This window comes from Helianthus annuus, chromosome 11 (genome assembly GCF_002127325.2).
Source record: "Helianthus annuus cultivar XRQ/B chromosome 11, HanXRQr2.0-SUNRISE, whole genome shotgun sequence".
Taxonomy (NCBI): Eukaryota; Viridiplantae; Streptophyta; class Magnoliopsida; order Asterales; family Asteraceae; genus Helianthus; species Helianthus annuus.
In genome coordinates, this window is record NC_035443.2 from 3,965,141 (window position 1) to 4,037,229 (window position 72,089).

Below are 72,089 nucleotides of genomic sequence, written 5' to 3' on the forward strand. Positions count from 1 at the left end.
TTATTTATTTTAGACGAACGGATTCCTACAAATTGTTGTGCACGATCTTCTTAACTCTATCTAGAAAACCGACAGCTTCAGAAGCAAGAGACTCGAAAGTATCAAAACGGGCCGTTTTTTTTAATTATTAACTTTATCGTTACATACTTTTGATAATAATGGAGATGACTTTAAATCTCAAAGCTTGAGAAAAAATACGTGACTTTGACATTGAAGATATCTTGTAATTTGTTCAGCTCCATGTTGATTCTATGTTTTGTATATATAAACCACTGCCAACATTCAACAATAAGATTAGAAGTTACATAAGTTGGCAAGATTTGAATCAAGTGGTGTACGTTCCGCTTGCGGTATGCGCATATAATGTATATATGAGTGGGCGCTGGCGGGGCAAAAGTGAAAGTGCACTAATTTTAACGTTATTTTACTAATTTCGTGGAAATAACGTTAAAAGAGGGGATGGTTAATCATGCATCATGTGGTGGCGTTGATAGCCGAAAGACAAGGGGGTACATGCACTAATCGGCAGTTGTCTCAAGTGCTGAGTGTTACGTGCCTTATGTCCAAGGCTTGATGCAAAACTACTATCGAGCCGGGGGTCTCACTGGAAGCAGCCTCTCTTATCCTATGGGGTAGAGGTAAGGTTGTCTACATCTTACCCTCCTCAGACCCTACCTTAGCTTTGCTATTGATGGGATTTACTGAGTATGATGATGATGATGATGAATCAAGTGGTGCAAAGAGGTGGCTAGATTTGTGTCACTTTGTGATAAATCATCATTTGTTACTCAACAAACACGCAAAAGTGATAAGATTTTGCGTACATTTTTAATTAGCATAAAAATGACTATTATTTGTCAGGTATTTATTATAATTATATATATATATATATATATATTTTTTTTCATAGCATATGTTGTCGTTGCGTGGTCGCTTATTATGGTGTAAAAAGGATGTAAAGGGGACCCGGGGTGGAGGACAATTCCTCCGTGATGGAAATTTTTTACGCGTGGAAGATAACAAAACACCAACGTCACCTCCGTCTATCACGCTCCATTTTTATAACGCGTGGTATTTTTCACACGTGATGGGGTATTGGGTGATGAGGGAAATTGTTGGGTGTGGTGGTGAGTAATGGACATTTCCACTAAAAAGGTTCCGAGTGATGGAATAATGGTTGATGATATGGCGAAACTTGATTGGAAGTTGTGAGTGAGTGATGAGTGACGACCACCTCTACCCCCCTTAGGGTGGTTGTGTGATAGCCACTCGTAATGAGTGATAGCACACCGCTGTGAGTGTGTCATCACGCATGATGGAGGAGCAACTCGTGATACTCATCGCGTAGTGATGGAGGGATGTGCGTGTGTTTGATTTTGGTATTGAGGTGTTAAGTTATGATTTGGTGTGATGAGTGATAACCATTGCAAGTGATGTGATAGAGTATATTGTGATGGAATGTGATGGAGCGAGGTGTTAATTGGTGTTTTGGTGTGGTGTGTGAGTGCGATAGATTGTGATGGGTGATGACCACCCCTTCCACCCAATTTTAAGCAAAATTGGATTTTAATGATCTCAACTTTGACATATTGGTTGGTAACATTCTCAACTAAGTAAATGTTTTGTAACAGACCCAACTTTTTACGTATTTTCCCTTAGTGACCCATACTAGCTAAAAGTTAAAGTAATTAGTTTTTGCTGACATGGACTACTTATGTGACAAAAAAATCGAAGTTTTGCTGATGTGAACTGCTTATGTGGCAAAAAAGTTAAAGTTTTGATGACGTGAACTAAATATATGACAATGTTGTGATGGCATGCATTGATTATGTGGTAGTTCACATTAGCAAAAACTAACTTGATTAACTTTTAGTTAACGTATGATCGCTAAGGGAAAATAAGTCAAAAGTTAGGACTGTCACAAAATATTTCTTTAATTGAAACTATTGCCGGTCAATACGTCAAAGTTGAGATTATTAAAATTCAGTTTTCTGATTTTAAAAATTTTCTCTACCCTTAATTGTCAATCGTATAGCATTTTCCAATTTGTTGGTATGTGTTTATATGTGTGAGAGAATAACTATCTACATGAGGGTATTTGGTCATTTCACTCTCATGTGAGGTCTATTTGGTCAGATTTAACCACAAAAATACCCTTATGTGGGGTCCATTTGGTCAGATTTAACCACAAAAACTAACTGAGTTAGGGCTAAAGGACATAATTTGCAAGGATTTGCAAACATCGAGTACGTTTTCTGTAATTATTGAAAACAAAGGACACAATTTGCAATAAGTGACATACATAAAGAACGATTTTAGTAATTTACTCATGATAGATTGATAGATTCAAACAACAATAAAATAGTTAGTGTAGTTGATATTTGACAATCTTTCCACCTAAAATTTTCCAAATAATTATTATAAAATTCAGGGTAGAGATATGGTAAAAAGTGTCTAAAATGTGAGAAGGGTAAGAAGTGTTTTAAACCATTGGATATTTGATCTAATGGTTGAGATCAATAGGGTATAAAAAATGTAAATTGTGTTTTAATTAGAAGGACCTTATGTAAAATTGAAGGGCAATAGTGACTTTTCCAACGTTTCAAATATGGTAACCGTTTCAAAACCCCCATCAATCTCCTAAAAATCAGCGAATTTATGGTAACCGTTTCAAAACCCCCATCAATCTCCTAAAAATCAGCGAATTTCTCGTACAGAATAAGTTCTTCGATTTCCTTCACAACAACTTTTATAACACTATAAGAACAGTATATTACATGATAAAACACTATAGGAAGATGTAACACTATCTGTTTACTGTAAGACACTATACATAAATAAAACACTGTTGATGGGGATAAAACACTATGAAAAGGATCAGTATATTACATGATAAAACACTATAGGAAGATATAACACTATCTGTTTACTGTAAGACACTATATACAAAATAAAACACTATATATGGGGATAAAACACTATGAAAGGAACAATATATTACATGATAAAACACTATAGAAAGATATAACACTATCTGTTTACTGTAAGACACTATATAGAATAAAACACTATTGATGGGTATAAAACACTATGAAAAGGAGATTAAAGATGGCCTGTACATAATATAACACTATTGATTGGGGAATATAACACTAAAACAAGAACTTACCGTAAACAATTAAATGTATAGAACAATTCGAATTCTCCTGATATATCTCATCGCCAGTTTTTGGCAGTTATCTTTGGAAATCAATTAATTGATAATAATGGAAAATTACTAATACACCCTTTTCAATTAATTAAGATAAAGGACATTTGTCATTCCCAAATTATTTCTTACACTTCTCACAAAAGTCTCACTTTGTACATGATCCTCTACCATAAAATTCACTCCATCTATAAAATAAACATTTTTTTAGTAAAAGCGGCACCACATCTATAAAAAGAAACACACAACTCATCCTCTGGCTAACCACAAAGTGGTCCACATTGCCTTCAATTGGCTTAAAAAGCTTCTTCCTTTGGCAACCTAAAAGTGGTCTAACATGGCTTGTAACTTCAGTTAGTAGAGTTCACTCCATCTACAAAATAAACACGCTTCTCTTTCTTGAATATGGTCCACATGAACCAAACTTTACGATTGGTCAATTCCTGCTTCAATCCGGTTCGAGTAAAATTGGTTGGTCTGTTACATGCCCATTTAGTCATAAAAAATTAACTTGAGACCCAACTGGTATCCGGTTTAACCCGACCTAATACTACTGCTTGTTCGTTTTGAAAACAATGCTATTGTATTGACTAAGGCTGTCCAAACTACTCGACGATCGAGGATCGCTCGACGATCGCTCGAAAAATGCTCGTTCGATTCCCGCTCAGTTTGTAAATGAGCCGCTCGGATCGGTTCGATTCAAATTCAATCCAAGCATGAGCAAAGGTCCACTCGCTCGTCGATCGATCGGTTTCGCTCGAATTATTTTTATTAATAACATATATATATATATATATATATATATATATTATAGATCTTAAAGATTAAAAGCTCAAAAAATATACTAGCCCAAAATATATACTAGCCCAACTTAATAGTTAATATCAAAATCTAACCCTAAATCCCTAATTCCTAAAACAATACTCATAAAAAACGGTTTTGCAAATCCCAATTTGTATTTCGCACTTTATTTTGTGCTTCAGAACATTTCTAGAATCATGATTTTAGTTATGTATTGCTTTTGTTAGTAAAGTGTTGGACATGTTTTAATTAAGTTAGGATTTGTTTTTGTTGAACGCAACCTTATAATTTAATCGAGCGAAAATGATCCGCTCGATTTTAGTTAGGATTTGATAAAAATCGAGCCAAACCGAGCGAAAACGATCTGATCGATTCAAATTCAATCCGAGCACGAGCATCACTTTTATGCTCGGTTTTGCAAATTCGATCCGATCGGATCGGATCGGTTGTAATTCAATCTGAGCATGAGCAGACCCTCGATCAGATCAGATCGGCTCATGAACACCCCTAGTATTGACAACGTTGATCCTATTATTTTTATAAGATTCTAATTAGTACGAGAATGCTACAAGAGAGTTTAGATTGTTTAATTCAGTCTACCTTTTACATAATGGTAAGAATGTTGGTTTGCTTCGTATAAATAAGTTGTATTTAGTCTCATCTTGTAAACCCTATAGATGTTTTTAATAATTGTATAAGTATTGTTCTTTGGAACTTCGGTAAAACCAAAAGAGTGTTTTACATTGGCAATAAAGAATGTTATGTATATTTATTTGTTGAAAGGGGGAGACAACATGTAGCTACCTTAAAATTATAGTGTAGAGAGTATGTGTTCGGTAATAATACATTTTCAATGATCATTCTCTTCATTAGTTTAACTCTCGATAAATATCAACGAAACTTACTCATTCACTCCCATTGTAAGCAATAGACGAACCTTAGTAGGAGAGAAAGCAATCATTGTGTGGCGGCGGTAGCAAAAAGGTATTAAGGTTGTGCGGCTACTAATGGCTTTTGGCAGTGTCCACATGGTTCGAGTTGCAAGTTCTTTTTAAGGCAATCATCGTCCTTATATTTTTATTAAATTAAACATTGTGTTTTTAATAGACTACACATATAGTTTGGTGGTTGAGTTTCAAGTTTCATAATTATGTTTTCAATCATAGTCTTTGTGAGCTTAATAGCCAACAACGATTCAAAAGAGAATTGACAACAATTCTAGACACGATATAGAGAGTCGTGTTTTAAATTTCGCGCTTTGTTTAGAAAGAAAAAAAAAGTCAAATGATTATGCAAGAAGAACATGATATGCACCAAGACATGATGAGAGAGCGCTGATATAGGAAAAGGAAGACCCGTCCACGAGAAAAGGTGGTTTTGTCTAGGGACATGACTAAGGAAAAATGTGACGTGTCATAGGAAAAAAGATGGTTTGTAAGAGGAATAAGCCCATGGAATGAGCTTACAAAGGGGAATGGTGGTCTAAAGGTGCACAAACCGGGTTATGAGCAAAAAACGGTTTGGGTTTTGTCAACATTGTTGTCACACCCCAACCGATGGCGGAAACATCGGAGTGAGACGAAAACGAGATTTGCTGGAGACTTCATAACGACTAATTGTGACAAGTATTTAAAGTAACAATTTTCATTTCATGCTAAAGGGAATACCTTGTTCAAAAAGGGAAATACAACAATTAGAACTTAACAAATTAAACAACAAAACATAAATTTAAACTAAGTGTGTTTTTAGTCCATCCTACTAGATTTCTTTTGATTTGCTTCATCATCAAGCTCTTGCAATATATATTAAAGTAACATGTCAACACAAAACGTATTGGTGAGCGTAAAAGTTTACTGTACTAGCATATAAAAAGAATGTAACAAATCCACATGGCAATAACGTATACTAGGCACAGACATAACATAACTAGCATGCATCACATATTTGTCAACCCAAAGATTCCACTAGTGTAATATTGTCGTCACAACGACAAGACTGTTTATGTGATTGTATTACTTAACATAGACCCATCAACGGGCGGTGTGCTACTCCTATAGCGTTGTACATGTTAAAATAGACTTGTACAAAGTTAATGACAAAGTATAGTGCAAGAATGGCTTCTAGCATGTATGTATTCCTAAAGTATAAATGTATAAAACATGTATAAGGAATCATTCGTTTGAACGATGTATTTACGTATGTGTGCATGAGTGAATTTAATTGTGGATATATATATATATATATATATATATATATATATATATATATATATATATATATATATATATATATATATATATATATATATTGCACCCAAAGTGTGAAAACGAAAAGAGGGTCATGTATACTCACAATTTGCGTAGAGATTCCATGAAAGCGGGTTGGATGAATTCTTGAGTATTGAACGCCAAAGTTACCCTAAAGGGAAGCGGAGGTGTGTGAGTTACAAATTTGATTAACGGATTGGATTCGGATTTTAGGACATATAACATAAATTAATGTAAAGTAAGGAGCCACGAAAGTGGTCGTGCAAGGAGGTAGGATGATGCACACCCATTTAACCTCATTATATGATTCACCAAAGCACAAAAATTATCAGCTTAGTTGATGATTTCGGTTGGACATGAATATGAACTAAAATGCAAGTACAAAACTACTAAATCCTAAAACAACCAAGTGAGCAAGCTAGATGCGTGCATCCCAAACATGGAGAGTGTGTGAGGATGTGATGTAGCCTTGTCCCTTTGTTGAAAATTGTTTTGAGATTTAGTGTATGAATCTAAAATAAAAGTTTAAACAAATGAGGTAATGGAACAAGGTTGGAGAGCCAATGCATCCATGGTTCACACATTCACCAAAACAAAAGTCTTTCAACATTGAAGGTTGAAAGCTTGGATGGTTCCAACATTTTTGAAGTCACTTGGGACTTTTAGGGCAGAATGTTATGGAGGTTTTAAACCTCATTTCTTGTGGAAGTCGACCCAAACACAACCCATAACTATGAGTTTAGTTGGGAACAAGGTGGGTAAGATTCCATCAAGTTTTATGCATTATATACAAGAAACAAGAAAATAAGTTAAAGCAGAATTTTCATGCTACTTTGGACCTCAAATGTGGTGAGGTTTCTCCTTAGTTTGCCATGGCAAACTTGTGGAAACCTTTCTAGAGGTTACCCAAGTAGTTTGAAAGAAGAAAAGTAGAAGAAAGGAGAAGAAAAGTAAGTGAAAACTCACTTAGAATACCTGGAAGTATTCTGCCTTGCTTGAGATCTTTGAGAGAATTGGAGAGCTTAAGAGAAGTTTAAGCATGTGGAAAGTGTTTAGGAGGTGTGGAAGACGCTTATTTATAAGACGGGATTAGAGTTTAGGTATTAATGAAGTTAGGTGGTAGTTGTGGGTTGAGGAAAGGTGAAAAGGAGTGATTTAAAACACTTTTTACTCAAATTTCACGCTGAAATGCTGTCATCAGCGTCATCCGTGAAGGTGTCCACGAAGGTGGCACTTTCGTGCACCTTCGTGTGTTTGAAGGGAGAAAGTGACCACGAAGGTCACTCCTTCATGCACCTTCATGAGTATGAGGGACGAAGGTGGTCACAAAGGTCACCTTCGTGCACCTTCGGTCCAGAGGGTGGACCTTCGGCCCTTGGGTTGGATTTTGGGGTTACGGGCCTTTGTTTTAGTGTATTCCAGGTATTTGAAACGTGTGTAAGCATAGTATGAGTATATTGTATGCATGTATAGTAGTGTTGAGTATTATACGAATTGGTTTCTCACATAAGCATGTAATTGATGATGTATCACGCCTATAAAAGTATATGTATGGTATTCGTATGTATAAGAATGTATTTCCATTATGATCAAGGTCTCGAGATTACAATGATTGAAAATAGAATACGAACACAAACTTTCTAGAAAAAGGAATGTGAACACAACTTGCTAAATATGGAAAGTGCAGAAATGCGAAATGTTACAATTGTTAAAACCGGTTTTTGGCTATACACATTTTTGGGTGGAAAATGCAACCCAATTCACACCGATTCGGATAGGGTTGGGATCAAGTCTTATTAACACTAGTTGTAAGTTAATAAAAACTACTTTTTTTTAATTACAAAAAATATATTCCAATGCCTATTTGTATTTTATTTTCTTATTAATTAACAATTTCACACCGTAGTTTTTCAAAACCTAGAATAATTTTATTTTATACCTTGTTTCCATAATTTAATACAATTGCGTCTAATGGTTATGCGACTTACACATGTATAATGCGGGGCGAAGAGTATCTTGGATGATGAGCTTTGTCAAGCATGGGTTGTTGAAATGGTTGAAAAACAAACTCTCTTAAATCGTGAACTTTGTCATTCTATCTTGAACTATATTTACCTCGAAGTTCCAAATGTTTCCATCATTCAACATTGTTGCTTAACCTCGAGTCGGACCATATTTCACTACCTTACAATACATTTGTATATGGTTTTTCAAAGTTGTGCGTTTGAATCTACTAAAGTTATCCACCATATTTCTCGCGTCGAGCTTTAGACCCCTTAGCATTTCACATGAATAATAATGTTTCCAATCATCTAGTTCCTAGTTGTAGGTACAACCGCATCAATTGTAAGTTAGATGGCCTGCTTTGGAACGAGTTAGAAAAAAAACATGAATATGTGCCTCAACTTTAGTTTCTTTTATAAAATCATCAAACTTGATCGCATCGATGCTCCAGCTTTAGCTTCTTCCACACCTCGTGTTAGAAACTTATTGTTTTTGTGTTGGACCATTAGATAATCATAATCATAATAAAAAGAGGATATATCCACTTTTAATTTTTGATTGGGTAGATATGTAAATAACAAGGCTTATAGGCCGGCTCTACAGGTATAAAAACCTAGGCAACTGCCTAGGGCCTCCAAAATTTGAGGCCCTAAAAAAAATATAAATTAAGTCGGTGAAAAGGTGAAAACGGTTTTGGTGTTGAATAGAAAGATGGGATTTTTAGCTTTGAATCTGCTTTATATACCCTTTGGCGAGCAACACCCATCCTTTGGTTTCCTGTTATGCTGTTTGTAGTGTTTAATTGTGCTAATATATGTATGTATGGGTTAGGTTTATTAGTGGACAACCCTCTTGATTGTGAACACTAGTGAACTAATCCTAGCTCTTGATTAACAATACACAAATATATACACAACTGTAAATCAATTGCCAGGATTTGACGATAAAAATACACTAATGTATTTTATGATTTGATTATGTAAATCAATGGTCAAGATTTGCTCACTCAGTTCATAAATACACTAGTGTTCACTCTAGAACCCCACCATGTATGTATGATCCACAAATACAAAGAGGCAACCATGTTTGATCATGATATATCGTTGAGAAAGAAACTATAGGATGAGATTGAATTATAACAAGCAATTAATTTTTAGGAAATAAACTTGATAAATTAAGTTAACCACCACAGATAGATGATAAGGTCTTATAACAATGACATTTGCAAAAGAGCACCAGTTTTTTACTTCGTCTTGGACCCAAAATGATTGAGCAGGCCCCAAATTAAAGAGATATATACAATTATCTCGTATTTTGAGCCCAATACATGTTAGCCGGTTTGACCCAAAATTAGGCCCATTTGAATTCTATATCCGAGTTGTCACGGCCCACAATTTTGGTGGTCCATTATCAATTACTTTACCTATTGTCTTACGGTATTAAATCCATAAAATTAAATTAAATTAAACTCAATATCAATGAATAAAGACTTCATTTGTGATATACATTTGGTTCCATGCAACACATTTATTATTTAATAAATTACATATATATATATATATACTAGGTTATAATCCCGTGTATTACACGGTTGAATGAATGAATTTTGTATACAAAATAATAAAACAATATATCTTTATAAACCTCATTTATTACACAAGTTGAATAAATGTAATTTTATATATTAAATAATAAAACAATATATCTTTAAAAACATTTGTTATTGTTGTTAGTAAAATCATTGATTTTATATTTGTAATTTTGTTTAGTATTATTTTATTAAAAAGTGCATATTATACATATAATTATATTAGGTGTTAAGTTATTGATGTCATCCAAAATGTTTTTCGATTTCATGTCTAGCATTATATTTACCATGGTAAAATAAAGTTTATTAGAGATAATTACATCATTGTAAAGAATAAGAGTAAATTTGCATATTACAAATAAAAAGTAGGTGTCCGTCAAAATGAAGTAATAATTTGGGTAAAAGGAAACTAAAACATGTAGCTGTTACATAACACGTTAGGTAATATAAACAATGAAGATAATATGATGTAGAAAATCAAATAAATAACATTATAAATGAGAAGTATACATTAAATTTAAACTAAATAAAAATTATCTATAATTAAGTAGAAGAAATTAAGCTATATAATATTTAGTAGGAGAGTTATTATTCCATATATAACTTTGCAAGTTTTTTGTGCATCATAAGTTGTACAATGAGCTTTGGGAGTTTCTCCAAAAAAAACTTGATTTTTTTACTTCTAACCTTAAGATTTTTACCTTTTTCATTTTTAACCCTACATAATTTGTTTTTAACTTTAACCCAAAACTTTTCATTATTTGCAATTTAACTTCGCAACTTTTGTCACCTTATACTTTTCATCTTTCGCAAATTTTCGTTTTACGTATAGTTCTAAATCTTTTCGAGTTAATACGACGCAACGTGCATGTACGGTTCAACGTTTTTACCTCTATTTTCCCATGTTTGATAGGTTCGTCGCAACACGCATACCCTAGGTCGAGTCAGTGTTGGTAGTCGATGACGGTTGTGTGACATGAGTACTATTTGACATCGTTTTACGCCCCGCTACAACGCGGGGTGTGCTTTGGGGTTTTTCAAATAAAAAATAGTTATGCATATGTTTGTCGTAACGTTGGCGTTGGGGATTTCCCAAAAAAAAAAAAATTTTTTTTACTTTTCACCCAAAAGTATTTCATAAATTACATTTAACCCAAAGCTATTTGTTTTATTACTTCTAACCCAAAATTTTTTAACTTTTGCAATCTATTCTCATAACTTTTTTTACTTTCAACTTAGTCCTTTATAGTTTTATTTTTCTGCAAATTTTTCGCTTTATGCTTAGTTCTAAATTTTGTGACTTAACACATCGCAACGTGCGTCTTTGGTTTAACGTTTTTACGTTTCGTTCTAATTTTGCGAGTTAACACGACGCAACGTGCGTGTGTGGGTGAACGTTTTTACATCGTCTTTTTTCTCCGTTTGACAAGTTTAACATAACATGCGGGTCCTAAATCGACTTAGTTATAACTAAAGATTCCCCGCCGCATTGCGGCGGGTCGCAATCCTAGTTTATAATTAATTAGAAAAGATTAAACTGAATAAAAATTATCCATAAGAGATTGGCGGAAATATAAAAGATACATGGCCTAATATGACGATATGCGTCCCAAAAATGGTTTCTTTTATTATATATTATAGATATAGATAGAGGTGTACAAAAAAACCGGTTCTAGAACCGTAACCGGGAAAAAAAACCAAAACCGTGTTTTTTAACCGGTTTTAGAATCGAACCGAACCGGCGGTTTGTGACCGGTTACTATTCTTGATCTGAAAAACCGGTTAATAACCGAAACCGGTTTTAAAAACCCGGATAAAAACTATTTTTTTGGTAAAACCGGTTAAAAAACGATCCCAACCGGTTAATCCAACTAACTTATCAATTCATTCAAACAATCATCATATAGTTAAGAATTATTAAGTGAATATTCAATTTATGATAGTTATTAATTACTTTCTAATGCTTAGTTAACTAATTTTGAGTGAATGTTTGATTTTTTTAAAAAATATTTACCACGTAAATAATATATATAACTTCAATGAATATACAATTTGGTGATTAAAAAATTAAAAAAAAAATCATACGTTAATTGTAAATGTAATTAATTGATGGAAGTGTATGGTTTGATAAAAGATATATTCAAATTTTAAGAAAAGAATTGAATGCATGAAGAATATTAAACACGGATATATTTAAATTTTAACTTTGTATGAATAATATTAAAAACGGATATATTTAAATTTTAACTTTGTATTTAAAATAGTATTTTACTTAAATATAAGAGTAATTATACATGGTCTAATATAATGACAAGTGTCCTCAAAGTGGTTTCTTTTATTATATAGTATAGATATATATATACACACACAAACATATTTTGAATGACAACATTTACTCCTACTCTATTACAACAATAATACTAATTAGTCTCCTTTACTCAGGTTTGAACCTGGGACATAATCCTTACCAAATAGACCTTACGAATAAGTAGTATAGAAAAATGAATTTTGTTAAGTTTTGTTAGTTATAAACAATATAGAGTGCATACATAGAAATAATTATATGATTTACGGTACAAACATCGTTGACATATGACATCAACATATAAAAGATATACAATATAAAACACTACATACAGACATATAATACGATTATCATAATTATTTATTAGAAAATTATGCTCGTAACATATAAGTTAGGGGTGTGCATAATCCTTCGAACACAAACGAAACCACCCAAACCCAAGAAATATAACCAGCTTGAAGTACATACGGTCATGTTCATAGTTCAATTTTTACAAAGATTAAAATCAGAAACTAGCCATATAACATTTATTATCTTTTCTTATTTTTAAAATATAAATATGTACATATACTTTTATTAAAAAGTAAAGATTAAAAATTTTTTTTTCCCTAAATCGTCAAAACTCAAAAGCAAACTGTAAAACTGCGAGTACTAACCAGTTTTCCTGACCCAAACAACTCGACGTGTTTGCTTTGTATTTCTTTTCCCCCAAACCCAATTGTTACGATTCATTCTAAAATTTTCGTCAAACCGATCAATACATATCATTAACAACCATAACATAAACATTAAGAAAAAAAATATTTGATTTAAATATCACCAATTGGCCGATACCACTACTAACTTTCGATTTGTATCACACCACTCCCAACTTTCAACATATTGATCGATAACGCTCCCAAACTAACTAAACCCTAACCCAGATAGTTTTTTTTTTTTTACTGATATGACACTTGTGTGTTGACGTGGGTTTTTTTGATAATGTGACAACTGAGGTGGATGCTGACGTGACATTTGACTTGGCCTTTTTTGCTGACGTGGCGTGGCAACTGATGTGGCACTAGCTTGGTGACGTGACAACTGATGTCAGCAAACTGGGTTAGTGTTGGGTTAATTTTGGAGAGTTATCGACCAATAAGTTAAAAGTTGAGAGTGGTGTGGTACAAATCGAAAGTTGAGAGTGCTATTGGGGTAATTGGTAAAAATTTGGTTATTTAAATTCAATATAAAATTTTTTTTGCAAATGATCTCTAGATCAAGTGGTGGAAGGCTTGCATTTTTCTTAAGAGATGCAGGTTCAACTCCCACTTGGTGTAGAGTGAGTCACTGGTGGGCAATGATAGGAAACCCATGGAAACCTGGGTTGTATCCTTGAGGCAAACATGTTTTACTGCTAATTTCACTGTCGTGCATGCGGACGGGTGGGTTATTGAGTTTCGTTAGAATTGGTGGTGGATTCAGATTACTCTCGGAGTAGTCTATTTGTTCAGTAAATGTCTCGAAAATGATCGGGATTGATTCCGTACTCCGTTAAAAAAAGAGTTATTTTAATAAGATAAGTGAGATGACATGACACCTTGAAGTTTCAACGGTAGTAAACAAAAGAGAAAACCCCCAATTATATATTCCAAATGATTTAACATAACCATCTGTCATACATACATACACATCAACTATACATACATACACACACACAGATTCAAACTCTTCAATCGAACAACAACAACATCATGATGATTTCAGACGCCATTGAAGACGAAGACAAATGGCTAGCTGAAGGAATCGCCGGAATTCAACACAACGCCTTCTACATGCATCGCGCTTTGGTAATTTTCACTTTTTCACTTTCAATTTCTGATTTCAATCATTCGATTTTGAAATTTGTTCATTATTAACTCGAAATCTGTGGTTTCTGTATGATAATTGATGATTTTGTTGCGATTTTTGGTCAGGATTCTGATAATCTCAGAGAAGCCCTAAAATACTCTGCACAGTTGTTGTCTGAGCTTCGGACTTCACGATTATCGCCTCATAAATACTACGAGCTCTGTAATTTTCGATGTTTTTTTCGTTTGCTGAATTTTGTATGATTTTGTTGTTGGATTAGGGTTTGGTTATGGTCATGTGATAAGGATTGGGGATTTAGGTGTTGACTAGTATGAATTGTAGCTGTTTTGGAGAAATGTTTAGTTGTTATACCTAGCTTTGGATTGATAGTGTAAATAGGAATTTGCATGTGTGAATTTTGGAAGGAAACTCACTTTGAATGTAGGTAGTCGAAGGCGCTAGGCGTACTCAAGGTGCAGCGGTTTTTTAAGCATTTTTAAACAATACGCATAACGCATGGTATAAGCATAAGCAGGCCATTTTAGGGGTTTTAGACTGGTTTAGGGCTAGTTTAGGCTGGTTCCAGGCTGTTTTTGGATGTTATAGACCTGTTAAGACTGGCTTTTTGTTGCAGAATTTGTCCGGAATCGGCATCTGTGTGCCTTGATGGACGTGAGGTGGTATGGTTGCACCTGGGCGCCTAGGCTAGTGTTTTGTGCGCCTTTGAGTTACTGAGTAATAATCATTAAATATGGAAGAAACAAGTTTAGCCTTAATGTAAATGAACTACTGCAAACCAGAAGCTACTTAATTGCCGTAGTTTTACCTCAGCTGCAAGAACTGTTTTTGCTCTATGTTGGCGACAATGAAAAGGTTAACTAGGAAAGTGATTGAAATTTTGTGTAGTTGCTAGTTTCGTCAGATATTAAACATTTTACGGGTTAAAAACGGAAAATGAACGATAAGGATGTCAGAGTGACTACTAATTTGGTAACAAAGTTCGTTGCCGTTTTGAATTTAATAAGTATAGATGTACTGATGTCAAAATTATGTCTCCCTCTTTCTCCTCTTGAAAGGATATGTATCAGATTTGTGTTTAAAGACTATTATAATATATGATGGTTTAAAGAATTTCAGCTTCTTGTTTGGCTTGTCATATTCAGATATGAGAGCATTCGATGAGTTGAGAAAGTTGGAAATGTTTTTTAAGGAAGAAGAAAGACATGGTTGTTCAGTGATGGACTTGTATGAACTTGTCCAGCATGCTGGAAATGTTTTACCAAGATTGTAAGTGATGAGCATTGAGCTATTAAGTTCTCTCTGACCTAATTTAAATCCACATATTTTTGTTGGTTGCACTTGCACTCATATAGTCATATCATGCATATATTATTCGCAATTTCATCAAAACCAAAACATAAATATAAATAACAGCGGATTTTTATGATTTATTTACAATTAATTACCCAAAAAATGAGAATTATGACATTAGTTAGCTAAAAAAACTTTGTGTTGGAGCTTCATCACACATGTACCATAGCGTCTTTACGGTTACTATTTACAAAACTAACAGGTCACGTTTCATCACACATGTACCATAGCATCTTTTGCATGATCCAGTTTTACTAAGAGAACATTTTCTGTCACAGTTTGCAGCAATGTATGTTTATCGAGGAAATAAAATGATACTTGTCTGCTCTATTTATAGGTATCTCCTATGTACAGTAGGGTCTGTTTACATAAAGTCGAAGGAGGCTCCTGCTAAGGATGTACTGAAAGACCTTGTTGAAATGTGTCGTGCGGTCCAGCATCCCATACGTGGGCTATTTCTTAGGAGTTATCTTGCACAAATTAGTAGAGATAAGCTTCCAGATATTGGTTCTGAATATGAAGGGTACGAAAAATTGTCTTCTGCAATTGATTTTGTGCGTATTTTTGTTTGTAGTATGTGGAAATATGGTCAGTTGGGGGCCGACTTTTTGTACAATTTGTTCGGTGGATGTTCACATTGTTTCATTAGCCATTGGTGTGTCAAATATTAGTATATAATAGATATGTTATTTCGATAATAATCTAACTTTTGGATAAATGATCTAGGACGTTTTATACTTTTATGTAGTAAAAACTTAAAATACACTTTGGTGGGGTGAATGTCAACCCATTTGACCATTCTATTTCAAAGCTAGTTTTATTGTTTTTACCAGTGACCCGGTCATAAGTACATGGGTCAAAATTTGATTCATTTGTAAGCTATTTTTATTTATTTTACACGCTCTGAATACAACAGGCAATGAAGTTATCTCTGTTGCAGTTAATTTTTGCTACATTCTATGTATATAATACATGTCTAGATTAAAGATTTCCTTGAGGTGGCCCTTCATGTGGGTTGGATTCTTGTAATTTACCGTTAAAATAATCATATATTTCTTCTTCTGCAATTTGAAGGACCACACACACACGCACACACACACACAGCATGTCGATATTTACAATATTTATATCATTTCAATCGTAAAATTTTTATTATGAATTAAATGATATAGAGGATTTATGTAGTAGAATTACACTTTAGGTTACTTACAAGGTTTGACACATCTTATCTGTTAGAGATTAAACCTAACCTGAATCGACCCATTATGAGTAAACTTCTAAATTGCCGCCTGCACTTCTCATTTATGTCATTGGTAATTATTAGGACTTGGATGAAGTATTTTGTCTTATCAACAAAATAATATTGCTTGTTTCATGTAGAGATGGTGATACTGTCATGGACGCTGTAGAGTTTGTGCTGCAAAATTTTTCAGAGATGAATAAACTTTGGGTTCGGATGGAGCTTCAGGTTCGTTAATACATACCTTTAATCTTTGATTTTTCCGTCATGTTGTGACATGCATGCCATAACTTGCATGACACATGTTGTAATGAATCATGAGAGCATGATTTTTTCATAATGCAGGACTGACTAATAAGTGCTTGTTCTACATTCATTTTGGTGGGCCTTCATTTGGGCTTTCTGGTCTGCAGGGACCTGCTAGGGTGCGAGACAAAATGGAAAAGGAGCGGAACGAGCTGCGTGATCTTGTAATATCAGCAACACCATGGAACACGTTATTTTGGTCAAAATGTGAATGTTTTTTTAAAGTTATGTTTTGGAATTTCAGGTTGGTAAAAATCTTCATGTTCTTAGTCAGATAGAGGGTATTGACCTTGATTTGTACAAAGAAACCGTTCTTCCCAGGGTCTTGGAGCAGGTTTGGTTTATTTATTCCATTTTCGGTTTTCTACAAGTATAGCCAGAGGTGGTAGTTTATATCCAATCACTTATAAATGGGTCGATTTGGGTTAGGGTTGCTAAACGGGTCGTGTCCGCGGGTTGGCGGGTCCAACCCGATCCGAACCCAAAAAATCTAGAGGAACCCGAACATGACCCGAACCCGAAAATCGTGTCATACATATCAACCCGAACCAGACCCGAATATTCACAGGTTCCGTTCAACCCAAATTTTTTATTTGGGCAAATTAATATATGAAATTAAAAATTTTACTACAAAAAACACAAATGTATATAATACAATTACATTTTAATTATAAAATATTATGTCAATTTCTCTTTTTAAGTTATAATTTTAGCATAAAATGCCCACCCAAATTAATTTATGACATAAAACATATTGTAAAAAAAATAAAATATAATACAAATGGGTTAAACGGGTCAACCCGCCAACCTGCATGGGTTGACACGAACCCGACCTGTTTAGCTAAACGGGTTCGCGGGTTCAACCTGAAACTGACCCGAACCCGTTTTGACTAAATCCAAACCAACATATTTTGTGTTAGGTTCGTGTCTTGTTTTCGGGTCATGTCAGAAATTCACACCCCTAATTTGGGGTGCGCCTTATCTCAAGCAGGTCAAATAATTAAAATTGGTACATTTCTACCAGAAAATGTCGGAAGTCGGAACCATAACCTAACCTGCCAACCCACTTATATTGCCACCTTTAAGAACATCCTTAAGAGTACACTGTTTAACTTGCTGTCTGATGTTTCTATCTTTGTCTGACAGGTTGTCAACTGTAAGGATGAGCTGGCACAGTATTATCTAATGGACTGCCTGATTCAGGTGTTTCCAGATGAGTATCACTTACAGACTCTTGAAACCCTTTTAGGAGCTTGTCCTCAGCTCCAGGTGTGTAATGTTGGTTATTAATTTTCCTTTTTAACCACCTTTTTTTGTCCTTGGCCTATATCTGTATACTTTAAGTTTTCTTTATTTTTTTGGGTGTAAAATCTGTTGATATTTCAGCCTACTGTTGACATCAAGACAGTATTATCCCAACTTATGGAGAGACTATCGAGTTATGCTGCTTCTAGTCCCGAAGTGAGTTGTTTTCGAGAAGTTTGTTCGTTTATTATGCTTTTGCATTTTGTTGAAGTAATTACTTTTCAGGTCCTACCAGAATTCCTCCAAGTAGAAGCGTTTGCAAAATTAAGCGCTGCTATTGGGAAGGTAATTGTGAATCTTACCACTTATGGATCTATGTAGTTAATATCACCGGTATATCGGTTATTGGTCCACTGGTGAGATAGCGGTGCAAAATATCGGTCAGAATATCGGTACCGATATTATCGGTGATATTGATTGATATATTGCCGATTTTCTTGATATCAGTACATTTCTTCTTAGTTCTACCATTCGTCTTTCTTCTTATTGCTGCTATTAGTGTTTTAAGTCTTAATCAGTTCCTACTTGCTACAATCGTTAGTGTTAATTATTAGTGTTTTAAGTCTTAATCAGTTCCTACTTGCTACAATCGTTAGTGTTAATTATTAGTGTTTTAGGTCTTAATCAGTTCCTACTTGCTACAATCGTTAGTGTTTTGCAAGTTGCAAAAGATTTGTTAATGGTAGGAGGGTATACTGCATTGTTAGTGTTAAATTGCTATATATATATATATATATAGCAATTTAACACTAACAATGCAGTATACCCTCCTACCATTAACAAATCTTTTAGTGTATTTGCGAACTGAGTGAACAAATCCTGGCCATTGATCTACACACGTGTATGGCCAGGATCTCATCATCAAATCGTAAAATACGCTAGTGTATTTTAACATCAAATCCTGGCCATTGATCTACACACATGTATGGCCATGATTAGTTCACTCAGTTCGCAAGCTACACTAGTGTTCACTCTTGAACCTAATCCTATATATATATATATATATATATATATATATATATATATATATATATATATATATATATATATATATATAAATTCTGCACGATATCCCACCGCGATAACCGATATCTCAAATATCGGTCCTTGACCGATATCCGATTTTTTACCGCATATTATAAAAAAATGAGCTCAAACAGAAATGGATCAAGTGAGTTGAAAGTTGTTCTACTCAAATATTTAGATTATCATTGTTACAATATCGTTTTTGTAATCATATTTAACGCACTAGACATTCTAAAAAGAATAAAATTAGACAGAAGAAGAGTTAGCGGGTCAATCGAAACCAGCCCATTTCGACCTATAAGAAAAATGAGCCATAACACAAACCTGTTTTGACCTATTACCAACCCGCCCGTCTTGCCTGGCTATTGTAAAAAAGCATATTTCTTCTCGAGAGTTGTGGAAATTCTTCTAACTGTAATATTTGTTTGCAGGTTATTGAAACTCAGGGTGACATGCCGGTTGTTGGAGCCATCACTTTGTATGTTTCTCTTCTCACATTTACTCTTCGTGTTCATCCTGATCGGCTTGATTATGTGGATCAAGTGCTGGTATGTTGTTTCACATCTGGATTATGATCTGTATTACTTTAATTTTTTTTTACAGAAAGGACATTTTAGTGATTTATAATTTTCTGACATACTTCGGGTTTGAATTGGTATTAATGAAAATTGATACATACTTGGGTGATTTTAGATTTATACAATGATTGGCGATAATCAAAATAGTTGGATACTTGTTGGCCTCCACATACATCATCCAATATAAATAGAGAACGTGTGTGTGTGTGTGTATATATATATATATATTTGTGGCTTTTCTTGTGACAGTCTGTTATTTTGTATAGGGATCATGTGTCAAGATACTTTCTAACAAACCAAAGCTTGAAGATAGTAGAGCTACAAAACAAGTTGTTGCCCTTTTGAGTGCACCGCTGGAGAAATATAGTGATATCGTCACTTCTTTGACATTATCTAATTATCCCCGAGTCATGGATCACCTTGATAGCGGAACTAATAAAATCATGGCTATGGTTATTATCCAAAGTATAATGACAAACCAAGCTTGTGTATCATCTGCTGACAAGGTATTGAACGTTTTTTATTGTCTTACTCATCATTTTGTTGAATCGGGTTGGTTGACTCACTTAACACTTTTCGTGTCTCTTTTTTATATTTTTTTTATAAATAATTATTGGATTAATTATGATAAAAAAACCATTTTGTTTTAAAGTTTCAACCCATTTGACCCTCTCCCCTTTTAGGTATATATATTTATTTGACCCATTTGAACCATTCGAGATAAAACAATAGGTCGGGTAACAGGTAGGTTTGGATCAAACGAGTGGCTGATGTGCAAACACTTTTTTTTTAGATTGTTTACAAATAATTAATGACTTAACTATGGTGACAAATGCAATATTATTGTATAATAATAAATAATAGAGTCCTTAAATAAAAACGATATAGGAGGTTGTATGCATCAAAATAGACTTCGGATGACTTTCAACCTGTTTGAACCATTTGACCATCTCTTATTAGCCAATATTCTTTGTGTTGAACTCACTTAAAACTTTTTGAGATAATACACAAGGTGACAAGGCTTAGGTAACGGGTAGGTTTAGGTCAAAACGGGTTGTTCTACTCACTAACGGTTTATTGTCACTTAAATTGTTTTAAGTTAATAAATGCATTAATTTTAATCACAAAATCAATATTATTACAACACTACTCTACATTTTTGAATAAAACTATTTAGACTTTGAACAACTTTCATCCTCTTCAACCAATTTTGTTTTTCTTTTATAACGGACTTGGTGTATTTGTTTCAGGTTGACGTTCTTTTTGAATTAATTAAAGGGCTTATTAAGGATCTGGAGGGAGATTCAGACGATGAGGTGCATATACAAGTTTCTTCTTTCAAATTGTAGCCTGCAAAGTTACCAATAACATAATGATTGCTTTATTTCTTAAACTTTCTGCATTCCTAATTCAATATTTTTGCAGTTTTTTACTACCTTTTCCTCTTACCTTCTGTTTTTTTTTATTTGTTTGTATTATCTTCAATAAATGCTGTTAGCTTGATGAGGAGGATTTTAATGAAGAACAAAATTCTGTTGCTCGTGTTATACATGTGCTATATAATGATGACCCAGAGGAGATGTTGAAGGTAATCAGTTTCCAGTGGCATTATTTTTAAATAATATTTTTTGGTGGTAATTTTGACCGATTTAATTCTAAAGGGTTACACTATATTGTTGACGGGTCAAATGGGTAAAATCCGAAAGTTAGTTAAAAAGGAAACTGGTCAAATTGGCTGAACGGGCTGAACTCGCTTAAGGTGTATTTTCATGCATACACAATCTACGAAATTGCTAACTAAAACTTTTGGACTACTATCATAATAATATATGTTGCACAAATTTTTTAATCACCTCTATAGTTTTCTTGTACTTGCAGTAGGATGCTTTCTGCTTTTATGTTTTTTACTCTGAATAAATAACTAATTTACTGTTTATTTTCTCTTTATTCTGCTTTAGATTATTTGCACTGTGCGAAAGCATATCATGACTGGAGGCCCAAAACGTCTTCCTTTTACGGTTCCTCCTCTTGTGTTTTCTGCTTTGAAGGTATACTATCCTTTGCAGACTTATTTCATTAAGTATTTGAAAGACAAAGTTCAGACCTCAAGTAAATGTAAAGGATCATATTACTAGACGATAACAATTTTAAACCATTTGCTTGTGAATGAGTCAGTCGGTCAGTCCGGGTTATGTTTTATCTCTAATGGGTCAAAAAGAAACACGTCAAATGGGTTGACTAGGTCAAAAGGTTGAAAGTCACCGAACATGTACTATTAATGCACAAACTTCCTAATTCATTTTATTGAAAATAGAGTATTATCGTAATAAGATAGTTCATGTAATCATCTTTGACTCACTAGTTTATCGAAAAAATGTAACGATCTGAACAAGTAGTGTTTCGGGTCAAAGTAAACCAACCTGACTAGTTTTGACTCGTACAAAAAGTTACCTGTTCTGACTCATTACCCATTCTGCTGACCCGCCCATTTGGCAACCTCTACGTTTTACAACTGTGCTTAGAAAAAGGAAAAAAGAACCATGTGTGCAGTGAGTATGTGTGAGACTAAATAGCGCTGATTGGTTTCATATTAACCATTTTATCATCTGCAGCTTATCCGTCGATTGCAAAATCAAGATGGAGATGTAGCTGGGGAAGAGGATCCAGCAACACCTAAGAAAATTTTCCAGCTCTTAAATCAGGTAATATTCTAAAATAATTTCCAGCTCTTAAATCAGGTAATATTCTAAAATAATTTCCAGCTCTTAAATCAGGTAATATTCTAAAATAATAAAAAACAGTTGCTAAATCAAGTCTTTCGAGTACCATTTCATTTTAATTAGAATGGCATATGCATGTGCTTGTTTCTTAGAACTTCTTTTTAGCTACCGTTACATATGTTGATCCATATTCTAATATTTTACCTTCGGTTGATGACATCTTTTTCGTGTTTCAGACGATTGAGGCACTTTCATATGTTCCATCACCTGAATTGGCATTGAGGTTATACTTACAATGTGCAGAGGTGAAGTCTCCTGCAGTTTCAGTCGATTTACTTCTTAATGGGTTGATTTGGGCTATTGTTATTTTTAACGGGTCAGATGGGTAACATGTATATAACCTCTTAAACCATTTACGCAAAAAAGTTAAAATGTATAAAACCTCTTGAACCATTTACTTATGAACGGGTTGAAGTCGCCCACAGTGTATATTAATGTATAAAACTTCTTAAACCATTTATTCAACAAGTTAAAGATTGTTGCTGAAATATGCATTTTTTATAATCATATTTGGCACGCTTTTTATTTATTACAAAAATCGAACACATTTTTTATAATCATATTTACCTTTATTCTTACCAGGCTGCCAATGACTGTGATCTGGAACCAGTTGCTTATGACTTCTTCACTCAAGCATTTGTTTTATATGAAGAAGAAATAGCAGTAAGTACGAAGCTCGTATTTTTAACCGACAATTACTGTGATGTGATCACATAGTGTGGGACTGTGGGTCAACATATCATATTAATATGGGCTGCGTTGGGTTGACCGATGACATATTTTTGTTCAGAAGTTTTATATTTTTAATAGACAAGTAACGTGTCAGTTGTGCTTACAAAAGCTATACCAATTTTGTAATAATCTGTTCTATTATATATATTTTGAAAAAAAATTCTTTAGGAGGCTTTATGCATTATTTGAGTAAATTTTACTCGTTAAACTCCTTTCTGTTCTAGCTAAATTGATTTAATTTTGCTTGTTTGACCCTGCTAGCAGGCCTGTAAACGAACTGAACGTTCATGAACTGTTCGTGAACTTGTTCGGCGGGAAGTTCGTTTATTTAATAAACGAACAAACATGAACACACGTTTTGATCGTTTATTTATGTTCATGAACCTTTGTTTATGTTCATTCATTTATGTTCGATTATTGACGTTCGTTTAAGTTTTAACTTTTAATAAATACATAAATAGTTTAATTATCTTGATATAAACATAAAAGGGGCATTGTAACTATTTATATAGATATAACTAATTAGCAATTGGACTTTTTAGTAATAAAAAATCGGCTTTCTAATGGAAGTTATCGTGATTGATTACTAATTTATATACAATTAAATAACTACTTACTGTTAGTATGTTCATTTGTGTTCATTTATGGTTTGTTCGGTTATGTTCGCTGACATTTGTGTTCGTTTAAGTTTGTTTATTTATGTTCGTTTAGGTTTTAAGCTTTTAAACGAACGAACACGAACATGCTCATTTTCTTAATGAACGAACTCGAACAAAAAAATCCGTTCGATTATATGTTCGTGTTTGGTTAAAGTTAAATGAACGAACACTAACATGCCCAAATTAACGTATCCATAAGTAAACGGGTCGAAATTGCTACCTATAAATAACACCATTGGTCAAAGTCCACCAGTTGACTACAGTTGAACTAATCAATTGCGTTGTGAGCTGTAACAGGATTCCAAAGCCCAGGTGACTGCAATCCACCTAATAATCGGAACCCTACAGAGAACAAATGTTTTCGGTGTGGAAAACAGGGATACCTTGACACATAAAGCCACAGGGGTAAAAACATAATTTCACCCCTTCAAATTACAGTTATATTTATTCCGTTTTCAGCCAATAACATATATCTCTCGGTATTCAGTATTCAGCTAAGCTTTTGAAAAAGCCCGATCAATGCAGGGCGGTTTATGCGTGTTCGCATTTGTTTTGGGTGGATGATCAAGATGGAATAAAAGATGGAGAAAGGTACACATAATTTGATATGATATCTCAAAAGCAAGCCGATTTTAATATTCTTTGTGACATTTTTTGTAGGTTTAAATTTATAAATTTTAATAATTTTTTTTTGTATATTTTAAGTTTTTAACACTATGTTGATTCCAGGGTTCTCCTTTGCCTTAAACGTGCATTAAGGATTGCAAATGCTGCACAACAAATGGCAAATGTTACTCGCGGTAGTAGTGGGCCCGTTACTCTCTTTGTTGAAATACTTAACAAGTAAGTAAATTAGTTTTTTGAATAGTCTGGTTATAATGTTTGATTTAGGTTAATATGGGCTGTATTTTGTTAGTGATGGATTAAATCTAGGGCTGCAAACGAACCGAACGAACACGAACAAGACCTTGTTCGTGTTCATTTGTTAAGAAAGATATGTGTTCGCGAACCATTCACGAACACTTATCGAACGAGATTTTATGTTCGTGTTCGTTTGTTAAGGAAATGAATTTGTTCGTGTTCGTTTGTGTTTGTTTGGTAATTTTAGGCAACGAACGTTGACAAACACAAATGAGCACAAAATAATGTTCATGAACACAAATGGAAACAAACGAACACAAACAATCGTTCATGAACAGAATATATAATACACCGACACTTATTAGATATTTAATTTTTCGGAATTTTGAAGTATTTAATTAAATATAAAAACTAAAAACATTAATGAAGTATCGAACACAAATGAACACGTTACCGAACGTTCACGAACATAAACGAACGAACACGGCCTCTGTTCATGTTTGTTCATTTACTAAACGAACGAAATTTCTTGTTCGTGTTCGTTTGTTTAGTAAACGAACGAACACAAACGAACTTCCCGCCGAACGGTTCACGAACTGTTCGCCGAACGGTTCACGAACTGTTCGCCGAACGTTTGGTTCGTTTGCAGCCCTAATTAAATTGGTAAAATTCAAGGGAATAGTTAAGTCTCACAAAGGAAAATCCAAGTGTTTACACCTTTAAATCATTTTATTAAGTTAAATCAATAATTTGTTTTACAATAGTTTTGTACTTTAATATTTTAAATATTAGTTGTTTTTCAAATTAAAAAAAAAATTGTTTGGTAGATTACTGGATTAACCTAAACCTCATCTAACGGGTCATACGGGTAAAATTAATCTTTCTTTAGCTAGAATGGAAAAGGGCTGTATCCGAATGAACGTATTATGTACTCGAATGAACAAAACCGCATCATGTAGATGAGACGCTCATCTATGTACAAACAATTAAACTTTATTCACAATCAGAAGCTGCGTCTCCGTAATTATGAATAATATTAAATAACTTGGTGGTTCCTGTAGCGTCCATCACATCACGCTAGAGTAACTTTCTTTTACTTCAGCCCTTTCACTTTCAGTTATAACATTAGACCCCCTTAACTTTCTAAAAACTTTATGAAATGTCATTTTGACCCCCCCTCGAGTTTTAAGTGCTTATTTTTGTATATGTACGTGTTGGTATAAACTCAAGTTGGTTTACGCTTCAACATAATTTCTGTCTCGTCATATATAGTATGTTTTCATGTTTATTTTTATGTGCGTTTTCAGTTTGGTGTACGTTTTGACGTAAATTTTATTCGGAAACAAGTGCGGTCAAATATAATACGTCGTCATTGTTAGACGGTATAAGTATAAATTCGAGTTACTTTACGTTTCGACGCCGCGGCAACGTGTGGAAGAAATTTACTAGTTTGTATTTGTATTAAAAACAAAAATGTGTTTATCAAGTAAACATTTCATAATTTCTTCATCGGTTTGGCTTTTTTTACATATAAACCTCCTAAGAACCTAATTTCTCCTTCAGCATCTTGTGCCTCAGGCACATGTTTTTAAACCAAAACCTTATTCTTTTTCTTATTAGAAAAACAAATTATGTTTTTTATTATAACATATTAACTATATATTAATTATCAAATATTCTCTCTCTCACATCATCGCTATTCCTTTTCCATTGACTTTTTGACTTTTTTACTCTTTAAGTTTCTTTTACTTTTAACCATTTTTACTTTTTATCTTTTACACTTTTAACCCCGATAGTTTTCTTCTTTTACACTTTTAACCCCATAGATTTCATCTTTTACATATATGTCACAAACATTTTCTATTTTTAACCCCAACACTTTTCCACTTTCAACTTTGGTCCTATGTACTTTACATCTTTTACAAATTTTTCGTTTTACGATTCGTTCTATATTTTATTAGTTAACACGTTGCAACGCGAGCAGGCGGTTCAACGTTGTTTCCTCTATTTTTTACGGTTTAATGCCTCCTTAGCCGACTTAGTTATTTTTTTCGATGTTTTACTTTTTCGGTCTCCTTTTTTGCGAGTTAACACGCCGTAGCATGCGTGCGTGATTCATCATTTTTACGTTTACTTTTTGTTCGGCTTAACGGTCCCGCCGCAAAGCGCAGGTCCTAGATACTAGTTATTATAACTTTCTGAGGTAATTACTGTTTTCGTCCTTGTGGTTTGTCAAAAATCACTATTTCAGTCCATTAATTTAAAAATTGCGATTTCAGTCCCTGTGGTTTCACTTTCGTAACCATTTCAGTCCACCTCGTAACCATTTCAGTCCCTGTAGTAACAGAATAAATGGATTGAAATGGTTACGAAAGTGAAACCACAGGGACTGAAATGGTTACGAAAGTGAAACCACAGGGACTAAAATCGCAATTTTTAAACTAATGGACTGAAATAGTGATTTTTGACAAACCACAGGGACGGAAACAGTAATTAACTCTAATTTTCTAATTCCAAAAACTTTCTAAAGCTCACTATGTAACATAATATTCTCCATCCAGGTACCTCTACTACTTTGAAAAGGGAAATCCACAGATCACAAGTGCTGCAATCCAAGGGCTGATAGAGCTCATCAAAACAGAGATGCAGAGTGACACTGCCACACCTGATCAAATCTCGGATGCTTTTTTTGCTTGTACCTTAAGGTACATACAGTTTCAAAAACAGAAAGGTGGAGCAATGGGTGACAAGTTTGATACTATCAAGGTGTGATTTTTTTTTTTCTTTTTTTTAAACTTGATTTTATTTACCTTTTTTTTGTTAATATATAAATATCAGAAAAGCAATTTGGTGTGAATTTTTTGTTGTTTACATTACAGTATTGTATGTTGTTTTTGCTTCACTTGGTTTGTATATTTTTTTAGTATTTCAAGAAAAAGTAATGTGATTTTTATTTTGTATTTTGTATTGTAACTTGTTTTTAAATTTAGTATTTTTATAAATAAATCAAATAAACAAGAATAAAAAACATGCAAATTTTTATCATGAGCCAAATGAAAGTTCTGTTAAATTTGTAAGACCATGGAAACCCGTTTCTCGTGATGGTGGCGGCGACAATGGTGTTGGTGATTGACTGGCTACTTATTTTGATCCGTTCTAGTTTTGATTTTTTTTTAAAAAAAAGTGTTTCGTTTTAGTTCATTGTAAACTTATCAAGCAAACAAAAATAATCCGAATCAACCTACTGGTGAGGCGTTTGCAAATTTAATAATTTCAGATGTTTTAATATGTTAGAAGAGAATACGTCGAACAATTTTTTTTTGAACGGCAAACAACATACTTTTTGTATCCATTAACATCCGCGCTTTGGTGGAAATTCAACATCTCCCTAACTGTGGCTGCCGCAATCGGTGGAACTTTGCACCACCTGCTCACATTTTGCCATATGATTATTGAGATGAAGCAAGAAGTTAATAAGTGGTTTGTATCTTCCTTGACGTCCCCGCATAGCCGACAATTTGTAGACCCCCGATGGATATTCCAGTTCTCCAACCCGCATAATTGTTTCACCCAATAACTGTTGGCATCGGCCCTGTTCTTTGACTTCAGCGCTGCTTTAATGGGTAAATACGTGGATGGGTTTGCTTTGAAATGAATGGATGAGACGACTTCTTTCCATAAGGCCTTCCACTCGGTTTTGAAACGACACCAGCATTTCGTTAGGAGGCTTATGTTCATGTCACGTAGAGCTCCCAAACCGAGCCCCCCTTTGTCGACCGGATAGACGACACGCTCCCAACATACCCAACTCGTTTTAGACTTTTCCTCATCCCCACCCCAATAAAACCTTCTTCTAAGCGCTTCAATATCATCAAGCACCCCTTTTGGAGCCTTGAATATGGAGAAGTGGTATACCGGAAGACTATCAAGTACCGCTTTTAAGAGGATTACCCTACCCCTATAGATAAAGTTTTCGATTCTCATCCAGATCCGGAGCCCAGTCACTACCACAATCCCAAACCGCTTCTTTTATTTCTTGCGAAGTGAAAGGGTTGACCAAATTGTTTTGTGTCCGAATGGGAGAGTTGCTTTAGATTTGGGCAAACAAAATTTGGTCGTCTAGACTGCGACTCCCTAAACCTGAAAGCTAAAAAATTCCTTGCCTCCAATTTAATTTTAGTAGGGTCCGTAATCCACGCACCATTAACCGAAATCCCATTTATTTCTTTTACTCAGGTTATTATGATTGAGGGGGTGTTTGGGGTTGAGTTTTGAAAATAGATTATGTGTTTTGAATAATCATAATCAGATAATTAGATAATTAGCTGTAACAAAACGTGCTGCAGAAAGATAGTGTTTGGATTTGATTATGTTGTTTGATATCACAATAATCAGATAATCAACTATTTGAGTGTTTGGCAAGTATATATATTTCAAAAAAAAAAAAATAAATAAATAAGTGAAAACGTAAAAAATCAGTTTTTGGATTATCACGTTTTCCTGCAGCAAGGGGTGACCTACTTATGGATTATCACGTTTTGAATTCCACAAAACGTAAAAAATCACTTTTTATTAATTTTTTACCAAACACTCAAAATAGATTTTTTGCGATTTTAAAACACAATAATCAAATAATCAGGTTGAAAACGCAATCCCAAACACCCCCTGATTACCCCATGAAAATACGACGTGTTTTTATCACCCTCAATTGCCCATTTCATCCTTGATTTTTGTCTTAAGTCACTTGCCAAAGCCGAATTTAGTTCCTCCAATAGTTTTTTTTATTATCTTTCCAGTTTGCGATTTCCGGTTCCGAGAGGGGCCTTTCTTTCATTAATAAGTCCAAGGAACTTATCCTTGTCATTATCCCTTGCCATGTCGAACAATTTTGTTTTATAAACTTACTAGTATTAAGCCCTTGCGTTGCAGCGGTTGTCGTAAAACTGAGTCAAGTAGTACCAATGCTATACCATTGTCAGTGACCACCAACATCGGAAAAGCTCGTAAAAACAAAATAAAAGAACGGAAAAAAATAACGCCGAGCGAAAAGCAAACGTAAAGTTTTTGAATCATGCACGCTCATTGCAGAGAAATTAAACCGAATGTTAGGGAACATTAAGTATAAGTATTGAAGAAAAAGATGATCTTCCTGATCAACAGATGAAGATACACTCAAGGACTATTACTAAGAAGGTGCCAAAATAATATCGTGACAAGAAGAAAAGAAAGATACATCTTCAACTAAGAATCAGAAGAAGATCTAAAGAATGAAGACAATCAGACAGAACTTTTATGATGAAGTCTGATGATAAATCTGGTATTTATCATTAGAATCTGGTACAGTCTGATCACCAGAAATTCTGGTAGGCCCACTTGTCTTCAAGATAAGGCCCGACACAAACCCAAAAAGGAGCAAGTTGGCCATAACCCATTCAATGAATATGCCAAGAAGGCCCTTTTGTGCAGAGCAAGTGCTGAATAAACAACTGTTTATTTAGACCTGAACTATCTATAAATAGAGATGTCAAACCCCAAAGGTTAAATGAGTTGTGCTTAGCATTCAATACACACACTACAAACTCCATTGCCCTTCACTTAGAATTCTATGAGTATTCGTTTTGTAATATCTAATAACTTTGTGTTTACAAAGTCATTTAATACACTTGAAAAATTCTGTATCTTGTTTCTTGAAATTCTGATTTCTAGTTCCGCACATTATTTTCTCATTTATTGAAACCACTTGCCATATTAAGTTTGGGTATCTCTATCTGGGATCAGCAATTGGTATTAGAGCAGATTGAATAAATTATTTTCAAAAGATCAACCGCTTATTTTTTTGATATCCAACTCTTAAACCAAATATGGCAAACTTTCAAGCGTGGAATAACGCTTTCAACATTGGTTCTATGTCTAAACCTCCAACCTTGGTCAGAGAAGAATACCCACAATTGAAAATTAGGATGGTCAACTTCCTTAATGGACATGACCGAACTCTGTTTCAATCCATTGTAAGGGGTCCATATGTACCAACGACTGAAATACTAGCTATTCCACCAACTGATCAATCACCAGGAGTCCCTGCCTCCTTGGCTCCCAAAAGTGAAAGTCTTTGGAGCCAAGAAGACAAGGACCTGATGGCTACAGATGAAAGGAAAAAATCACTTTTAATAATGGCTCTTCCTAATGACATATTCTCTCAAGTTGATGCATATGCATCAGCTAAAGAGATATGGGATCAGTTGGAGAATCTTTGTGAAGGAGGGGAAATGATGAAAAGGAACAAAAGAACTAACTGTGTTTCCTCCTATGAGATGTTTAAAAGTTTACCAAATGAAAAACTTTATGAAACTTATCATAGATTTGTTAAACTTTTGAATGAGGTAAAGAAATTTGGGAGTACAAAATCAAATGATGAAAGAAACATAAAATCTCTGGATGCTTTGCCTAGAGAATGGAGAAGTCTAACCATGACTTTGTCCTCAACCTTAGAACTAGGCAATATGAGTCTTCATGATTTATATAGCATTCTGGTCCCCAGAGAAGAAGAGATCTTCGAAGAAACAAATCAAAGAGGGGGGTCTTTAGCTTTAATCTCAAACTCACAAAGAACACCCATCAATGATCCACAAACCTCAAACAATCAAAATGTTGAAAATTCTGATACATCGTTAGATTTTTCAGCTTTTGCTGAAGCAATTGCACTGCTCACCAAAACTTTTGAGCAGAGGTTAAAGGGAGGTGGCCAAAGATACCAGAAAAGTGATAAAGGGAGGATGGAAGGTGTTGGGTTCGTAGGCTTTAGGGTAGCCGACCCTAATTAGGGTTAGCCGGCCCTAGTTAGGGTTAGTCGACCCTAGTTATTAGGCCCACTTAGTTAACTTGTTGACCAAGTAAGAAACCCTAATCTTGTTCTATAAATACCTATGATGTAATTGTAGTCTGTGTCATTCTAAAAACAGTTGTGAGCATCTAATAAAGTAAAACCCTAGTTGCAACCCGTGGACGTAGGTCACCTTGACCGAACCACGTAAATTCTCGTGTTCTTTATTTTTTGCTAGTGTGTGTGTGTATTTGTTTGTTCCGCTTCCGCTCGAGCCTACTCTGATCCGATACCCTAATAAGCGGTATCAGAGCCATAGGTTCAGTTAAACACACGGTTCACAAGGTTATTGCAGGAGAGGGAGAGAGCTAGACGAGAGATCTTGATCTGCTGTTGCTGTCGTCACCGCTGACTTGTTTACGGCCCGTACCTATTCTCTGGTTACGGCTCGTAAGGTCTAGGGTTTGCGCCGTAGGGTTTACTGTTGCAGATCTGGTGGTTTTGGGGTGTTTGGCGATTACGGTTTCGGTTCTTAAACCCTGGTTATTCGCTGATTTTACGCTCGGGTTTGCATGAGAAGTCGCTGGTTTGGCAACTTCGGGTTTCTGGTTTATTGAAAGTTGCCCGGGTTTCGGTTGCTTGGTTCCTTGTGGTTTTTTCTGGTTTTCTCGTTTGCTATGGCTGAAGACGGGAAGTTCCAAATCGAGAAGTTCAACGGTACTGATTTTGCATGGTGGAGAATGCAAATAGAGGCGTTGCTTGGTGAATGCGATTTGGATGTGATACTGGAAGAAAAACCTGCTGGAATGGATAAAGCTGCCGAAGCAATTTGGAACTCAAAGGACAAAAAGGCAAGAAGTAAAATTACATTGGCTTTGACGAGGAGCGTTGCATTTAATTTTATGAAAGAAACAACTGCTCTTGGTATTCTAACAACTCTGTCAAATATGTATAAGAAGCCGTCTGCCAGTAATAAGGTGTTCTTGATGAGGGAACTATTTAATATGAGAATGAACGAGGGCAGTTCAGTTGCTGATCACATTAACGAAGTCAATTCAATTTTGTCCAGGTTAGCAACTGTGGGCGTGAAGTTGGATGATGACACTCAGGCTGTGGTTTTGTTATCTTCCTTACCTAATAGTTGGTCAACATTTGTGACAACGGTCACTGAAACTGCTGGAACTGGAAATTTGAAGTTTGATCGGGTCCGGGATAGTGTTTTGGGTGAAGACGTTCGCTGGAGGAACACTAGTGGAGGATCTACTTCTGGTATGATCAATGTTAGCAGGGGAAGAGGTAATAACAGCAGAAGTGGGAGTCGTGGGAAAAGCTTGTCTAAAGCTGGGAAGAATGTGAGGTGCTGGAACTGTGGTGAAAAGGGGCATGTTAAAAACGAGTGTCCTGATCCTAAGAAAGAGGATGGTAACCAGCATGTAAACAGTGTTGTGTCAGATGAATCTGACAGTGACCTACTGGTTTACTGTGAAGAGTCTATAGATTCTTGGGCTATGGATTCTGGTTCTTCGTTTCACGCCATGCACAGCGGGGAGACGATGATGAATCTGAAAAAAGGAGACTTTGGAAAGGTACGATTAGCTAACGGTCATGCTCTTAATGTTACGGGTATGGGAGATGTCAATCTGAAGACTCCATTGGACACTATATGGAACTTAAAGAATGTCAGGGTAATTCCAAGTTTAACGAAGAAACTTATTTCTGTTAGTCAACTGGATAAACAAAGACTAGATGTTAAGTTTGGTGGTGGGAAGTGGAAGGTGATTGATGGAAATCTTGTTGTTGCCTGTGGGAGGAGGCGAGGATCGTTGTATCTAGTTGAGATACCTGTTGAGGGAGTAGCCGTCCCTGTACAACATAAAGTCTGGTTCACAGAATCTAGTAAGCGGAAGAGGGTTCAATTTGCGAACTTGAATCCTGGTGCTTTGGGGACGTCAGTTGAATGTGGTCGGGGGTCTAAGTTTAAGCCAGTCAGGGGATTTGGTGATAGTGGGAGCACAGGTCATGTTCCGGGTACAATCACAAAGAACCGTTGGGTTTTGAAGACGAAGGTTCTGGCTGAAGAAAAAAGCTCTCCTGGAAATAGTTTGCAAAATGTGGAGAGTGGTATTAATTCTCGGTGTATCTCTGGAGCTGGTGGATCGTGCAAGCCAGTTGAGATAGAGAATGGGTCTGATAAGACTGTTGGGTTGGAGCTTATGGGAGCTTCAACTGGTCTCTCAGGTACTTGATGAGAGGTGTGGTTGCAACTAGGTGGCTTGGATGTGACTGAAGTCTTAGCTTGTTCTTGGAACTGGAGGCTAGGAAGACTTGAACGTAAAGATTACTGAAGTTACTGGTGATGGGTTTCTTGGATGCACTTTGTGGACTATGCAAAGCCTCCGAGTGGGAGATTGTTGGGTTCGTAGGCTTTAGGGTAGCCGGCCCTAATTAGGGTTAGCCGACCCTAATTAGGGTTAGCCGGCCCTAATTAGGGTTAGCCGACCCTAGTTATTAGGCCCACTTAGTTAACTTGTTGACCAAGTAGGAAACCCTAATCTTGTTCTATATATACCTATGATGTAATTGTAGTCTATGTCATTCTAAAAACAGTTATGAGCATCTAATAAAGTAAAACCCTAGTTGCAACCCATGGACGTAGGTCACCTTGACCGAACCACGTAAATTCTCGTGTTCTTTATTTTCTGCTAGTGTGTGTGTGTGTGTGTTTGTTCCGCTTCCGCTTGAGCCTACTCTGATCTGATACCCTAACAGAAGGAAGATCAAAGGATAAGGGAAAAGCAGAAGTTGTGTGTTACAAATGTAAACAAAAGGGTCACTATGCATCAGAGTGCAAAACCAAGAAACTGAAGGATGTTGCATACTATGAGAAGAAGCTAGAAGAAGCCAAGAAGCAACAAAAGGTCAGTTTGATAGCTGGGACAGATACATGGCTGTCAGATGACTCTTCTGATGATGAAGAAGAGATGGCAAATTTCTATCTTATGGCACTTTCTGGTGAACAACCTGGAACATCAGAACAAAAGGTAAGTTTAGACAATCTTGACCTTGAACACAAATTAAACAAACTCATGTCAGATTTTCTAAGTCTACAAGATAAACAAAAAATCAGTTAGTAAAAATCTGATGGGTTGCAAAGAACCCTGAATAAAGTTATACTTGAAAACCAGTTATTGATAGAAGAAAACTTAGATCACAGAGCAAAGATTGAATTTTATGAAAAATAAAGGAAAGATCTACACAAGAAAATTCATGATAAAGAAATCAATGTAAAGGGTTTTCAACAAGCAAGGGAATTCATTAACTTTATTGAAACAACACCAAAGAACAGAGGTGAGGGTTTAGGGTATGTAAAAACAACTGAAGTTAAACCCACCACCTTTGTGAAAGCAACACATCAGATTTCTGATAAATTTACATCAGAAACTGATTCAGAATCGTGCAGATCAATAAGTTCTGGAAACTCTTTTGATATCTCAAAACTCAACTTAAAAGCAAAAAGGAATGAATCCAAACAAAAGTTTTCAAAAACCTCAGAAGTGGTTAACTCAAAGTTTCAAAATTATCCAAACATTCCATCACAAGTAGAAAAATCAGAAGTTTCTGATAAAGAAACTTGTATATGTGTTGACATTCTGAAGCTGGTCCAACACCATCTCCAAACAAAAGTTGAAAAATCTGTTCATGGCTCAGCATGTAACAGATTTTCTGATGGAAGTTCATCCAAAGAAGATAATCTGTTTAAAGTTTCATCAGAAAAAGTACCCAAGCAAGTCTAGGTACCAAAAAATCTCTAACCTCATAATTTCAGATCCATCATGTGCAACAGATCTGGAACTGCGACTCTGGAAGCTCCAAGCACATGATTGGGGATAGGAGCTTACTCAGTAATTACCAAGAAAAACTAGGTAAATTTGTTAATTTTGGCAATGGGGTGAAGGGAAGAACAATGGGATATTGCACCATACAATATGGAGCTTTAACCATTGAAAAAGTTGCCTATGTAGAAGGTTTAAAATACAATCTACTAAGCTGTGGTCAATTTTGTGACAAAGGCTTTTAGGTAATTTTTTTACCAGAAAAATGTCTGTTGGTTGGTTTGGATGATAACAAAATATATTTAAGTGGGAAAAGGATTAGAAATTCCATCTACTACTTTGACTTCAGAGAAGAAATTGAGCATCCACAATTACGCTTATTTTCAACTGAAAACAAAGGTAATAGTTGGCTATGGCATAAAAGGCTTGCCCATTTAAATTTTAAAACAATCAACCAGTTGGTAAATAAAAATCTGGTAAAAGGTGTACCATACATATCATCCAAAAAGGATAAGATATGTGAAGTATGTGAGCATGGCAAATCAAAGAGAGGCTCACATAAAACAGTTTCAGAATCTTCAATTTCTGAAAACTTAGAACTTTTGCACATGGACCTGTGTGGACCTGTACAAACTGCCAGCTTTTCTGGTAAGAAATACATATTGGTCATTGTAGATGACTATTCAAGGTACACATGGGTTGAATTTCTAAGAAAGAAAAGTGAAGCCCCTGATTTGATCGTTAATTTCATCAGAAAAACTGAAAATCTGTTGAAATTACCTGTGAGAAGGATCAAATCTGACAATGGAACATAATTTAAAAATGCATAACTTGAGACTTTCCTTGTGAGTAAAGGAATATCTCATGACTTTTCTGCTCCAAGAACTCCTCAACAGAATGGAGTTGTAGAAAGGAGAAGCAGGACTCTGGTAGAAGCAGCTAGAACAATGCTTGCTTATGCTTGATTGCCCATTTACGTTTGGGCTGAAGCAATATCAAATGCATGCTTAACACAAAACAGATCTATCATTAACAAGAGACATCAGAAAACCCCATTTCAAATTATTAACCATAGGGTCCCAAGTGTCAAATTTTTACACACCTTTGGTTGCAATTGCTTTGTCTTTAATGATTTTGATAGTCTGGAAAAAATTAACAGAAAAGAAGAAAAAGGAATATTTTTGGGTTACTCATTGTCCTCAAAAGCTTACAGGATTTTTCTTTTAAACACAAGGATAATAAGAGAGATTTTATATGTGTTTTTTGATGACTCATTAGAAACCAAAATTTCTCATGAAATTATGAAGGATATAAACCTGTCTAAACAATCTGAAAATTCTGAAAATTTTCTTAACAAACTGACTGAAGAACTATTAGAACATGATCATATGATAAACATTTCAAACAAAAATATGTCATGTACTAACCCTGCAGATGATCTGGAACCTCCAACAGAAAATGTGCAAAATGATCAGAATTCTGACATTTCATCAGAAAATGTTATTAAACAACAGAATTCTGATCCTATTGACAGCATAGAGGTCACAGATCAGAGGGAAGCTTTAAATCTATCACCAAGTACAAGTTCTCATAACCACTTGAGATGAATCAGGGGACACTCACTTGCAGACATCATTGGTGACCCTGAAGAAGTGATACGTGGTTGAAAACCGGTGCTTGTAATTGTTTAATTTGATGTTTTTACACAAGTTTTAGTTTCGAATTGCCTACTCTTGATTAGATTTGTGTTTTGGAGGTCTACTGGAGTTTAAGGAGCTTTTCGGGAGCTTTGCGGGTCACCGGAGTGAAAACGGGTCAACCGGGAGCAAGGAGTGCGAAAAACAGAAAGAATGATTCCTGGGCACCGTCGCCGACGCCCATATGGGCCGTCGCCGACGGCTAGTGTAAATGGCCGTAGCCTGATTTTCTCCGTAGACAGCGAATTAGGCCGTCGGCCACTTTCAAACATCCACACACCGTCGCCGACGGACACATCCACCGTCGGCGACGGCTCATCAAAACCTGAAACGCGAACTTTGGGGTTTTGGGGTGTTGGAACGAATCAAAAAGGGTTGTTGACCAACTAATACGGGAGTTACACTTTTGGAGGAGTTTGAATCTTGTTCTTGGAGCTTAATTCACCATCTATCACCTACCCATTCCATCATCATCACTATCATCAATCCGAATCATCCACACTCACCAATCCATACAAACCCTAATCATCACCATCAATCTTTCCATCCCTTATTCTTCACCAAACCCTCAATTCTCCATCATTCCTCCATCCAATCAAGCTTCAAAGATGAATCCTTCCGCGTTCTAAACATCCGGTGATCAAGCTTCTTCAACCATGAGCGGCTAATCATCTCGGTTTCACCCCGGCGTAGGTAGTTGTTAATTCTAGGGTTTCGAATTGTTCTTGTTTTAACTTAGTGACAATTTGTATTTGGTTTTTGAAACTCTTGATAATAGTGTTACATTTGTTGCGAATTCATGAATTGTCGAGCGATGTTAAAAGTTATGACTTCGCGAAATGGTGATATGTAATTGTGCATTATCATTGTTAGGATTTACTTGTGTTGATTACAAAGTGTCTTTTTGTCCGTTCTTCGGGGCGTTGATAGTTAGTAGCACCTAAGTCACGGTACACTAAATCCGTTAATCAAATGCATTTGAGTTGAAACTAAAACGTGTAGAAATCCTAGGTTAGCAATTACCGAAACCGGGTGTGATTCCTTTTTATTATTATTGTTCTCGTATCCAAATTTCTTGCAATTGTTAAGTAGTAGTTGTTAATTAAGTAATTCAATTTCAGTAGTTCAAATTCACATCTTTTCTATTAAACAAAAATACAAAAAAATATCTGGCAAGCTTCATAATTGTGACAATTGTTTATAATTCATTCGAATCCATACACAAACCACATACTCTTCGTGGATCGACCCCTTACTACCACTAACACATTGTTAAGGGTAATTTGGGCTTATAAATATTATCTTTGACCGGAGCGCGACACTCCGATCAAATTTTAGCGCCGTTGCCGGGGAGTGCGTGCGCTTTGTGTTTGGATATTGTTTGAATTTTTGTGATTAACTGTTTAACTTGTTTAGCTTTCTTTTTGTATTGTCTTTTTCCTTGTTATGTGGGGTGTGTTATTTGTGCAGGTTACAGGTAGTGCATGCGTACACGAAATTCCTGGAGGACTTCGCCTTTAGTCTACGAACCGGAAATTGAAAGACTTGCAAGAAGGAACCTAGCAAGCCGGTTAGAAGCAACTCTTGCTTCTAATCAAACCAACCAAACACCACCACTCACACCGACCATTGAAACCGATTCAATGGCAAACCACAACTCCAACCAAGACTTTAACCCCAACCAGAACCTCAACCCAAATCAATTCCAATCCCGAGGAACCTTTTATCCCGCTCAAGAACAACCGGGTGGTAACACCAACGCAAGACCACCTACTCCACCTTTCCGAAACCAAAACACCAACAACACCCAACGAACACCTCAACAACAACCCCTTCACCGACAGGCATCGTTACCTATCAACCTTGATGATCGGAATGTCAACTCCGATCGTAGAGGTAACCGTGATCGCGACAATCCCGCAAATGAAGACCCGTTTTTCAACATCGACGATTTAAGGAATGCAATCCCCGATGATGAACCGTATAGTGTTCCCGGTTATCAATCGCCGGAACACGTAAGCATTCATACGGAAAATTCGGATGATGGGGGGTATTACGATGATCAGGCTAATGATGATGAAGATTGGGGCTACATGAATAGGGGAAACGTCTACAATGCTAGAAGGTATGACGATGAGGAATTTGGTTACCAAAACGCCAATTATGTTGGGGAAGATGAATATGGTTACGGAGGTGGAAGAAATGACGGTTATGGGAACAACCGTCAACCACGAAACAATAACCAACGGAACCGGAATGATGGGTTTTACAACAACAATAACAACAACAACAATGCAAACCCTAACCGGATTCCTCGTTTCGTGGGAGGTGGTAACCCAAGGGATAATCGAAGGGGGGATCAAAGAGATGAAAGACGGGATAATCGAAGACCGGTCGATCAAGAAGTTAATGGTCCACAACGTCGTCAACAACCTCCACGGGGAGTAAATGACCGTTTCCGCCCGATAGTGACTGAGAATAATTCTCCGATAGTATGCGAAAGGAGGATGTTTGATTGTAAGCCACATTACATCAACATACTTCCTCACTTTAATGGGAGATCCAATGATGAGCCGTACACACATTTAACGGAGTTTTCTTCCATTTGTGATACTATCGGGGGGGCATAATTTCGCACTAGAGGAAGTGAAGCTTCAGTTATTTCAATTTTCGTTGAAAGATAAAGCAAAACAATGGTTCCTTACACTTCTGGCCAATAGTATTCGAACTTGGGAACAAATGCAACAAGCATTTTTGGATGAATACTATTCTATGGCAAAGACCGATGATGCTAGGGATGAAATTCGGTCGTTCCGTCAACTTTCGAGTGAGCCCCTACATGAAGCATTTACCCGATTCAAAGAGCTAATGAGGAGATGCCCACATCACCAAATAGAAAAATGGGAGTTGGTGAAATGCTTTGTACGGGGTTTGGATGATGCAACTTGGAATCGTCTCGAGACAACAAGTAATGGTACACTCTTGAGCAATCATGAGGATGATGATTGGGAATTTTTGGAAAGGATGAGCAAACGATCCAAGGAAAAAGAGTCGGCCGATAGAGCAAAAAGACATCCAGTTTCCCGGTCACTTCCCGATCTCGATTCCAAAGACCGGATTTCCACCTTAGAACGGGAAATAGCCCAACTGAAAAAGAAGAAAGAGGTAAATGCGGTTCAGTTTGCGGTTTGTGAAGAATGTGGAGATATTGGGCATGCGACCGAGCAATGCTCAATGGGGTCGAGTGGTTACACCGAAGAAGTTAATCAAGTGTATGGAGATAGAAAACAATATTACATGAACTCCAACACTTACCATCCGGGTTTGAGAAACCACCCCAACTTTCGGTATGGCAATGCTTCAAATCAAATGAACCCGAATTTCCAATCGGGTAATCAAGGAGGAAGTGGGTCATCATACCAAAACCGTCAAGGTGGTAACAAAGGAGGTTACCAACGAAATTACAGCCAAGGGTACCAAGGTGGGTACCAAAAGAATTACCACAACCAAGGCGGTAACGGAAGTGGGTCAAACAACCAAACCGGTGGTGATGACTTGAGTGCCAAGATGGATGCTTTGCTCAACATGCAAAAGGAGACTCACAGTGATGTCAAAGAGATAAAGAAGGCAAACGAGATCCGAGACAAAGCACACGAGGCATTGGCGAAACAAGTGGGTCAACTAGCGGAAGAAGTGGCCCAAATAAAGGGAGGCATGGGGAAGCTTCCAAGCGACACCACCATAAACCCTAAGCATCAAGGGTCGAGCTCGAGGAACACACGTGAGGTACCAATTAATAAAGTTACTTTACGTAGTGGTCGAGTTGTTGATAATGGTGTCAAAACACCACCACCCCAATTTGTTGAAGGGGTGGTGGAAGATGCTAGTGACGAGGAGCTTGAGGACGGTCAAACGGGTCAAAATAAAAATGAATTGAAAAAGAATAATGTTACTCCCGTTGTGACCATCCCCGTCCCCAAGGCTAAGGAAAAGGGTGTGGAGGCTAATACCGCCCCTTATCCCGAAGCATTGAAGGGACCAATGAAGAAAGTTGTAAACAAAAGAGGTCCACAACAAGAAGAGTTGTTGGAAATTTTCAAACAAGTTAAAATTAATTTACCTCTTTTGGATGCAATTAAACAAGTACCGTCGTATGCTAAGTACTTGAAAGATTTGTGTACCCAAAAACGCACTCACAAATTTCCAAAAAAATTAGATTTAACCGAAAACGTGAGTTCGATTCTTTCGGGTGCACTTCCACCTAAGCTTCAAGATCCGGGTGCGCCCATCATTTCAATTCAAGTGGGTGATTTTAAAATCAACCGGGCACTTCTAGATCTTGGTGCTAGTGTAAGCATTCTACCGGGGAGTTTGTATGACCAATACGAGTTTGGTCCACTTCAATCGTCAAACACTACCGTGGTGTTAGCCGATTTGACACCTAAACTACCCCGTGGAATTGTTTCGGATGTGATAGTGAAAATCGAGGATTTTTACTATCCGGTGGATTTTCTTGTACTTGATTATGTGGCCAAGGACCCAACCAAACAACCTACAGTGATTTTGGGTCGACCGTTCTTAGCAACTGCAAATGCTCAAATTGATTGCAGAACGGGAACGGTTGACATGACATTTGGAAACCGGAGGTTGAGGTTGCATGTTTTTTCCGGACTTATGAGCCCTCCAGTTGATAATGAATGCTTTATGGCAGACATTGTTGACACGTGTATACCTCTTTGCGACACAGTCGTTTATGGGGAAAACACAATGGAGGATTGTTATATGTTTGACAGGTCACAGGTGGAGGTGGAACAAAGCATGGACGAGGAAGTGAGGAGTTTGGAGGTGCTTGCGGTTAGAGAAGGAAAACCGACATGGACGCTCCAAGTTGAGAGCTTACCGGAGAGCATTGATACTAAATTGAAGCCGTCCTTAGTGGAGCCTCCGGAAGTGGAGTTGAAAGCATTGCCGAAGCATCTCAAGTATGCTTATGTTGGAGAGGGCAACACTCTCCCGGTTATCATTGCATCAAATTTAACCGGAGAGCAAGAGAAAAAGTTGATGGAAGTGTTGGTCACCAATCGGGCGGCGATTGGATGGACCATTGCGGATTTGAAGGGTATTAGTCCCTCGGTGGTGATGCACAAAATCATCACGGAAGAGAATGTGACTCCCGTTCGAGATGCACAAAGGCGGTTAAATCCGAACATGCGGGAGGTCGTGAAGAAAGAGGTGTTGAAGTGGCTTGATGCGGGTATCATTTACCCGATCTCGGATAGCCAGTGGGTGAGCCCAACACAGACGGTTCCCAAGAAAGCCGGTATACAAGTCGTCAAAAATGACGCAGGTGAAGAGGTAGCTACCCGGCCGGTAACCGGGTGGCGAATTTGTATTGATTATAGGAAGTTGAATACCGCAACTTCCAAGGATCATTTTCCTTTACCTTTTATTGATCAAATAGTTGAGAAGTTATCGGGGCAAAAATTTTATTGCTTCCTAGATGGTTATTCCGGTTATAACCAAATTGCCATCCATCCGGAAGATCAAGCAAAGACTACATTTACATGTCCCTACGGTACCTTCGCATTTAGGCGGATGCCGTTTGGATTATGTAATGCTCCCGCCACCTTCCAAAGGTGCATGATGAGTATCTTTTCCGATATGGTGGGAAAGTCTTTGGAAATCTTCATGGATGATTTCTCAATTTTTGGATCATCGTTTGAGACTTGTTTGGACCAACTAGATAAAGTGTTAAAAAGATGTGTTGAAACTAGTTTGGTCCTTAGTTGGGAAAAGAGCCATTTTATGGTTCAAGAGGGAATTGTGTTGGGGCACGTAGTGTCAAGTCGTGGGATAGAGGTTGATCGTGCTAAGGTACAAGTCATATCTACTTTACCATATCCCACGACTGTTAAGGGTGTTAGGTCGTTTTTAGGTCATGCGGGGTTTTATCGGCGGTTTATTAAGGGTTTTAGTGATATAACGAAGCCTTTATGTAATTTGTTGTTAAAAGACCAACAGTTTGATTTCAATGAAAATTGCCAGAATGCTTTTAACAATTTAAAAGAAAAGTTAGTGGAGGCCCCAATCTTGCAATCACCAAATTGGTCTTTACCTTTTGAGATTATGTGCGATGCAAGTGATTATGCGGTGGGGGCCGTGTTGGGACAACGGGTTGACAAGAAACCCGTTGCCATATACTACGCAAGTAAGACTCTTTCGGATGCACAATTGAACTACACAACCACCGAAAAAGAGCTACTTGCGGTGGTATATGCATTGGATAAATTTCGGTCTTATATATGGGGTAGTAAAGTGATTATTTATTCGGATCACACTGCAGTTAGGTACCTCATGGAGAAGAAAGATGCGAATCCGAGATTGATCCGATGGGTGTTGTTGCTCCAAGAATTTGATTTGGAGATACGGGACAAGAAGGGTATTGAGAATGTGGTAGCGGACCACTTGTCCCGGTTGATGGTAGAAGATGATCCGAAAGCCTTTAAGATCAATGAGTCTTTCCCAGATGAGCATATAATGAAATTAGATAAATTGCCATGGTATGCTAACATTGTCAATTATCTTGTTACAGGTGATATGCCGGCGCATTGGGATAGACGGAAAAGGCAACACTTCATGTCCCAAATCAAGTACTATCGGTTGGAAGAACCGCATTTGTGGAAAGAGTGTGCGGATCAAGTCATAAGGAGATGCATTGATGATGAAGAGATTCCGAGCGTGTTGCAACATCTACACTCGTTTGCATGTGGTGGTCACTTTAGTGGTATCAAAACGGGTCACAAAGTGTTGAATAGTGGGCTTTATTGGCCTACCATTTTCAAAGATGCAAATGAGTTTGCCAGAAATTGCATAGAGTGTCAAAAGTTAGGGGGTATCTCAAAAAGGGATGAGATTCCCATGCAACCAATCCTTGTAGTCGATGTTTTCGATGTATGGGGTATTGATTTCATGGGCCCATTCCCCAATTCCTATGGCAATTTGTACATTTTGGTGGCCGTTGACTATGTGTCAAAATGGGTCGAAGCAATAGCCACCAAGACAAACGACCATTCCGTAGTATGCAACTTTGTCCAAACCAATATTTTCTCAAGGTTTGGGATTCCTCGTGTCATCATAAGTGATGGAGGATCTCACTTTAAAAATTTTCGGTTTGGCAAACTCTTAAAACGGTTTGGTGTTGACCATAGGATTGCTACCCCCTATCACCCGCAAACAAGTGGGCAAGTTGAGGTGTCAAATAGGCAAATCAAACAGATTTTGCAAAAGATCGTGAGGGCGGACCGTAAGGATTGGTCAATTAAATTGAACGATGCTTTATGGGCCTACCGAACGGCACATAAGACACCCATAGGCACTACACCTTACCGGTTGGTCTACGGTAAAAACTGCCATTTACCGGTTGAACTTGTGCACAAATCGTTATGGGCTATTAAAGAGGTTAATGTGCAATATGATGATGCAGGTAAGGAACGGAAGCTCAAGTTGTGTGAATTGGAGGAGCTAAGAGAGACGGCATATGAATACGCATCTCAATACAAGGACGGAATGAAGAGAGCGCATGATGCCAAGTTGAGGAAGAAAGAATTTGAAGTAGGTCAAAAGGTGTGGCTCTACAATTCAAAGCTCAAATTCTTTCCCGGAAAGCTCCGAAGCAAATGGATGGGACCCTATGTTGTTACCCGGGTCGGACAATTGGGTGATGTTACTATCGAGGACCCAAAGGACGGGGTACGGCAAACGGTAAATGGTCATCGGCTAAAACCGTTTCTTGAGGGTAACGAGAAAGTGGATGCAAACAGGGAATCGGTAAGCTTCGTGGTAAGTTTCCCGGTTTACGAGGTCGAATGAAAAGGACCGGTAACACTTTGTGTAAAGTTATGTATATTTGTTTAATTGTTTGGGTGTTTCGAGGATTATCGTTTTCAATTCCTACTAATCCTTCTTGATTGTGTGAAGTCCAGACATTACGAACGGGTCATGAAGATACAAGGTATGTTTTTAGACTTGTTTATGTGCATTGAGGACAATACACGAATTTTTGGGGGGTGGTAGGGCCATTAACGATGTCCGTCTTGAAAAAATTTTAACTTATAAAAATTCACAAAAATATTTTTAATAATTTTTAGGATTTTCTAGTGTACATAGCCCTTTAATAAAAGTTAATGAAAAATTCTCTTTTCAAAAAAAAAAAAAAAAAATTAAAAAGTGGCATTTAGGGGAACCGTCGCCGACGGTAGACCCTGGCGTCGGCCACGGTGCTCCAAACTGTCCGTCGCCTGGTTGTGTCCGTAGACAGCAAGTTAAGCCGTCGGCTCAGGTTGAGAATCCACATACCGTCGCCGACGGACTCCTTCACCGTCGCCGACGGTGCCCCAATATCGTGCCGACGCTGAATCGTTATTTGTGGCTTACATTTGCACCCAAACTCTTAATTGGTACATAAACTTGACCCGAAACCCTTTTTCACCACATAATTGACCCGAAAACTTTATCAAACATCTCACAACATCACAAAATCAGTAACCACTTCATATTCTCTCTCTTGCATCTTCATCTTCTTCCCCAACTTCTCTCTAAAACCCTAATTCTTCTCTTCTCCATAACTTTCTCAATCCCTAACCAAATCACTTGCTTTTTGAGCCTATTTTGAGTGATTTTCAGAGGAGAACAAAACCCCCATAACCAAATTCACCAATTCTTGCTTGATTGCAAGATTTCTGGACGTGTGTTTTAGGGTTTTGAAGAGTGTTCATCCAAGTTCTTGTTTTACACTTTTCTTTGGTTATTCTTGTCAATCTTCACTAAAGGTATGAACTTTCACTCAATTTGTGCATGATTTTCATATGTGTTGTGATTTCTTCCGAAATTTTAGACTTATTGTTTAAGAGTAGGTTGTTTATCATAATGTAGGATGTTTGAGCATGAATTCAAGGGTGTTTGCTTGATTTGGGTGGGGTTTGAGCATGCTTAGTTTTAGTGATGTGATTACACTAAGACTTTGGCATGATTGAACATAGTAGTGATGTTGAACATTGTTGAACCATGATTTTTTTATTGAAAAAATCTTAGGATTAAACGTGTTAGTCAATATAGATGATAAAATGAGCGACTTTGAAAGTTTAAAAAGGCGATTTTACATCTAAAATTGGATTAAAGTTCAACATTACATATCATGTTCAAAGTTTGAGATTGTTGAAGGTTGGAATGTACTAATTGTTGTTATCTTTGTCTTGTGATTGTAGCCATGTTTCGTGGGAGCAAGAAGGCAAAGACCTCCGGTCAAGGGTCATCTTCGGGAGCCGGTTCGGGCTCCGGGGTATATCAAAGACGTTGGGAACAACTTAGTAATGTAGAAGAAGGCGATGGTCAACTTGAAAGACAAGATTGGGCTTGGGAAGAGGCTAAGAACAGTGGGTCGGCTTCGGCATGGAAGGAAGAGAAAACAAAGGCTCTTTCTAGATACAATAATAAGAGGTTGGAAGCCAAGATGTGGAAGATGAAAATGGTTACGGGCATTTCAAAACCCGTACCCGACAGGGCGGTTTGTGAACGTACGGTGGATGTTGAAGAGTTTAGGAAGATTGGTATAGTGCAAAGGTTCGAGAAACTCGGTTGGGAGCGAGTGATTGATTGGTGTGATGACATCACCAATCGGGTATACTTGGGGGCAGTTTGTGAGTGGCTATCCACTCTTCGTTTTGAACACTCCGATAGACCAGCTCATAGATGGAAGTTGATTGGGAACATTGGAAAAATCAAATGGTTATGTCCTTCGAGCACATGAATGCTATAGCGAGGTTTGACTCGCTTGGGGTCGACGCGTATGATTATTATGGGTATGATCAGTTTTTGGACAACAAGAGAAATGATGCTGACCCAATGACTCTCTTGGAGGATACATTACCCGGTTCTGGGGGTGCAGGTAACGCAAGGGCAGATATGTCTCTGGTGGGAAAGATATTGCAAGGTATCTCGTTGGAGAACATTATGGTACGGTTTGGAGACTGTGGAACGGTGAAGGCACCCGACTGTCGGGTGGTGCATGCATTGTTATATGGGACGCCCAAGCTCTCGTGGCGTCAAATTGTTATGATTAACACATGGGATACATGGGAATCGTTTAAACGCAAAATGATTCCTTACCCAAGATTGATCAGCGCCATGATTCTCCAACAAAATGCATTACCTCAAGACTCACTATGGGTATCCAAACCCATTGATCAATTCAACTTCGCCTCTATGAGGCGACATTGGAACATAACCGTGAAATCTTTTGGGCATTTGCACACGGTTGAAGATGAGCAAGGGGATAGTTATCGGTTCAACGACAAAGAGGGTGATGAAGAAGGTGAGGAAGAAGGGGGCGATGAGGAGATGCCCGATGTTGAGGAGGACATTGATCCTTCCGGTCCACGGGGACCGAGGCGTAGGTACCGGAAAAAGCATAGGGAAATCTCTGCCAATGTGGCAGATTTTGTGAATCAAAGACAAATACCGTCGTATCGGTTGTGGAACCGTGGGGATCAAGCGATCTACGACAATGTGTCGGCGGGTATTGGTGAAGCAAGAGAGTACCATGCTAGTCGGAAAGAATGGGAAGAGGCGCAAGGGGCGTACTCACAACAACAATGGGGTTTTCAATCATCCTTTCGAGAGAGGGTGGAAAAACAGTTGGAGGAACAGCAGCTGCAATATGCGATGCAACAATCACAAATGGAACGCATGATACAGCTGCAAGAAGAGGAAAGGGCCCGCAGACAAGCGTGGGAGGAAGAGGATGCTAGGCGCCGGAATGCACAGGCAGAGTTGGACCAACGCCGATGGGGGGCAATGGCTTTCTCCAACCAGATGGCGATTAATAATTTCAAGGTACTCCATGACCAAGAACGCCATCAACGAGATTATCAAGCCGGGCTTCCATATGCTGAACATTCGGGGTGGACCGATTACCCCAACCTTCCTCATCCGCGAGGGCCCTCCGATCCAATCCCTCACTGGCCCGAAGCAGTCGGCTCGAGTTTCGTTCCGATGCCGTACCAGCCGCCACCCCAACAAGAGTCAAGCCCGCTGGATAACTATAGGGATATGTTTGAGGCCCTTACTGGTTATCCGTACCAGCCAAACCCGCCAGTGAACCCCAATGAGAGATATCAGCGGTAGAGGCGAGGTACGTTTTTGTTGTTGTTGTTGTATATTATTAGTTTATTTTCGTTTTTCTCATTTTGATTATTTGAATTATTGCCTAGTTAAATGAACTTTGTGGGTGTGTTCCCTATATAACCCTCACGAGACCTCTCGTCCTCCCAAGCTATTGGGAGGTTTAAAAGGGCTTGTTGCATAAGCTAAATGCAACCGTGATTCCTACGAAAGTGAGTTAGGTTTGTTGTTGTTGTAATTTGTTTTTCCACAAAAAATCAAGGTAATTTAACGCATGATTTGGTAATACTTTATAAAAACGGTAGAACTAAACTCCTAACAAATTTCAATGGTTGTGAGAAGCATGCTTCTACACAAGGGTTAGAATTTGTAGGTATATGATGTTCGAGAGACAACCGGTTTTATGAAGAGAAGAAGAAGACACGGGCATCAAGCGAAAAATCAGGTGCATGCGTTTCCTTTTACCTTGATTCTTAGTTTAGTTATAAGTGGAGTGTATTTTTGTATTTTATTTCCGGGGTGAAAATTTGGGGGAATTAGCCGTGTCACATCCCTTGTGCATCTAATACTCTAGTTCTTACACATTGAGGACAATATGTACATCAAGTGTGGGGATGGGGGAGTAGTAAAAATTTTCGATTTTGACCCGTTCATTTAAACACTACACATTGAGGACAATGTTTACCTCAAGTGTGGGGATGGGGGAAAATTTCAAAAAAATTTTCAAAAATGTCTTGTTTTCAAAGCAATCTCAAAAGCACAAGTAACCAAGTCAACGAGGGATGTCACAACCCATTTGGTCTTTTGTCATGGTCAAGTTCAAATTAATAAGCATAACGGGTATTTAGCGGGTGGTTATTTGGGAATAATTCGCCCAAGGAGCTAGCAATGTATGCATATCACATATCATACCCTTGTACGTGAGGTTTGAGCCACTTATATATCATAGATTCACATTTACATGTTTCTTTGTTTGAGTGGGCCATTAGTCGCGTATTGTAGAACTTGCAACTTTTGATACGTTTGAGACTATAGACCAAATACAAGCACGAGAATGATTAAGGCATTAGGTAAACCTTTTTCTCTTTAAACCATTTTTATATCCTTACCCGAACAAACTCCTTAGTTGCCCATTTTGAGCCTAAACCTTTCGTTTGACCACCCTATAGCCCATAAACCTTAAACCTTTTCGTTTTAAACCCGTGTGATGAAAATTCGATTGTAGGAGCTTAAGTTTGTATAGTTGTTATGATTCGTTGAAAAAAAGAAAAAAAAATGTGAAAAAGAATTGAAAATTGTGGAAGAAAAACACAAAAAGAAGCGTTAGTAGTTATCGAATAAAAGGGTGAAAGATTATTGCCCATAGTGGATGTTTATAGTTTACTTTTGTTTAGGAGAGTCTTTTGTAATAAAAAGTCGAATTTTCATCACTTTAGCCACTTTAATAAAATATCCTATTTCCTACCCTTCGCCTAGCCCCGTTACAACCCCTCAAAGACCTTTTGACTTGTGCTTAGTATTTGTGTTCGATAGTGGAGAATGATTGAGTTGCAAGCCTATGCGGGTACGTGTTCTAATCGGTTTTGAGCGATTAATTGTTGAAATGCTAATACATTATACATGTTAGCAAATTTTAAGCCGAGTGGAGAGCACATTGTGAGGGATATGCATGAGTTGTTAGTTTTACGGGCGGAATATCTCATGACTTTTCTGCTCCAAGAACTCCTCAACAGAATGGAGTTGTAGAAAGGAGAAGCAGGACTCTGGTAGAAGCAGCTAGAACAATGCTTGCTTATGCTTGATTGCCCATTTACGTTTGGGCTGAAGCAATATCAAATGCATGCTTAACACAAAACAGATCTATCATTAACAAGAGACATCAGAAAACCCCATTTCAAATTATTAACCATAGGGTCCCAAGTGTCAAATTTTTACACACCTTTGGTTGCAATTGCTTTGTCTTTAATGATTTTGATAGTCTGGAAAAAATTGACAGAAAAGCAGAAAAAGGAATATTTTTAGGTTACTCATTGTCCTCAAAAGCTTACAGGATTTTTCTTTTAAACACAAGGATAATAAGAGAGATTTTATATGTGTTTTTTGATGACTCATTAGAAACCAAAATTTCTCATGAAATTATGAAGGATATAAACCTGTCTAAACAATCTGAAAATTCTGAAAATTTTCTTAACAAACTGACTGAAGAACTATTAGAACATGATCATATGATAAACATTTCAAACAAAAATATGTCATGTACTAACCCTGCAGATGATCTGGAACCTCCAACAGAAAATGTGCAAAATGATCAGAATTCTGACATTTCATCAGAAAATGTTATTAAACAACAGAATTCTGATCCTATTGACAGCATAGAGGTCACAGATCAAAGGGAAGCTTTAAATCTATCACCAAGTACAAGTTCTCATAACCACTTGAGATGAATCAGGGGACACTCACTTGCAGACATCATTGGTGACCCTGAAGAAGTGATACGTGGTTGAAAACCGGTGCTTGTAATTGTTTAATTTGATGTTTTTACACAAGTTTTAGTTTCGAATTGCCTACTCTTGATTAGATTTGTGTTTTGCAGGTCTACTGGAGTTTAAGGAGCTTTTCGGGAGCTTTACGGGTCACCGGAGTGAAAACGGGTCAACCGGGAGCAAGGAGTGCGAAAAACAGAAAGAATGATTCCTGGGCACCGTCGCCGACGCCCATATGGGCCGTCGCCGACGGCTAGTGTAAATGGCCGTAGCCTGATTTTCTCCGTAGACAGCGAATTAGGCCGTCGGCCACTTTCAAACATCCACACACCGTCGCCGACGGACACATCCACCGTCGGCGACGGCTCATCAAAACCTGAAACGCGAACTTTGGGGTTTTGGGGTGTTGGAACGAATCAAAAAGGGTTGTTGACCAACTAATACGGGAGTTACACTTTTGGAGGAGTTTGAATCTTGTTCTTGGAGCTTAATTCACCATCTATCACCTACCCATTCCATCATCATCACTATCATCAATCCGAATCATCCACACTCACCAATCCATACAAACCCTAATCATCACCATCAATCTTTCCATCCCTTATTCTTCACCAAACCCTCAATTCTCCATCATTCCTCCATCCAATCAAGCTTCAAAGATGAATCCTTCCGCGTTCTAAACATCCGGTGATCAAGCTTCTTCAACCATGAGCGGCTAATCATCTCGGTTTCACCCCGGCGTAGGTAGTTGTTAATTCTAGGGTTTCGAATTGTTCTTGTTTTAACTTAGTGACAATTTGTATTTGGTTTTTGAAACTCTTGATAATAGTGTTACATTTGTTGCGAATTCATGAATTGTCGAGCGATGTTAAAAGTTATGACTTCGCGAAATGGTGATATGTAATTGTGCATTATCATTGTTAGGATTTACTTGTGTTGATTACAAAGTGTCTTTTTGTCCGTTCTTCGGGGCGTTGATAGTTAGTAGCACCTAAGTCACGGTACACTAAATCCGTTAATCAAATGCATTTGAGTTGAAACTAAAACGTGTAGAAATCCTAGGTTAGCAATTACCGAAACCGGGTGTGATTCATTTTTATTATTATTGTTCTCGTATCCAAATTTCTTGCAATTGTTAAGTAGTAGTTGTTAATTAAGTAATTCAATTTCAGTAGTTCAAATTCACATCTTTTCTATTAAACAAAAATACAAAAAAATATCTGGCAAGCTTCATAATTGTGACAATTGTTTATAATTCATTCGAATCCATACACAAACCACATACTCTTCGTGGATCGACCCCTTACTACCACTAACACATTGTTAAGGGTAATTTGGGCTTATAAATATTATCTTTGACCGGAGCGCGACACTCCGATCAAGAAGGTGTTGAGACAAGATCTACAACAGCTCATGAATGTCTTTATGCTGGTTTTTTAAGCATAATTGAGCCAAAATCTGTCAAAGAAGCAATAAATGACTTAGATTGGGTCCAAGCAATGCAAGAAGAGCTTAACGAATTTGAAAAGAGTCATGTGTGGGATCTGGTACCCAAACCAAACAACAAGTCCATCATTGGTTCAAAATGGGTATTCAGAAACAAGTCTGATGAACAAGGCATCATAACAAGGAATAAAGCAAGGCTTGTGGTCAAAGGTTATTGTCAACAAGAAGTAATTGATTATGATGAAACCTTTGCACCAGTTGCCATGCTTGAAGCTATTAGAATATTCATGGCTTATGCTGCTTCAAACAACATCAAAGTTTATCAGATGGATGTAAAGTCTGCTTTCTTAAATGGTGAAATTGAAGAAGAAGTATATGTGCATCAACCAGAAGGCTTTGTTGATCCTCAATATCCAAATCATGTTTACAAACTGAACAAAGCCTTGTGTGGATTAAAGCAAGCTCCAAGAGCCTGGTATGAAACACTATCCAACTTCTTAATCAATTCTGGCTTCACCAAAGGTACAATTGACACAACTCTCTTTCTAAAAACTCATAAGGGGCACACGCTTTTGGTTCAAATTTATGTTAATAACATAATATTTGGATCCACTAATGATAAATTCTTCAAAAAGTTTGAGAAACTGATGACCAGCCATTTTGAAATGAGTATGATGGGTGAATTAACCTTTTTCCTTGGCTTACAAGTAAAACAACTAAGTGATGGCATATTTTTGAGTAAATCAAAATATGTCAGAACAATTTTGAAAAAGTATTCACTAGAAAATTGCTCATCTTCAAAAACTCCCATGGCCACTGGAAATAAACTTGATTCTGATCCAGAAGGAAAACCTGTAGATATAAAACTTATAGAGGAATGATAGGATCACTACTATACCTAACTGCCAGTAGACCAGATATAATGTTTTCTACCTGTTTTCTGGCAAGGTATCAATGTAATCCTAAAGATTCACACATGAAAGTTGCCAAAAGAGTTTTTAAATATCTAAAAGGAACTTCAAATCTTGGCTTATGGTATCCTAAGAACACACGTTTAGAACTAATTGCATACACAGATGCAGACCATGCAGGATGCAAACTTGACAGAAAAAGCACATCTAGTGCCTGTCAAATGTTGGGAGATAAATTAGTCTGTTGGGCAAGCAAAAAGCAAAATTGTGTAGCCACATCCATAGCAGAGTCAGAATATGTAGCAGCAGCAAGTTGTTGTTCACAAGTTCTGTGGATGCAAACTCAACTAAAAGACTATGGAGTGAATCTGACAAAAATTCCTATTTTGTGTGATTCTATGAGTGCCATTGTGATGTACTAAAAAGTACATATGTTTATAGTGTATATTTTGGTCAGTTTTCAGTCATTTTGAGTCTGTTTTAGGTTAGAACTATGATACTGCTGACGTTAAGCTTTGATTTCAGGTCCCGTAGCTTAAAGTGTTGAAAAACGAGTAAAAACGAGCAGTTCGGAAGAAAAACGGGATTCGTACGCGCGTCGGAGAAGCTGGAATTCGGAAAATAATAAAAAAATCAAGAAATTGAGTTTGGAGGCGCCGCGTGACGCCATGCCACCCTCGCGTCACGCGAGGGTCCCTATTTGACCGATTTTGACTTCTGATTTTAGGGTTGGACTTCATATCACCAAGAAACTTAACTGAAAAACCCTAGTTACGAATCAAGAAACCCTAGGACGAATTTCGGAGGTGATTTTGAGCATTCTGGAGTATTTTGCCGAACGGGAATCATCCGGTTGAAGCTTGGATCGTGAGAGTGAAGATCTTTCGGGTTTTATCTCCCGGTGTTCCTTATTTTCGCGTTTTCAATACTTTATGATGAATTCTTGTTTTGAACTTGTTTTGTTTGATTTGAACAACATGTTTCTTGGCTAAACTTAGATACTACCTAGATTTGATGAAGGTTTAATTTATGTTTGGATCTTTTAACGGTTTTTATTGAATTGATTATGGATTTACTTTGAAAGTAAAGTGTTCTATATTTTCTGATTTGGTGCGTGTGCGTATTTACTTTTGATTGTGGATTGTTTGCTGTTTCACATAGATTTTAGTGACGGTCTTTATCACATAATAGATCTGTGTTGATTATTTGCATCCTTGCGGGTTCGGGTAATTTTTGGGTAAATCGGCCGATAGCCTTAGAAACAGTAATTAAAATACAATTAGAAGTAAATATTCTGCTTAACTTGTCGCTGAGAGGCTCGGGTTAGTTATTAGGTCGCGGTGCAGTATATAGCTAATTTAGATTTTAAGAGAAGTCGACATTAGTTCCCTAATTGCAGTTGTGTCTAGTAAACCAAGTCAGAACCTAGAATTGCCTTAGATTGTCGCGCTGAGAGGTAGATAGTCGTATTAGGGCACTTTTAGAGTCGTTAGAGGACTGAGAGGAAATCTAACAGTCGGTAATCATAACAGCCTTGTAGGGTTTCCTAGGTTTCTTCCTGAGAAGGGTCGGGAAGTCTTAGCATTGAAATACCTTAAGGTTTAGTATTTTACGATCCCGGCTCCATACAACAATAAAACCGTTAGAAGTCCATTCGTAGTTAAACTGGATTCAAGTCTAGGTAGCCCTTAATCTCATCTGAAACAAAACCTTAGCTTTCGTTCGTATTTTAATTTAATTTCAATTTAATCACAATTTTAGGATTATAGTAAAACCCCCCTCCCCAAACACAATATTTGTTTAGTCGTGTCAGTGTCTAGTCTAAGTTTAGTCGTTAACGTAATTCATTAGAGTCCTTGTGGGTTCGACATCCGGACTTACTTTTCCGTGCTAGAGTCGACCAGTACACTTGCCGGTGAGTAGTTTAGTCAGGTTAAAGAGTCTAGATTTTTATTACTTGAGTCTTAATTTAGGGTAATTTAGTTTATTTAGTTGAACTACTTTTTCCACATCAAGTTTTTGGCGCCGTTGCCGGGGACTCTTGGCAATTGCGTTAACTGCTTTGTTTGGATTTCAACTGATATCGTTACGTGCTTTTTGTGTGTTTGTGAGTCGTAGGAGTCCAAGTACTTTTAGTGTCTTTTTCATATTTCTTTGAGTCTTTTATTGGAGTTGACTTACTTGTTTTATTCTTGGTTTTGCAGTTCATGCCCCACACGCGTTCGCAGGGACCAGTGAAGCCACCAATTGACAAGTCTTCCTTCTCCACACCAATCCCTCAGGTTCGAAAACCCCCAACTTCATCTTCAGCCCTTTCTGACTCTACACTTCCGTCTAAACCACCGAACTACGACTTCACCCCGAAGTCATCACCCCATAATTCCCCACCACCCTCCCGTCACCCTAGTCCACCACCAGTTCACCAAATGGCCGAAAACCAAACTGTCCACCAGCGTTCCACCGCGGGTTTTACCGCAAACTCACCCATCACCCTCCCTGAAATCACCAATGATAAGTCTTGGCAAATTCCTTCATACATCATGACTGCCATTAACAACTCTTGTCAGTTTCACGGTCGTGATGATGAAGACGCGCCAGCACATATCAACCGTCTCACCCGTCTGTGTAGCACCTTCGGCATCGAAGGTGTGAATCTTGATGCCCGCTATCTCCAAGTCTTCCCCTTTTCGCTAGCTGGCCGTGCAGCCACCTGGCTTGATTCGCAGTCGGCAGGTACTTACACCACTTGGGCTGGACTTAGAGATGCCTTCCTTGCTAAGTATTTCCCACCTGCGAAGGCCTCCCGCCTTCGAGATCAGATCCATTCCTTCAGAATGGAGCCTGACGAACCTTATCACTTAGCATGGGAGAGGTTTCAAACATTGCTCTCGCGTTGTTCCCAACATGGACTGTCGGATTGGGCCTTAGTAGAAAAATTTTATAATGGTCTTACCCCTGAGTGCAAGGCCCGATTCGACACATCCGCAGGAGGCCACCTAATGGGAAAGAAAACTGTGGCTGACTGCAACGACCTCTTTGAGAGCTTCGCTCATGCTGATATAGATCATAGTGCTACCGGCAGGAATTCCAATCCTGTGATTACTTCCTCATCTTCTCGAGGAGTGAATCAAGTCGTTTCAGACTCAAAGGTAATATCTCAGCTTGACTATATCACCAAAGAGTTGCTAGAAATTAAGAAGAAGGTAGATAGATGCGAGGTTTGTAGAGGGGGACATGACACCGTAGATTGCCCAACCATCACCCTAGAGCAGGTCGAGTATTTAGCAGGTCAAAATAGGGGTCCAACTAACCCGTTCAACAATAGTAACTCTAATTGGCGTGCTAATAATTATCGCTCCTCAGGTAACCCCCCTGGTTTTCCGTCAGGTCAATACCAAAGTAGGGGGCCAGGTTTTTATTCTAGTGGGGGGTCGGGTCAAACAGGTCAATTTGCTAGTTCAGGTTCAGGGGGGCAGTTTAGAGGTGAGGGGTCAAACCAAGAGGTTCAACCTAAGAGTGAGGGGTCAGGTGGTAGTTTGTCTAGGATAGAAGACCTTCTTTCCCAATTATTGGTTAAGGATCAGGCTACCCAACGTACATTAGAGGACCATGCTACGCTCCTAAAGAATAATCATTCAAGCTTCTTAGACCTTCAAAGGCAAGTTGGGGATATTGCACGCCAGTTGCAAGAACGACCTCCCGGTCAATTTTCGGGCAATACAAGGCCCAACCCATCTGGCTCTTTGAAGGCAATTTCGACCCGTAGTGGTAGGACCTTAGGAGAGATAGTGAGACCCGAGAGTGTTGAGATAGAAGAGGAAGAACCCGTAGATGAAGAGATTGAAATGGAGGCGCCCGGTAAAGTGCAACCTAGGTTAATCCCAGCAAGTACCGCACACACCGGGGCGCCTTCGAGTGAGAAGAGTGTAGGAAAGAAACCCGTTCAAGTCGTTCCTTCACCGAATGTTGATATTTCCCGTGCTCCGTTTCCTTCCCGCCTTAAAAATCAAACCTATTCCAAAGAGTACGGGAAATTTTTAGAGATCTTTAAGCAGCTTAGGATCAACCTTCCGTTTATAGAAGCTCTTCAATCAATGCCGAAATATGCAAAATTCCTAAAAGACCTTCTAAAATGCAAGGATAGGTTAGGAGAGGTTTCTAACATCCCCCTTAGTGGAGGATGTTCCGCCGTAGTGTTGAACAAGGTTCCGGAAAAATTGACGGATCCGGGCCTTTTTACCATCCCGTGCTTGTTTGGGAGTGATACCGAGTGTAGGGCCCTAGCCGACCTAGGAGCGAGTATAAACCTAATGCCATATTCTTTGTATGAGAGGTTAGGTCTAGGAGAGTTGTCACCTACACGCATGTCTTTGTCGCTAGCCGATAGGTCCGTTAAGTATCCACGAGGCATTATTGAAAACCTTCTAGTCAAAGTGGATAAGTTCGTCTTCCCCGTAGACTTTGTCGTTCTTGATATGGAAGCCGACGAAAAGGTTCCCATCATTCTAGGACGCCCATTCTTGTGTACCGCCAAGGCCATCATCGATGTCTTCGACGGGAAAATCACACTTCAAGTCGGCGAGGAGAGGGTGACTTTCGAGATAGCACGCTCCATGGAACACCCTAGTGGTTCCGACGATCTTAGTAGTCCTTGTCATTCGGTCTATTTCATAGAGTCTTTCTTATCTTGTGTTGACCATTGCTTTGACTACATTAGTGGAGCCGACCTAGTCGAGAGTAGGATAGAGGAGGTAGTTGAGAAGGTAGAGGAGATTGTTAGTGAGAGTAAAGAGGTAGACGAGGACGAGTGGGTCCCCGAAGTGCTAGAATTGAGTGAAATTAAGAGTGAGAGTGAAAGTACTCCTATAGAGAAACCCGCCCCTTTAGAACTCAAGGTCCTCCCATCCCACTTAGAGTATGCTTTCTTAGGTGAGGGTTCTGAGAATCCCGTCATTATTTCGTCTAAGTTAGAGGAGGGAGAGAAGGGTAGGTTATTAGAGGTGTTGAGAGTGAATAGGGAAGCCATTGCATGGCGTCTTTCGGATATCAAGGGCATAAGCCCCGCCTATTGTACCCACCGAATACTCATGGAAGATGACTATAAGCCGGTGGTGCAACCTCAAAGGCGCCTTAATCCGAACATGCAAGAGGTTGTTAAGAAAGAGGTTCTTAAGTTGTTAGATGCCGGGGTAATTTACCCCATTTCCGATTCACCATGGGTTAGCCCGACCCAAGTCGTCCCAAAAAAGGGTGGGATGACGGTGATCATGAATGAAAAGAACGAGTTAATCCCTTCCCGTACCGTTACCGGTTGGCGTGTATGCATAGATTATCGAAAGTTAAACGACGCCACCCGAAAAGACCACTTCCCCTTACCATTCATTGACCAAATGTTGGAGCGTCTAGCGGGTCAACAATTCTATTGTTTTCTCGATGGATTTTCGGGTTATTTTCAGATCCCCATCGCCCCGGAGGATCAAGATAAAACGACATTCACATGCCCTTACGGCACTTATGCGTATCGCTGCATGCCTTTCGGGTTATGCAACGCTCCGGCAACTTTCCAAAGGTGCATGGTAGCCATATTCCAAGACATGCTTGAGACTTCCATGGAGGTTTTCATGGATGACTTCTCGGTTTATGGCACCACTTTCGACCAATGTCTTTCTAATCTTGATAGGATGCTTAAGAGGTGCATAGAGACAAATCTTATGTTGAATTGGGAGAAGTGTCACTTTATGGTGACGGAGGGGATAGTGTTAGGACACAAGGTGTCGAGAGAAGGCATAGAGGTGGATAGGGCCAAGATAGATACCATAAGTAGATTGCCTCCACCTACTAGTGTTAAGTCCGTTAGGAGCTTTTTGGGTCATGCGGGCTTTTATAGGCGTTTTATAAAGGATTTTTCCAAAATCACACGCCCGATGACTAGGCTTTTAGAGAAGGATGTACCTTTTGTCTTCGACGAGGAGTGCATCAAGGCGTTCGACTTCTTGAAAGAAAAACTTGTTAGTGCCCCGATACTTGTTTCGCCCAATTGGAGCTTACCTTTCGAGCTCATGTGTGACGCAAGCGATTATGCCGTAGGTGCGGTCCTAGGTCAAAGAGTCGATAAACACTTTCATCCGATCTACTACGCGAGCAAAACTCTAAACGATGCTCAAGAGAACTATTCCAAGACGGAAAAGGAACTCTTAGCCGTAGTGTTTGCGTTTGACAAGTTTCGCTCATATCTCGTGCTTTCTAAAACCACCGTGTTCACCGACCATTCCGCTTTGCGATTTCTGTTTCAAAAGAAAGACGCAAAGCCGCGTCTTATTAGATGGATTCTTTTGCTCTCCGAGTTCGATATAGAAATTAAGGATAAAAAGGGAGCAGAAAACGTGGCCGCCGACCACTTGTCACGATTAGAGGATCCAAAGAGAGAGGAGGTTCGTGAGGATTCCATAGGAGATACATTTCCCCACGAAACCATAGATTTTGTTAGTGCCGAGGTAGAGGGTTTGCCATGGTTTTCGGATTTGGCAAACTATTTGGCAACCGGAGATCTTGTGAGGGGTATGTCTTACCAACAAAAGAAAAAGCTTCTTAGGGAGGCTAGGAAGTATATTTGGGACGACCCTTACCTCTTTAGGATAGGTGGAAATAGAGTGCTTAGGAGATGCGTTTCAAAGGAGGATGGTTTAGACATCCTTAGACATGTGCACGAGGGTTTAACGGGAGGCCATCACGGGGCGAATGTGACGGCACAAAAGGTATTCGATAGTGGGTTTTATTGGCCAACGGTAGTTAAGGATGCCGTAGAGTTTGTTAGGACTTGTGACCATTGCCAACGTACCGGCAACATCTCATCCAAGGATGAAATGCCTCAAAATCCCATCCAAGTCTTGGAAATCTTTGACGTATGGGGCATTGACTTCATGGGACCTTTCCCATCCTCTAGTGGGAATAGGTACATCCTCGTGGCCATTGACTACGTTTCGAAGTGGGTCGAAGCTCAACCTTTGCCCACCAATGATGCCCGAGTGGTGGTGAGATTCCTTAAGAAGTTGTTTACGCGTTTCGGAGTCCCTAAAGCTATCATAAGTGACCGTGGCACGCATTTTTGCAATTCCGCCATGGAAAAGGCACTTGCACGCTACGGTGTCACTCATCGTCTTTCTACCGCGTACCACCCGCAAACTAGTGGCCAAGTAGAGAATGCTAACCGAGGGGTGAAGAGAATCTTAGAGAAAACGGTAGGAAAAAGTAGAAAGGATTGGTCGGAAAAGCTCGACGACGCTTTGTGGGCATTCCGTACCGCCTATAAGACACCGTTAGGCACAACACCCTTTATGATCGTGTATGGCAAAGCTTGCCATCTTCCGGTAGAATTAGAGCATAGGGCGTTGTGGGCATTAAAAACCGTAAACCTTGACCTTACCGAAGCCGCAAGGAGGAGATTCTTCCAGATTCATGAGTTGGAAGCATTGAGGGATGCCGCTTATGAAAGATCATGGAGTATCAAGGAGAAAACTAAGGCATTGCATGATAGGCGGTTGAGAGGTTTGAAAGATTTTAAGGTAGGTGATAAAGTACTTTTGTTCAACTCACGGTTGAAATTGATAGCAGGAAAATTGAAATCGAGGTGGAGTGGCCCGTATGTGGTGAAAGAGGTGTTTCCATACGGCACGGTTGAGCTATACGATGAGGTCGACAAAGGTGTGTGGAAGGTAAACGGCCATAGACTGAAACATTACTTGGGAGGTCCTATTGATACTACTGAAGAGGAAGAAATTCCTCTAGAGGACCCACCTACCTTTGCTGAACAGTGAGCGCGAAAAGCTTCGCGTGTAGAGTATGTACCGTTTGTAAATTTCTTAATTTTTCGTGTTTTTCATAGTTTTTCGTAGTTTTTCGGTTTGTGTTTTGTGTCGTTGAGAATTTTGCAGGTTTCATCATCGCTACGGAACGGAGAAGGCACGAGAAAAGAGGTTCCAGGTAAGTGTTTTAGACACTTAGAAACATTTTTGAGGTTTTTGGTTGGGTTGGGAAAAGTTTTGAAAATTTTCGAAGGCATGAAGCAAGAATTTGCACGAAACATTCTGCCAAAAACGGACCCTCGCGCGACGCCTAGGTCCTTCGCGTCACGCGAGGGGTTAAGGGTCAAAAACAATTATTTCTTGCACCGCCGCGTTACGCGAGGCCTGGGTGACCCCCTTACGCGTCACGCGACGCCCCCTGACCCTTTTGAAATCGATTTAAAGTTGGACCTGTTCGCTGAAATACTTTCTTTCCCCTTTCCAAACCCTAAATCGCGAATTTCACCATTTTCACCATATCTCACTCGTTTTTTCACCAAATCACTCCATTTTTCTTCCAAAATCACCACAATCACGTTCCCCACAATCTTAGCCATCTATTTCATCCGATTTCTCACCCCATTTTCACGATTTTGGGCAAATCCGTGTGCAAAAAGTTCAAGACCTCATTTTTCTTGTTCAATCCGATTCCAAGGTATGTTTCTTGTAATTTCTCACTAGTAGGTAGCTTTATTGCTTTGTTTTAGTGTCGGGTCAGTCTTGTCTTGGTGTTAGGGTTTGTGTAGGGTCTTAAAGTTAGGATTTTTGCTCCTCTTTGTCATGTTAGTGGTATGTGGGTGCTAATGTTTGGATGTTTACATAAAACCGGGTCTGCGGATGGTTCGGGTTGGTTTGCTTGAGATTGTTGGACACTTATGGGGTATGTTTGGACCACTAGGCATCATGTTTAAGCTTTGCGGGTTTGTTTGGGTATAACTATGGATTTTTTGCTAAAAAAATAAGTTTTTGAACTGATTTTTGCAAATCAAATTACTTTTCTTAACAGATTTTGTTGCTACCAATGTTATGTCAAGGTTTAAAATGTCCAACTCTCACGTGTTTTCGCCTCAAGTGTGGGGATATTTTGGCACTTATGCTTAATTGAGGACAATTAAAGTGCCGGGAGGAGATAGTGTACATTGAGTCGTAGTTCGTTCGAGTCGTGAGTCTAGAAGTGTTTTTAGGATAGTAGTTTGAGTCTAGTGTCGGGTTTACTTATATGCATGTACAAGTTCACAACTTTTTGCCCGTACTCAATCTCCATTCGGGCGGAAGGATGTGTAACTTACGCCTTTGTAAACGGTAACCCATTTTTTTCGAAATTAGCCGCGAACGAAATGCTATACGGCTAGTTCTTTATTGTTTTTCTTTTTCTTTAAAAAAAATATAAAAACACAAAAAAATTAAAAAAATTAAAAATACCAAAAATAGCTCGTGGTACTAATAATCTGCATTGTTTTCTTGTCAAATATTTCTTGTTTTGCAGATCATGTCAGGTGCAGGGTCCTCGTCAAACCCAAGGAAGAGAAGAATCAACTATCGTGGGAACGATAGGAGAGTGTACGCCAAGATTGACAAGTTGAGTGATCATCTGATGTTAGATTTTGAAGAAGATACTGAAGAAAGGGTTAAGATGAAAAAGTATGTGGTAACCCAAACTTTGGAACATCGGATCATAGATTGGGAATGGTTGGAGAGTATGGGGGCAAGTGATAGGGTCGCGGAGTTGTTAGGACCAATGTTGCGGATGGCTATGGATGCGTGTGAAGAGACGTAATATACCGAGCTTACTATAGAGTTTCATTGTACCTTCCGTCACAAGGAGGGTGCATTTTCTGAAGCTAATGCGGTATCATTTTCTTTGGGGCGAAATTTGTATGAGATGTCTATACCTCAATTTGGAGTGGCGTTGGGTTTGTATACGCCGGAAGAAGTAGCGACGGAAGAGTTCGTTAATGGCTTAAGGGGTGTGTTTACTCATGCTCGGCCGAAGAGTTTGGGCCCGGCGGAATTGGGTGAATTTTTGGATTCGATCTCGACACAATTGTTCGCGCACACGAACCTTATCTCATCGGTTAGTGATCCGATTTACAGGTATGTTTTAAAGATGTTAGCGACGACCGTGGTGGCGAGAAAGTCGGGGGAGAACAAGGCAAATTGGCTAGATATTTTCGCCTTGATGTGTATGGTGGAGAAGCGGAACTGGAACTTGGCTAGTTTTTTCGCGTGGTCATTCAATAGGCCTCGTCGGGGAGGTAAAAGGGCTGCTATGGATATGGACCCTTACATAGCTAGGTTGGCAAAGAATATTCGGGCCCTCACAAAGTACAAGCTTGATCAGATGAATGAGGGTATGCCTACAGTTTGTTGGGGTGTTGTGGACCTTCAGTTGGCAGGTATTCTTACCCATTCGGATCCGCCAGAGTGGAACCATGAGGTTGGTGCTCCTCCACCACGACAGCCGGTACCTCGAGAGAGGCGGGCGGTCCCACCACCACAGCCGGTTAGACCGCCGAGACCCGACCCGTTCACTCCCGAGGCTGCTTTTGACTACACACAGCAGAGGATCGATCAGATGGAGAGCAGGAGGCGGGTTGACCACCAGTGGACCATGCAGAGCCACCACCGACAGGATGATATGCTCAGGTACATGATGTCGGGTATGTCAGTAGGTGCACCGATACCACAGCCCTTTGCAGGACTATTACCTCCACCTGTTTATGGAGACGATCAGCAGACCCCGTATGTTTATGGTCAGTACCCGGGGTATGACCAGTGGGGAGGGCAGAGTGGTTATGCTTACAGTGGTCAGTTCGGTTGGCAGCAGGCTGGCGGTTCAGGTACTCACCAGATGGAGGAGGATTCTGGGGATGATGAGGAGTGATGGAGCGGATGGACTGAAGCAGCATATATCCTTTGATATCTTTATTTTTATTTATGCTGTTTTGGTAGATTCGATATGGTTGTATTAGAAGATATATTTTTATTTTCTTTTTGAACTTGTGATGTTGGAACGTTGAACGTTTGTAGTAGTTGGTTTGGTATGCTATGTTGGTTTTAGGTTGATGATTTGGAGCCGCTTTCCATTCGTGTGAGAGAGAGTTTGGTATTGTTTGCTGAGCACGTTCGGTATTGGAGGGCCTATGTGGAAACGACTGGCACTTTGACAGTCTCACATACTAAGTTAAGTCGTTTTCCTTCTTCTTGTTGTTGTATTTTTATTTTTTTTTATTTTTATTTCGTCGTCTAGTCTAGTTAGTTAGTTCGTTATTTATTTCGTAGTTTTAGGTAGTGTCGAGTCGTGTTTTCGTTCTTGCATTAGGGACAATGCAATCTCTAAGTGTGGGGATGGAATACATGTAAATAATCGAGTCTTAATTATAAAAATCCAAAAAAATTGAAAAATTGAAAAAAAAATTTGAAAAATCAGAAAATGTCTTTCGAAATAAAAAGAAGTTTGCAAAATAAAGCGGAAAATGATAGAAAAGAAAATTTTTGCTTGGGTTTGAATAATAATAATATGAGATCTAAATAAACCGAGTTTGCGTCTAGTTTGGGATATGTGGATAGGCCCGGGTTTTGGTTCTAAGTCCCTTTGAGTTAATATACCTTAATTGTCGGTCTGCTAGTGGGTTCTCGCCTGGGAAATATGGGAAACTAAAACTGGCAAAAATAGTATAAGGGATGCCGTTATAAGCTAAGATAGTTAGAGTTTTTTATCTTATCTCGCTGAAAAAAGAAAAAAATAGAATAAAAGTGAGCTAGAAACTAAATGAAAGTAACACAGGCCTATGTAATCCGAGTTGGGGATAGCGACTCTACAGCCGGAATGCCTCTGGGATGTGTGAAATCGACTTGCCGAATAAAAGTACCGAAACCTATGTAATCTGTGATTGGGGATAGCGACTCTACAGTCGGAATACCGCTGGGTTAGGGAAAGCATCGTCTAGTCTCACGAATATAAACTTAAAAAAAAAAAAAGCAAGCTGAAAAAGAAAAAAAAATGGAAAAAAAAATATAGATTTGATTTCAAACTCTCTTTATCTTGGTATAAAACGGTTAGGAATTGGTCAAATGATCGTTCTTTTAGTCCTATAAGCTTGAGTTGGGAGTAGGTGGACTGTTGATTCTAGTGTGAGACCCTAGGTGGATTGACCGCACTTAAATTAAATTCACATGATAAGGGTTTGGGATTGGATTCGGGTTTAGAGTGGATAAAGTATATTCGCAATCGCAGCTAACGCAAGCTTTGGTTTTAATTAATTATACCTATAATTTTCGACCCAAGTGAATATTTATCTCTGATTCCGTTGCATAATTCTTTTTCGGGGACGTTTGATGTACTGAAAAGTACATATGTTTATAGTGTATATTTTGGTCAGTTTTCAGTCATTTTGAGTCTGTTTTAGGTTAGAACTATGATACTGCTGACGTTAAGCTTTGATTTCAGGTCCCGTAGCTTAAAGTGTTGAAAAACGAGTAAAAACGAGCAGTTCGGAAGAAAAACGGGATTCGTACGCGCGTCGGAGAAGCTGGAATTCGGAAAATAATAAAAAAATCAAGAAATTGAGTTTGGAGGCGCCGCGTGACGCCATGCCACCCTCGCGTCACGCGAGGGTCCCTATTTGACCGATTTTGACTTCTGATTTTAGGGTTGGACTTCATATCACCAAGAAACTTAACTGAAAAACCCTAGTTACGAATCAAGAAACCCTAGGATGAATTTCGGAGGTGATTTTGAGCATTCTGGAGTATTTTGCCGAACGAGAATCATCCGGTTGAAGCTTGGATCGTGAGAGTGAAGATCTTTCGGGTTTTATCTCCCGGTGTTCCTTATTTTCGCGTTTTCAATACTTTGTGATGAATTCTTGTTTTGAACTTGTTTTGTTTGATTTCAACAACATGTTTCTTCGCTAAACTTAGATACTACCTAGATTTGATGAAGGTTTAATTTATGTTTGGATCTTTTAACGGTTTTTATTGAATTGATTATGGATTTACTTTGAAAGTAAAGTGTTCTAGATTTTCTGATTTGGTGCGTGTGCGTATTTACTTTTGATTGTGGATTGTTTGCTGTTTCACATAGATTTTAGTGACGGTCTTTATCACATAATAGATCTGTGTTGATTATTTGCATCCTTGCGGGTTCGGGTAATTTTTGGGTAAATCGGCCGATAGCCTTAGAAACAGTAATTAAAATACAATTAGAAGAAAATATTCTGCTTAACTTGTCGCTGAGAGGCTCGGGTTAGTTATTAGGTCGCGGTGCAGTATATAGCTAATTTAGATTTTGAGAGAAGTCGACATTAGTTCCCTAATTGCAGTTGTGTCTAGTAAACCAAGTCAGAACCTAGAATTGCCTTAGATTGTCGCGCTGAGAGGTAGATAGTCGTATTAGGGCACTTTTAGAGTCGTTAGAGGACTGAGAGGAAATCTAACAGTCGGTAATCATAACAGCCTTGTAGGGTTTCCTAGGTTTCTTCCTGAGAAGGGTCGGGAAGTCTTAGCATTGAAATACCTTAAGGTTTAGTATTTTACGATCCCGGCTCCATACAACAATAAAACCGTTAGAAGTCCATTCGTAGTTAAACTGGATTCAAGTCTAGGTAGCCCTTAATCTCATCTGAAACAAAACCTTAGCTTTCGTTCGTATTTTAATTTAATTTCAATTTAATCACAATTTTAGGATAATAGTAAAACCCCCCTCCCCAAACACAATATTTGTTTAGTCGTGTCAGTGTCTAGTCTAAGTTTAGTCGTTAACGTAATTCATTAGAGTCCTTGTGGGTTCGACATCCGGACTTACTTTTCTGTGCTAGAGTCGACCGGTACACTTGCCGGTGAGTAGTTTAGTCAGGTTAAAGAGTCTAGATTTTTATTACTTGAGTCTTAATTTAGGGTAATTTAGTTTATTTAGTTGAACTACTTTTTCCACATCACATTGCAATAACCTCAAATCCTGTGCATCACTCTAGAACCGAACACATAGATGTCAGATATCACTTCATAAAAGATCATGTTGAAAAAGGTAACATAGAGATGTATTTTGTACCAACAGAAAAACAATTTGTTGATATTTGCACTAAACCATTATATGAAAATAGACACAACTTTCTGAGCAGCAAATTAGGGATGGTCAATATGGAAATTGAAATAAATGAAACTGGGTCACATTAAAGAAAAATCTGATACACATATGTATGATCAGATTTTTGATGAAAATTCTGATAAGCCATCAGAAAACTCAAATCTCAGAAAATCTGGTAAATTACCAGAGGTTGACTAAATCAACAGAAATTCTGATAATACATAAGTTATCATATTTTCTTTATCTTTTCACATGCATGCACAAAAGTCCATTTGTAATCATCATTTCTCATTGATTTTGTTATTCATTTATTTTTCAATTTTTATTTTCAATTTTTTATTAGTTTATATTGCAAAGTTTTATCTCTTTAGAATAGGGTAATCAAATTTTATCTCTTTAGCATAGGGCTGATAAAGTCATGGATAAAAATTTTCTAGGAACTTGTTACTGGTATTTAAACTCTCTCTACTTCATTCATTAAGTTTCATCAATATTAAGGAGATAGAAGTGACATATAGGTAGATAATCATGATAAATTATCAGAAAACGGCCGCCTAAACCATTAATGCAGGAGATTTTATCTCATTTATTCCTTTTGCTATCTGATAGAAAATTGAATAACAAAGATAGTGGGGATACAAAATCTAAAGATATGAAGATATCATTTATGGCAAACTTCAATTTTACTATAAATGATCACCACCTTGAGCTCAGTTAGTCACTATCACCTAAGGAAACCCTAGAACAAACCCCTTCATCTTCATCTTCTTCTCCACAAAATTGACAACCATCAATGCTGATCGATTCCCATTTCCTTACCACCCTTATCATAATCTCAGACTAAGGACCAACTTTGAGGGTCCTCAGTGGGAGGGATGTCAAGTCATCATGAACTTGATCATGGGGAATCGTTTGAGATATGCACTCACAGCCCACATCATGGTCTACCCAGACATTCTTCAAATGTTCTGGAAAAATACAATATTGTTGTTTCATGAGGGTAGAGGTCTAACCTCCATTGGAAGTGTGGTGCTCAACCGGAGGATAGTGGTAACTGAAGACACCATCAGAAGAGTTTTATAACTCAATGATGATAATGATGGTTGTGTTTTTCACAAAAGCACAAATATATGAAACGCTGAAGCAAAGGGGGTACAATCCTGCAAACCCACTAGGGCCAATCACCAAAAATGGCTTTACCAAGCCATGGCAGTATCTTGTCACACAAATGGGGGCATGATTCTCAAAGAAGATTATCAACCACCATGAAGTCTCCTATAGGTTGATGGAGCCTGTACATGCACTTGTACAGGACACCCCTTACAATTTCTCTCATTATATAATGAAAGATCTTGCAAGCAACCTATGGTCTGGCAGACCATTCTTGGTTTATCCTCGTTTTCTGATGAGGGTAATCACAAGTCAGCTGGACTTTGGAGGTGTTCCTGCAGGGTTCCCCAGGGCTGAGATGAGGCTTCAACAACACATGAACCTCAACATGCTCATACCAACTAACCAGAACTCTGGCCTGGTGACTGCCCTATGGTTGTTCTTGGAGATCCTCTATGGAGACGGGGTGGACCCTGATTAGGTCATTTTAGTTTAAGTTTTTTTGTTGTTGTTGTTGTTATGTTTTTTTTTTGTATGTTAATATATTATGTTTTTAAAGTTGTTTTTGTTTTTTGCTTCATCGATTGGGGGGAAGCAAAAACAAAAATGGGTAAAGACATATGACAAAGGAAGAAGTTACAAACCACAAAAACAACATATGATTATCAGAAACAAAACATTTGTCACGAAACATTGAGTTTCTGATAACATAAGGTTGAAATCTGGTAATATAACTTCAAAAATTCTGATGATTTTTCTTTCTGAACTGTTGAACTTCAAAAGAATAAAAATTATAAAATGAAGACAAAAGTGAAATGTTTTAGAAAAACAATCAAATCATCATTTTAAACTTTTTCAAATTTTTTTGAAGAAAGAACAAGAGACTTGGATGCCAACAGAAAATCATATGTAAGTAAGTCTACCAACCTTTACTCATTCCCTCTCATCTAAAAAAAAGGGCACTAGAATATCCTTTATTCAATCAAAAGAGAAACTTCAAAATCTGTTGAAAAAGCTCACAAGTTAAGGGGGAATTTCAATTGAGAAATTCTGTTGAAATCTTTCAAGAATTGTTTACTTCTGTTGACTACATTTGAAAAGTCAATAGAATTCAAAACAGAAGGAAATGCAAATTTTTAACAGAAATTGTGTTCTATTTCTAATGACATCATCAGAATAGAATTTTGACTTTGAAAAAGGGGGAATATTATGAAGATAGCTGATTGGACCATCAAAAAAATGGGGTCCACAAGAATGGAAAGGTGTTATGTGACCGGTAGTATTCTCCAATCAAAATTCAGTTCCAAACAAATGGAATGATTGAAGAAATTACAAGTTGAGAAGGCATAACCACGATTACATGATTAACTCTCATTAAATACCTTGATACCCACGATCCAATGGTTACTTTCTGAACTAGATTTCACATCACACGATCTAACGGTAATAAAGGTAATTAATGATCTTTTAACCGCTATTACAAGCCACGTTCCATGTCCCCTCAACTCCTATAACCCACTCATCTCTGCTAAAACCCTCACTATAAATACCAACCTTAGCAGACAATCAAAATTCACTCACCTTCTTTCTCACAAAAACCCTATACCTCGAAATCCTCTGTTTTTTTTTTCAAAAGCCAAAATTCCAAATCTCAAACCCTAACTCACAAAATCAAACAGTGGCAGAAGTAAATCTCAACATTCCAATTGTTCAACATGATGTACCATTCGTTGAAGATGCAAAATTTTTGCCAATGAAAGAGAACAACTTGCTGATGAATACAGAGCATTCAGAATATGATGAAAGATGTCAACTTTTGATAGAATATCTCTTAAGATGTCCAATCTCAAGAGCATTAACCAAAGGAAGAGAAGTACCAGAAAGATTATTGCAACAATTTATTCACACCTTCAGTGAAGATGAAGAAAATCAAGTCTCTGCTAATGTTTGGGGAAATGTTTCAGTAACATTAACTCCTGCAAGGGTAAGAGAATGGCTCGAACTTCCAATTTTTGACAACTACATTGAAGCACCAAAAAGAGAAGATTTGATAAGTTTTATCATTGAGCTTGGTTACAAAAACAAGAAAATTAACAAAATTGGAGCAGTCAGAAGAAATGAAATGCCAGCTTTCTGGCAAGTAATGATGGAAGTATTGAACAAATGCCTCACATCAAAAATAAGAGGAGCTGATCAAGTTAGTCAAGCTATTCTGTCAATCATGTATGGACTCATAACTGGGTTCAAACTTGATTATGGGACAGAATTCAACTTAATCAAGAGATCAATTCTTACCAAAAATGGGAGAATCACTTCACATCTACCATATCCAAGGTTCATTTCAATCTTTATTTTTGAAACATTTGTTGAAAGAAATATAGAGATTCCTATTCTGGAAGATGTCTGGAGTTCAAACACAATGAAACCTTAGAGTACCAGTCATGGATGGGAATCAGATAAGGATGTTCCTGAGCTACCAGAAATATGGTGTGTCTAATTGCATCAGACTCACAATACAGACTACAACATGAAGAACATCTAAAATCAGATACACCAACAGAAGAACCCAGCAAAGAAGTCTATAACTGCTCTTCTTCACCAGAAGAAGAAGAAGTTGAAAAGTCTTGGACATCAGAAACAAAACCTGCAAAAGAAGACAAAATTCTGATGATAAGAAACTCACCAGAAAATAAGACAGAAACAGAACCTGCAGAAAGTCATCAGAATCCTGATGCTGGAACTCATTTTGAGTTTGAAGTTCATCAAGAAACAGAAGACCAACATTATGAAGAATCCCATGTTGCTGGAGGAACTCATGAAGAGACTAAAGTCCATCATTATGAAGAATCTCACATTGCTAATACAACAAATGAAGCCACTGAAGTTTTACACTTTGATGAATCTCAAATTGTTGGTACAGACTCTCTCTTAAACACAGTTATAGTTGATACGTCTTTAAAAAGAACAAACTCAGAAGATTCAATTACTGCATCTTACAAATTAGAATATAGAAAAACTGTTGTTGATGAGGATGTTACTAGTTCCGTACATCTTAACTCTGAATCAGAAAATGAAGAAGAGGTTGGGATCTCAACAGATAGAGATCAGGAAGCTAATCAAGGAAATCTAGTGAAAGGTAATCTCTTTACCCCAACAACTTATGGAGAATCATTCATTGACATGATTCAAGGACATAGGGAAATCAAGGATGAAAATTTGTTTTTCACCTCTGGTGGAGATGATTCTGGCACACTTAAGGTTGTACCAGATTCTGGTAAAACCAACAGTACTCCAATCATTTCCAAAACAGCTGCAAATGTGTTTACAGCTGGAATGTTAGCAGGAACATCTGTTGTTCCAAATATCCCTGAATAACCCATGACACAAGAAAATTTGGAAACAGTCTTAGAAAATGTTAAAGCCTGCATAAAGAGTCCTGTAGAAGAAAAGCTTGATTTATTGTTGACAGAGATACAAGGTCAAAGAGCAGATATGAAGACCTTATCAGAATCAGTGGAAGTCATAAAGGCACAAACTGAAAGAAACACCGAAGCACTAAAGTCTCTTGTCACACCCCGATTTCCACGTGTATCACCGGTGGGCCCGGTGGGGGATTACCGTGACGTAGTTGGCAACAATATAGTCAAACCACACAATTATATGAATGCACAGCGGAAGCATAAAGATAAATATAATTCAACCTTTTGAATGTAATATCAAGTGTATTACAGAAGTCGAATTGTATCCACAGGGGATCATAAATAAAATAAAGTATTGTTCAGTCAGATACAGCATCAAGTTTGCGAGACTATTCGTGATGCAAG

General features: G+C 37.9%; 1 protein-coding gene across 2 annotated transcripts; it reads left to right on the forward strand.

The window, feature by feature from the left end:
• The first annotated feature begins 13,756 nt into the window (after positions 1 to 13,756).
• Positions 13,757 to 27,818, forward strand: LOC110889188 (vacuolar protein sorting-associated protein 35B). 2 transcript variants are annotated; one of them, XM_022136693.2, is made up of 22 exons: positions 13,757 to 13,999; positions 14,126 to 14,222; positions 15,164 to 15,287; positions 15,709 to 15,894; positions 16,752 to 16,839; positions 17,025 to 17,081; positions 17,162 to 17,251; positions 18,064 to 18,186; positions 18,304 to 18,378; positions 18,448 to 18,507; positions 19,680 to 19,796; positions 20,093 to 20,332; positions 21,077 to 21,142; positions 21,325 to 21,414; positions 21,785 to 21,874; positions 22,439 to 22,528; positions 22,783 to 22,851; positions 23,189 to 23,269; positions 24,295 to 24,402; positions 24,485 to 24,588; positions 24,727 to 24,840; positions 27,420 to 27,818. In XM_022136693.2, exons 1-22 carry the CDS (start codon positions 13,904 to 13,906, stop codon positions 27,628 to 27,630), a joined length of 2,376 nt encoding a protein of 791 aa, XP_021992385.1. In that variant the 5' UTR covers positions 13,757 to 13,903; the 3' UTR covers positions 27,631 to 27,818. The 2 variants fall into 2 exon arrangements, with proteins under 2 accessions (XP_021992385.1, XP_021992387.1); XM_022136695.2 differs by having other exon boundaries at positions 13,833 to 13,999; positions 16,957 to 17,081.
• Positions 27,819 to 72,089: the final 44,271 nt, after the last annotated feature.

Coding starts and splice junctions, on each gene's coding strand:
- LOC110889188 (XM_022136693.2), top strand. CDS start 13,904: ATGATGATTTCAGACGCCATTGAAGACGAAGACAAATGGCTAGCTGAA. Junction 21,875..22,438: donor TTGTGTTTTCTGCTTTGAAG/GTATACTATCCT, acceptor TATCATCTGCAG/CTTATCCGTCGATTGCAAAA. Junction 22,529..22,782: donor TTTTCCAGCTCTTAAATCAG/GTAATATTCTAA, acceptor TTCGTGTTTCAG/ACGATTGAGGCACTTTCATA.